The sequence below is a fragment of the Salvelinus namaycush genome, chromosome 18 (assembly GCF_016432855.1).
Source record: "Salvelinus namaycush isolate Seneca chromosome 18, SaNama_1.0, whole genome shotgun sequence".
NCBI lineage: Eukaryota > Metazoa > Chordata > Actinopteri > Salmoniformes > Salmonidae > Salvelinus > Salvelinus namaycush.
In genome coordinates, this window is record NC_052324.1 from 31,762,315 (window position 1) to 31,834,403 (window position 72,089).

Here is a 72,089-nt window from a genome sequence, read left to right on the forward strand (position 1 = left end):
AAACATAACAAAGAAAATCACTGAGGTTTGGCTCGGTCCTTCTTCTCTCCTTTCGCTTGGTGTCAGTCTCTCCCCGTTCTCCCTCACAGTGTGCCACCGTGCTCCTTTCATTTGGCGTCCACGGCTGGTTGGCACCATCCTCTAATTACCTCCACTTAGAGCTGTCGGTGTCGGGGTGCCCAGCTCCCATATTCCCAGCAGAGGGAGCCAACGTCACCTCCCCTCTATTACCATCCCCCGGGGTAGACCTCCTGGGATACCACCCCCCCTTAGCCCTGACTGGCAGGGAGGCATGCTCAGGGCTTGCATCCCTCCTGGATAGGGTGTCCGCATTGCCGTGCTGGGCCCCCGACCTGTGGATGACAGAGAAAGAGAGTCGCTATAAGGACAGGAACCAGGGAGTGACATGGTCATTCGTGTCCTTACCTCTTGCCATCCACACAAGGGGGCATGGTTAGTGATCAGGGGGAACTTCCTCCCGAGGAGGTAATACTTGAGGATGTGCAGTGCCCACTTCACGGCGAGGGACTCCTTCTCGACAATCGAGTATTTCTTCTTCCTCGGGAGGAGCTTCCTGCTGACATACATGATGGGGTGCTCCTCGCCTTCCTGCTCTTGGGACAAAACTGCCCCTACCCCTGTGTCAGACACGTCTGTCTGGACCAGGAGTTTTTTTGAGAAGTCCGGTGTGACGAGTATCGGGTGCGAACATAGCGCATCCTTCAGGGCCTGGAACGTCGCCTCTGTGTCCTCCGTCCATCGCACCATCTGGGGTAGTCATGCCTTTGTTAAGTCTGTGAGGGGAGAAGCTATTGCGGCAAAGTTAGGTACAAATCTACTGTAGTAACCTGCTAACCCCAGGAATGACTTCACCTGCCTCTTGGTTCGGGGGACCGGCCATCCCCTAATGGAAGCGTTTTTTTTTTCTTGGGGTTTGACATTTCCCCTCCCGATCCGATAGCCCAGGTACTACACCTCAGCGTAGCCCAGCTTGCACTTGTGGGGGTTCGCGGTCAGACCTGCATCCCTTAGCGCATCAACCACGGCCTGTAACCTACCCAGATGTGACTCCCAACTGTCACTGTGCACAATTATGTCATCCAGATAAGCAGCTGCGTACTCACTGTACAGCCGCAGGACGCGGTCCATGAGTCGCTGAAAGGTTGCTGGTGCCCCGTGGAGCCCGAAAGGCAGAACCCGGTAGTGGTATAGCCCCCCAGGGGTGGAGAAGGCAGTCTTCTCCTGGGCGGCCGCTGCCAGTGGCACCTGCCAGTACCCCTTAGTCAGGTCCAAGGTGCTGACGTATCTCGCCATCCCAAGCGGTCGATCAGTTCGTCCACCCGGGGCATTGGGTAGGCATTGAACTTACTGACCTCGTTCAGGCCCCGGAAGTCATTACAGAAGCGGACGGTTCCATCCAGTTTCGGGACCAGCACTATGGGGCTAGACCACTCATTGTATGACTCCTCCAGTACCCCCATTTCTAGCATTGTCGTCACTTCCCGCTGGACCGCCATCCTCCGGGCTTCTAGTATCCGGTATGGCTGTTTATGCACTTTTTCTCCCGGACGGGTGTAGATATGATGTTCCACGAGATCCCGGCACCTCAGAGAACACGGACGTATTCCGCTGGACCAACTCTCTGAGCTCTTGTCGTTGGGTCGGGCTGAGGTCTACCCCCATTGCAACTTCGACTGAGGGCAAGGTCCAGCGGCCCGCGGGGCCAACGGCCATACAGGAGCTCAAAGGGGGAGAACCCCGTGGATGCTTGGGGTACCTCACGCACTGAAAACATCAGGTGGGGCAGCAGCTGGTCCCAGTTCCTCCCGTCTCTCTCGATGACCTTCTTCAGCATCTGTTTTAGGGTCCACCAGCCCGTCCGTTTGTGGATGGTACACACTGGTCCTCACTTGTTTTATTCGTAACAGATTGCAGACATCTTTCATCACACAAGACATGAACGCGGTGCCCTGGTCCGTCAGGATTTCCCGCGGAATACCCACCCAGCTAAATAAATGGAAGAGCTCCCGTGCGATACCTTTTGCTGCCGCCGTGCATAGCGGGATTGCCTCAGGATACCAGGTGGCGTAATCCACGATTACCAGGATGTATTGGTGTCCCCTCGCGGTCTTCACCAACGGACCCACCAGATCCATTGCAACCCGCTCGAATGACACTCCTATAATGGGCAAGGGAACCAAAGGGTTTCAATAATGCACCCTCGGAGCTGTGATCTGGAATTCTGGGCAACTATGGCAGTAGTCCTCTACGGCGCGCTTGACTCCTGGCCAGTGGAACCAATTCCCGATCCTCTCCCTGGTTTTCTCCATCCCCAGGTGTGCCCCAAGCAGGTGGGTGTGGGCAAGCTGCAACAGTCCTAACATACTGGCTGGGTATGAGTAACAAGTCTTTTGTCTCCCCATTATGCTTTACTACCTGATACAATAAATTCAGCTTGATTGCGAAGTGGGGGTAGCGCCAATCACTTACCCCAGGTAACAGTACGCATTCACCGCAATCATGGTGAATGGCCCCTAGCCTTCTGGAGATTGAGGTCTTCTAACTGGGCCGTCCTGAACTGACCCGTGAGGATTCCCGTGTCGGGAGGTCCGTCTAGGGCCTCCACCCCCATAAAGGGGAGTGCCCGGTGGCGGAGCGGGATCGCCTCCCTCCTCCGGGTCTGACTTGGGCCCAGTGGACACCTCTCGTGGCGGGGGTTGGGTTGCACAGGCCACCGTCCTTTTTCCTTTTCTTCCTACCTCCCGTGCTCGCCTCCCCAGGTCCCTCCTCCACAGTGCCTGGAAGAGAGGGCAGTCTCGACCGAGGAGAATGGACACAGGTAGGTTAGGAACAGCTCCCACGCACATCTGGCACTCCCCCTTTGGGGTGGTTATCCTCACTGGCACCGTTGGGTACCTCTTCGTGTCCCCGTGTACACAGGACACTGTCACCTCCTCATGCCCTGGTTCCTCCTTGCTCTCTCGTGTGAGCCACTGCGGGTGGGCCAGGGTCACCATGCTGCCGGAGTCCAGCAGAGCGCTGGTGTCGATGCCATCGATTCGTACAGGAACCACAGAGGGGCCTTCTCAGTGTGCGCCCAACAGGAGGTGACGTAATTCACCATCCGGGTTACCCCAGAGCTGGGGGATGCGGAGGGCATGGCCTCCTCCCGGACGGGACACCTCGCGTGAAGGTGCACTCATAGCGAGCGGCGTCTCTGATCTGGGTCCAGCAGCCACCGACGTCATCGGTTTGGGTCACCCTCCTCCTTCACAGCTTTGGCTGGTTCCATCCGGGCCCCCTTCAGCTCCTCGCCTCTCTTTGTGTTGTTCGTCCCCCTCGCCGTGTCTCCTCTCTCCGCTCGGGCCCCTCTCAGCAGGTCCTGGGTGTTCTGGTGAATTTCCACCGCAGTCAGCAATTCCTCCAGGCTCTGGGGGTTCTGCATGCTCACCATCTTCTTAATCTCATACGGCAGGGCCCGAAGGTATTTATCCATTACGAGCTTGTCAAGCATTGGGAGGGACGGTATTTCCGTCAGTAGTCAGCCCTTGGTCAGGCGCACCAGGTCGCTCATCTGAGCACGGGGGGGAAAGGGTGGGATCAAAGGCCCGTCGTGGATCAGTTGTGCACAGCGTGCGAGATTGAACCCATAACGGCTCAGAATCTCCCGTTAGAGTCCCTCATAATTTGCGGCCTGGTCAGTGTTCAAATCAAAGTAGGCCTTCTGGGCCTTCCCAGAGAGTTAGGGTGCCAACAGGCTGGCCCACTTGGGCTTGGGCCATCCTTCCCTCTGTGCCGTCCTCTCGAAGGTGCACGAATACGACTCCACGTCATCTTCCTCCCTTAACTGAACCAGGAACTGATTCGTGCCAGACTCCTGAGCCTTCCCAACCTTCAACTGGGCTACCTCCGCTACCAGTCTGTGGTTTTGTTGGTGCTGCTCCTCCAGTGCTTGCTCCTGGAGAGCCTGTTGCTTCTGCTGGCTGAGAAGGAACTGAGCCACCAGCTCCTCCATGGTAATCTCTGTACGCTCGACCCCACGGCACCCAAAGCTACTGAGATGCCCACATTCCACCATATGTGGTAAACCGTGGGGTGTTGGGTTGAGCGTGCAGCGATTGACACAGAGACAGGGAGGCTTCAGTCCACAAAAACAACTTTACTAAGACAGAAAATAAACATAACAAAGAAAATCACTGAGGTTTGGCTCGGTCCTTCTTCTCTCCTTTCGCTTGGTGCCACCGTGCTCCTTTCATTTGGCCTCCACGGCTGGTTGGCACTTTCCTCTAATTACCTCCATGTAGAACTGTCGGTGTTGGTGTGCCCAGCTCCCGTATTCCCAGCAGAGGGAGCCAACGTTGCCTCACGTGCCTCCCCTCTATTACCATCCCCCGGGGTAGACCTTCTGGGATACCACAACGCCTATGTAGATACTCCATTAAAAATCAGCCGTTTCCAGCTACAATAGTCATTTACAACATTAACCATGTCTACACTGTATTTCTGATCAATTTGATGTTATTTTAATGGACAAAAAATTTGCTTTTCTTTCAAAAACAAGGACATTTCGAAGTGACCCCACATATTTGAACGTTAGTGTACATCATTTTTGTCCTGTGCTAATCTGCCAACAGATTACAAATGGCTACAACAAATCCCTTTGGTGTCATATGTTAACAGAATGTATAATATCGCCTATTAAACACACGTATCAAGTGAGAATTAGACAGGTCTGATGCCTTCTTCAACAAAATGTTATTTTGCCATAAAAGCAGCGTGTAGTTCCAGTAGTTAGCTAGACCGCTACAAGGCTAAACAGGTAATTAACTAGTGAAAACACTACCTAGATCTGAATGTTGCTCAACTACCACCAAGCTACTGTAGAATGTAGTTAAACTACATCTAGTTCACTACTCCCCAACACTGATAATAAAACACAAAAACATACTAGTGAATGTTAACTTTCTGAAATAATGTATAAACATAATTGACACATAACAGGAAATAATCCAAATAAGATTAAGTCAATGATCAATTTGACCATAAACTATGCTACAGTATGGTACAGGGCAACATTTCAAGTTGAAGTATACATTTGTGATGAAATGGTGAAGTGTTTTGAATTTAAACTTCATTTCATGACTGGTCTATGGTATAGTCTACATATAGTTCATGACTGGTCTATGGTATAGCCTACATATAGTTCATGACTGGTCTATGGTATAGCCTACATATAGTTCATGACTGGTCTATGGTATAGCCTACATATAGTTTATGACTGGGATATGGTATAGCCTACATATAGTTCCTGACTGGTCTATGGTATAGCCTACATATAGTTCATGACTGGTCTATGGTATAGCCTACATATAGTTCATGACTGGTCTATGGTATAGCCTACATATAGTTAATGACTGGTCTATGGTATAGCCTACATATAGTTCATGACTGGTCTATGGTATAGCCTACATATAGTTAATGACTGGTCTATGGCATAGCCTACATATAGTTCATGACTGGTCTATGGCATAGCCTACATATAGTTCATGACTGGTCTATGGTATAGCCTACATATAGTTTATGACTGGGATATGGTATAGCCTACATATAGTTAATGACTGGGATATGGTATAGCCTACATATAGTTAATGACTGGTCTATGGCATAGCCTACATATAGTTTATGACTGGGATATGGTATAGCCTACATATAGTTCATGACTGGTCTATGGCATAGCCTACATATAGTTAATGACTGGTCTATGGTATAGCCTACATATAGTTAATGACTGGTCTATGGTATAGACTACATATAGTTAATGACTGGGATATGGTATAGCCTACATATAGTTTATGACTGGGATATGGTATAGCCTACATATAGTTTATGACTGGGATATGGTATAGCCTACATATAGTTCATGACTGGTATATGGTATAGCCTACATATAGTTAATGACTGGTCTATGGTATAGCCTACATATAGTTAATGACTGGGATATGGTATAGCCTACATATAGTTAATGACTGGGATATGGTATAGTCTACATATAGTTAATGACTGGGATATGGTATAGCCTACATATAGTTAATGACTGGGATATGGTATAGTCTACATATAGTTAATGACTGGTCTATTGTATAGCCTACATATAGTTAATGACTGGGATATGGTATAGCCTAGATATAGTTAATGACTGGTCTATGGTATAGCCTACATATAGTTTATGACTGGGATATGGTATAGCCTACATATAGTTTATGACTGGGATATGGTTTAGCCTACATACAGTAAGGTCATTTTTCATTTGGGGTACCTGCAAATCATCTCTGTGTCATGTGCACTCTTCACTGCTGCCTATGGAAATTCTACATCATGCCCTTTCATGATTACAGCTACTGATTCTGTTAATGTTTTTAAAGACCACCTATAACTTTGTCCTGTTCCAAAGAGACGCTGGCAAGATGGAAAAGTAAATATGTAATGTGCTGAATGTTCATTTCAGATGGAAAAAACTATAAAGCTCTCTTTTTTTCATAAATATATCAAGATAACAAAGCAACCAGGCGGCTGGAGATCAAAGCTGTTTTGGAAGGGGAAGGTAGAGTAGACATGGAGACTAATCACTGTGCAGAGCAGAGCAGCCCTGCAGATGTGATGTGAGGAGAAGTAGACCTCTCAGTGTAGCTACCTCTCAGGGATAGAAATCTGAAACAAGAGAAAACATGGGATGCGTCCCAAATTGCATCCTATTCTCTATTTAGTGCACAACCGCCCTGGTTAAAAGTAGTGCACTAAATATGTAATAGGGTGCAATTTGAGACACATCCATGGATCTAAATCAGCACTGTTTATGGAAACAGGAAATATATGCAAAGTAATTTACGGATGAATGAGACTGCACATCGAACTACTCCCATAAAAATGCCCTTTTTTATCTTCACTTTTAGTATGAGTATTAGGTTTAGTATCAATAAAGATGTAAGATGGCTCTGCTCTCCCCATAATGCAACAGCTGTTGGTGGTTTCTCTGTTGGAAGATTGTTTAGGAAATTCCCTTAAAATTGTTGACATGCAAAGCTGCGGAACACATTTGAGCAATAACTGAACTTTATGATGTCAACATGGGGTAGGCTGCTTGAAAGTAATGCATTTCCTCATGTGGCTACTGTGCTCTCTGGACAAAACATAGAAGACTTATAGGAGATTATAAACATGTCTTCTACATGTAGCTGCATTCATCAACTTCATGTGGGCTGCATGGTCTAATGTAATCTCAAATAACTGGCTATATGTACGGCAATAGCGTGGTGTGGTCAAAGTGTCTGCTGTGTCCCTGAACACAAAAAGTCATATTGCAAAATGTGAAGGAATTAATTTATCTAGTGTGTAAAATGAACATGCCTACTCGGAATACAGTACTTATTAAAAAATAAAAGATTTCAGATTCCAGAATACAAAAGTGATCCTTGAATTCTATCACCTGCTATGTAATATGCTACAGCTATCAGAATTTAGTTTTGCCTACAATGCCTCAACCTACCCAGTCCTTTTCAGATCAGTGGTCATTGAAGACAACACGCACTCAGGTGTGCTAGACTCAAGTCTAGGTCTTGAGTCACGTTGGCTGCAGCAATGTTTACATTTGAAGCCTGGATACCAGTCTGTTTCTGCTCTCTTGCAAACTCCTAGTGGAATTGTCACGCCAAACGCATGACAAGGAGTGACAAGGAGTGACAAGGAGTGACAATGGAGAAGAAATAGAAGAAGAAGAAGAATAAAATTGCGTAAACAGATCTGGGACCAGGCTATTACATTTGCACACAATTACATAAATAGAATCTCCCACCAATATCATACCATCTGACACTGCAGCTGCAAAGGAATTATTCAGATTTTCATTGCTGTAGTTTAGACCGGTTTGATGCATTTTTCACTGACAAATTATTCAGTCTCATATTTTTACCCAAATATTTGAACAAGTCAGTCTGGAATTTTGGGGGTGGTTGGTCACACTGGTGACAAATATAGAAGAGCTTCCAAAAATAAAATGACTGGGTTGACATTGGCATCACCGCACTTTACTCAGAGGTGCTTATTTGCATTTGCCTTGCCCAGTGCTCAGTGACAGTGAGGAAAATAATCACTGAGAGATTGTTACGGGTAACTTCATGTTGAAAGCTGACAAATAGGAGTTCTATAAATTAATCAAACTTCACAGTGTCGAAATGAGGTGCTAATGTTTTACTTCACGAGGATACAGATTCTTCAGAGCCAACCATTTTAACTTCAACTGGAGTGGTGGAGTGTGTAGCTTACACTGACCTAATGTTTTATATTTGTACTGCTAATATTTCCTTCCCTGTAAATGACATGGCAATGTAACAATCTTTCATGTATGTCGGGAATCCTATCAAATGAGAGAGCAGAAACAGGATGGAATGAAGGAATATAGTTACTGGAACAGCAAACCTACCATGACATCATACTCTTAAACTGAACGGCTATTACTGAAAAACACATGGCAGTTGGTGCAGTGAGTGTGCTTCAACATCCCCCTTCTCGCTGTGAACCATCTCAAATACTAGCCTCATGTTTGAGAAAAACACCTCCCGTGTTTTAACAGAGGGCCATTCGTTGCTGTCTGCTTGAGCAAATGCAGAAGTTTAAAGGCATGATTAGATGCTTCTGAGAACAACAAGGAAACATTTAAAACTATTACAAGTCCAGAAAAGAAAGTGCCTTGGAGGCCTGAGTTGGTCAAAAGTAGTGAGATTAATATGAATGATCTGCCAAATTTACTCCATTCCAAGAATTCTACGACTGGACCCAAATGTAGCCTGTATTAACCCATTCCTCCCATGTTAGAATGCTGTAGACAATCCCAGGAAAACAACATCAAAATAGCTGTTTGAAACTAGGATACAGATACTACCTATTACATATCTATTACATTGTGTTTGTATGACAATGTTTTGGATTGTGCAACATGGTTCTCGTGAGAGGTTTGCATGCCAGATGGGCAAAGCAGAGTACACAGCGGAGAGCAGACCACCTCTATTGAAGCTTCATTGTTCATTGGAACATGTATATTGTATACGGTCGGTTCATGGCTGTAAAAAGGTGTTGTTCAACTGCAAGAAAAGAACACCAAAAGCTTACTGGGCGGCAGGTAGACTAGCGGTTAGAGTATTGGGCCAGTAACCCAAAGGTTGCTAGTTCGAATCCTCGAGCTGACAAGGTGAAAAATGTGTCTATTTCCCTTAGAGCAAGACACTTAATCCTAATTGCTCCAAGGTTGCCATTTAAAATAGCTGGCTGTGACCCCACTCTCTGAGGGTGTCTCAGGAAGAGTTGGGATATACAAACAAACTCAATTCACATACAGTTGAAGTCGGAAGATTAAATACACTTAGGTTGGAGTCATTAAAACTAAAAGTTGGGTGAATTTTGTCCCATTCCTCCTGACAGAGCTGGTGTAACTGAGTCAGGTCTGTAGGCCTCCTTGCTCGCACACGCTTTTTCAGTTCTGCCCACAAAATGTCTATGGGATTGAGTGTATGTAAACTTCTGACCCACTGGGAATGTGTTGAAAGAAATAAAAGCTGAAATAAATCATTTTCTCTACTATTATTCTGACATTTCACATTCTTAGAATGAAGTGGTGATCCTAACTGACCTAAGACAGGGAATTTTTACTAGGATTAAATGTCAGGAATTGTGAAAAACTGAGTTTAAATGTATTTGGCTAAGGTGTATGTAAACTTCCGACTTCAACTGTATGTGTCACTATCGTCATATTGTGGAAGAGAGGAGGACCAAGGCGCAGCGTGATAACAATACATCTTCCTTTTTTGAAGACGAAAACGAAACGAAACGAAACAAAACAACAAACCGACGAACGTGAAGCTATATAAACAATAAGTGCAGACACAGGCAACTTAGACATAGACAATCACCCACAAACCAACAGTGAAAACAGGCTACCTTAATATGGTTCCCAATCAGAGACAATGACAAACACCTGCCTCTGATTGAGAACCATATTAGGCCAAACAACAAACCCAACATAGAAACACAAAACATAGAATGCCCACCCACCTCACGTCCTGACCAACTAAACAAAGACTAAACAAAGGAAATAAGGTCAGGAACGTGACAGTACCCCCCCCCCCCCAAGGTGCGGACTCCGGCCGCAAAACCTGAACCTATAGGGGAGGGTCTGGGTGGGCATCTGTCCACGGTGGCGGCTCTGGCGCTGGACGTGGCCCCCACCCCACCATAGTTAATCCCCGCTTCCATGGCCTCCTCTTAACGGCGACCCTCCAAATTAACCCCACTGGACTGATGGGCGCCTCTGGACGGAGGGGCAGCTCCGGACTGAGGGGCAGCTCCGGACTGAGGGGCAGCTCCGGACTGAGGGGCAGCTCCGGACTGAGGGGCAGCTCCTGACTGGCGGGCGGCTCTGGCAGCTCCTGACTGGCGGGCGGCTCTGGCAGCTCCTGACTGGCGGGCGGCTCTGGCAGCTCCTGACTGGCGGGCGGCTCTGGCAGCTCCTGACTGGCGGGCGGCTCTGGAAGCTCCTGACTGGCGGGCGGCTCTGGCAGCTCCTGACTGGCGGGCGGCTCTGGCAGCTCTTGACTGGCGGGCGGCTCTGGCAGCTCCTGACTGGCGGGCGGCTCTGGCAGCTCCTGACTGGCGGGCGGCTCTGGAAGCTCCTGACTGGCGGGCGGCTCTGGCAGCTCCTGACTGGCGGGCGGCTCTGGCAGCTCCTGACTGGCGGGCGGCTCTGGCAGCTCCTGACTGGCGGGCGGCTCTGGAAGCTCCTGACTGGCGGGCGGCTCTGGAAGCTCCTGACTGGCGGGCGGCTCTGGCAGCTCCTGACTGGCGGGCGGCTCTGGCGGCTCCTGACTGACGGACGGCTCTAGCGGCTCCTGACTGACGGATGGCTCAGGACAGACGGGCGGCTTTGACGGCTCAGGACAGACGGGCGGCTCTGGCGGCTCCGGACAGACGGCGGCTCTGACGGCGCTGGGCAGACGGGCGGCGCAGGCGGCGCTGGGCAGACGGACAGCTCAGACGGCGCTGGGCAGACGGGCAGCGCAGGTGGCGCTGGGCAGACGGGCAGCGCAGGCGGCGCTGGGCAGACGGGCAGCGCAGGCGGCGCTGGGCAGACAGCAGATTCTGGCCTGCTGAGGCGCACAGTAGGCCTGGTGCGTGGTGCCGGAACTGGTGGTACCGGGCTAAGGACACGCACCTCAAGGCTAGTGCGGGGAGCAGCAACAGGACGTACAGGGCTCTGGAGACGCACAGGAGGCTTGGTGCGTGGTGCCGGAACTGGTGGTACCGGGCTGGAGACACGCACCACAGGGCGAGTGCGTGGAGGAGGAACAGGGCTCTGGAGACGCACTGGAAGCCTGGTGCGTGGTGTTGGCACTGGTGGTAATGGGCTGGGCTGGGGCGAGGAGGTGGCACCGGATAGACCGGACAGTGAAGGCGTACTGGAGCTCTTGAGCACCGAGCCTGCCCAACCTTACCTGGTTGAATGCTCCCCGTAGCCAGGCCAGTGCTGGGAGGTGGAATAACCCACACTGGGCTGTGCTGGCGAACCGGGGACACCATGCGTAAGGCTGGTGCCATGTACATCGGCCCGAGGAGACGCACTGGAGACCAGATGCGTTGAGCCGGCTTCATGGCACCTGGCTCGATGCCCACTCTAGCCCGGCCGATACGAGGAGCTGGGATGTACCGCACCGGGCTATGCACACGTACAGGAGACACCGTGCGCTCTTCCCCATAACACGGTGTCTGCCCGTACTCTCGCTCTCCACGGTAAGCACGGGGAGTTGGCGCAGGTTTCCTACCTGACTTCGCCACACTCCCCTTTAGCCTCCTCCCAAGAATTTTTTGGGGCTGCCTCTCTGGCTTCCAGCCACGCTTCCGTGCTGCCTCCTCATACCACCGCCTCTCGGCTTTAGCTGCCTCCAGCTCTTCACGAGGGCGGCGATATTCTCCAGCTTGTGCCCAGGGTCCTCCGCCGTCCAGAATTTCCTCCCAATTCCATGAGTCCTGCGATCGCTGCTGCCTTTTATCACGCTGCTTGGTCCTTTGTTGGTGGGTGATTCTGTCACGATCGTCGTATTGTGGAAGAGAGGAGGACCAAGGCACAGCGTGATAACAATACATCTTCCTTTATTGAAGACGAAAACGAAACGAAACAAAACAACAAACCGACGAACGTGAAGCTATATAAACAATAAGTGCAGACACAGGCAACTTAGACATAGACAATCACCCACAAACCAACAGTGAAAACAGGCTACCTTAATATGGTTCCCAATCAGAGACAATGACAAACACCTGCCTCTGATTGAGAACCATATTAGGCCAAACAACAAACCCAACATAGAAACACAAAACATAGAATGCCCACCCAGCTCACGTCCTGACCAAATAAACAAAGACTAAACAAAGGAAATAAGGTCAGGAACGTGACAGTATGTGTATTAATACACACTTGAACATTTGTGAAAAAAAGACATATATGAGCACCAAATTAATACTACTAACCAACATTTATTTGAAATGGAAGTACTGTGGAAGTCATGTGCATGATTTACCGTTCAGCATGATTCCCTCTCGTCTCACATGTCTTGGTGTAGTTTATTTTACGGCTGCTTATATCATGGATGGGTGCCTACTCCAAACACCTAAAATGACCCTTTTATGTTGTTGGTTACTGATGGGGCTCCATAAAACAAGAGAATACAGCTATACCATTAAACACAAAGAATGTTTTTTACTGGAGTTCGAGGAATGGTTTTGATGTCTTTGAAGGCCCTTACGTGGATTAAGAACAGAGAACTAACTGCCTTACTTTTAAAAACCTGCAGGCTCAGCCCTGGTAAAGAAAAGAGAAAACACTCTTAGGTTACAACGACCCATTTGCTGCCAAAAAAAGTCTAAATAACACTTTACGGTTTCCTCCAGTTAATGTAAGGGAGTGGAGTTGCATCCTGAAAACAACAGATAGTAATTACCATAAGGGTACAGATGTGGCGAGGAGGGCAGATTGTCTCCCAAATGTGCAGCCTGGGCACCTCTATAAACAGAACAATTCCATACCATGAAAAATACATTCTTCCCCAGCCTTTTATTTAATTCACAGTGGATGTATCTGTAAGACTCATCTAACCCATGTCACGTCTTAGCGTGAAGATAACATTTACATTTTAGTCATTTAGCAGACGCCCTTATCCAGAGCGACTTACAATAGAGCGCATTCATTTCCATACTTTTTTTTCACCTGTCTTATTTTTATATTAACAGTGTAGTGTGTATGTGTAAAGATGTTATATTATTGTTCCAGTGTTGAGTGGAATGATCTCGCCCATTTTAAAACCATGTGCACCAACAAATAATTTCATTTTGACATTTGATTAGACAGTGTTGCCTTATTCCCTCAGCATTTCACTGTCAACATGAGTTGTTAATGATGTATATCTCAATTAATTTTGTATAATATACACAACATACCAGGCAACCAACAGCTTGTGAAACCACACTGAATGTTAGTGGAAGAGACAAGAATCTGTATACTTTGAAAAACAAGGTCTGAAGAAAATAAATCAAAACAGCACGCATGAGAGATCAACTCTTTCTATAAATATGGAGATGTAAAAACGACTTCACCAAGAACAACTCCAATCTGTTTGACAGCCATGACAGTCCTGCATGCCATGATGAAGACTGACTTTCAACTCCCACAAGTTATTCTGTCTGTCACAGGATCTCCTGTTTCTGTCTTTACAGCATCAGATAATGTGCATCACATCATTAGCAAAGCGGAAAATTAAAGTTTACTGAACGTTAAGACTTCACACTGTTATTTTAAGATATACTGCTAGGCTACTCTTAACAGCAGTGTCAATGCCAAAAGTCTCTTCATACATAGCTGCAAGCTACAACTGAGGTCCTCCTCATGAAGTGGAACTAATTATACGGAAGCTGTAAATCCCTGACAATTAGGTCAGCATAGGTCAGCATTAGTTCAGTATGTTAACCCATTGCGTACATGATGCATACAGTATGTGTGAGGGCTCAGGTTTGTGTCAGCGTGTCAGTTCTTTAAGATAAGATAATGACTTTACCATCCCATGGGGAAATTTTGTTTATGGCTCGGTGAATACTTTAACAAAACGGCACACACAAGCCTCAGGTCGCCACGGAGCAGAGCCCTTTGGAAGGTCTAGATTGTACCATGGTCTACATATACAGTACCTATCAGAAGTATTCACCCCACTTGGATTTCTTCACATTTTATTGTGTTACAAAGTGGGATGAAAATGTATTTCATTTGTCAACGTGAAAGATTAATGACAAATAAAACACTAATATACAGTACCTTCATTAGATAAGAATTCACCAATACATGTTAGAGTCAATACATGTTAGAAACACCTTTAGCAGCGATTACAGCTGCAAGTCTTATTAGGTAAGTTTCTAAGAGCTTTGCACACCTGGACTGTGCAATATTTGCCCTTTATTTTTTTCAAAATTCTTCAAGCTCTGTCATGGTGTTGGGGATCATGGCAAGACAGCAATTTCCAAGTATTGCCATAGATTTTCAAGCACATTTAAGTCAAAATTGTAACTTGGCCACTCACTGGAACGTTCACTGTCTTCTTGGTAAGCAACCAGTGTAGATTTGGCCTTGTGATATACGTTATTGTCCTGCTGAAATGATGTGTCTGTGTGTTTTAATACATAATCCACAGCATAATTCTTAACTTGAACATGCTAAAGAGATATTCAATGTCTGATTTGTTATTGTTAACCATCTACCAATCACTGCCCTTTTTATGAGGCTTTCGAAAAGCTCCCTGGTCTTTGTAGTTGAATCTTTGCTTGAAATGCAATACTTGACTGAAGGACCTTATATATGCTGTATGTATGGGGGACAGAGGAAGGGGTAGTCATTCAAAAATTATGCCAACCCATATTATTTCACACAGAGTGAGGGAGTCCATGTAAATTATGTGATTTGTTAAGTCAAATTTTACTCCTGAACTAATTTAGGCTTGCCTAAGCAAAGGGGGTGAATATTTATGCAATGACTATATTTTATTTATAATTTGTTTTGTAAATTTTTTTTGAATTTCCTTTTCACTTTGACATTATGGAGTATTTTGTGTAGATCAATGACAAAATATATCACAATTAAATCTATTTCAATCCCACTTTGTAACGCAACAATGTGAAAAAGATCCAAGATGGGTGATATCCACTGTATTCTTAAATCTTAGAACTGAAAAAATCTCAAGCCGTACAAGCATAGCCAAGAATTCTCAACATGTGCAAATAGTTTGGAGGTTTGAAAATCATTATGGACATTACACGCAGGAAGCTGATATTCCATAAAATAAACTGTATAGTACTGTGCCATGTATGTGGTTTCCCATTTTATTACTGTGTTGTATGAGTATAAGCTGTGGGTATCATTGAAATACAAGCCACACTTGATATTTCATTACAGCTTTAACTGCTTGAGAGCAAGCAGTACTGGGAGTAATATCTCTACAGAAATGGTATAGGTTACACAATCTGAAATGGAAAGAACATTCCAGACAACATGTCATTGTTTTCTATATTTATGTAAAATGTGTATGTACATAACGGGCAGCAATGCACTGCAGCCATAAAAAAATCTGTAATTTAACGTGATAGTGCTAAGATGTACCAGCAATACTGAACAAAACAATTAAAAATACAGATTTGCACTTTCAAAGTTGTCACAAACTTAATAAACATCAATCTGGATGGACAGCAATTGAAATCTGCATTAACAAAAAAATTAAGAAAACTTTTGGTAAAATATTATCTGACATCATATACAAATGCAAGGGATGTATTTAATTATTCTATACCAGTGGCCACTCAAGAGGCTGTTGTGCAATTGAATTGAAACACCAAACAATGCATGCATTATAACATACAGTGTTTGGCACACAGTATATTTCATATACTGTACCATTAGGCAAAAGGTATTTTCACTCAGATGATGCAGTTGATGTACTGGAATTGATAGGATTGACATTTGTATATATTTTTTAAAGTCAAAGAAAATGTCAAACAAATGAGGCAACTGAAAAGAGGACGACATTCTTAATATCAACTGTAGTGCAGTCATTATTTTGATGAGACAATCAGGTGAAGGCACGCTATCATAATATCGTCAATAAGTTATTCAATGACCCTATCCGTGCCTTTTAAAGCTAAAATACACGTTATTATTGATTCTGTATAATCTATTCAATATGATCTAATTGATGATTCTATGATCTACTTATTCATGTTCAGAGCAAGAGAAGCAAGTCCATCCACTTCAGCAGAACTCACTGAATTGTGGTATTTTTACTGCACATTCAGGGAGTGTGTAACACAAGTATCTACATACACGAAGTGGAAATGGTTTCAATAGAGGAGGAAGAGGGTGCAGTGTCATTAACTTTTTCAGATAACTGGAAACCACTATAGCAGGAGGTCTCAATGATCACAACGCTCCACTGCAAAATGGATGATGGAAAAATTTAAAGCAGGACTGTAAATATAGAAAGATATACAGTTTATATAGATATATGAACAAAAACAACATGTGGATTGTTGGTTGTGCAAGTTCTTGTGTATCATGATGATGAGATGCTTCTAAAAAATTTGGGTCTGATTATTTAAAGACATTCTCAAAAGCTGGACACTTGTGGGTCTTGAGTTTCTTGATGGCCTTTTTGAACTCTTTGCTGGACTTGTCCCACTTGTGGATGCCTGTCAGGAGGAACTGCGTGTCCACCTTGCGCCCCATGATCAGGTAAGTGCTGCCCAAGTTATCCAGCTGCTGGCAGGGGCAGTCGGCTCCGTTCTTCAGGTACAGAACCAGCTTTTTTAGGTCATTCTTCTTTAGGTTGCCCAGTTTCAATGGCTTCTTCCTCTTCTGCAGAATTACCTTGCGGTCCATGCCTTCCCGTCTTACCTCCTTGATCTTGGTCCTGATAGCTAAGATCAAAGAGACATCAAAAGAAAGAAGGTGGTTGTTAAAAACAATAATATATGGGCACAGACATCAGTTCAACGTCTATTTTAATTTACAATTGGTTGAGTTGTCAAGTAACGTGAATTCAACAAAAAAGAACACCATGACATTGGATTTAGGTTAAAAGTACCGTGAAAGACAAAATTCCCTTACGTTGATGACTTTTTACAAATCCAATCAATTTTTCACGTTGATTCAACATTATCTCAGATTTTTTTTGTTATTGAAATGACAATGCTGATTCAACCAGTTCTTGCCTAGTGGGAGGCACCTTTAGAAAGTATTCATACCCCTTATTTCACATTTTCTTGTGTTAAAGCCTGAATTCAACATTGATTAAATATATTTTCTCACCCATCTAACACAATAACCCATCATGACAAAATGAAAACGTGCTTTTAGACATTTTAGCAAATGTATTGAAAACGAAATACAGAAATATCTAATTTACGTAAGTATTCACACCCCTGACTCAATACTTTGTAGAAGCACCTTTAGCTTTGATTACTGCTTTGAGTCGTCTGTATCAGCTTTGCACATCTGGATTTGGTGATTTTCTCCCATTCTTCCTCGCAGATTTTCTCAAGCACTGTTAAGTTAGATGGGGAGCGGCGGTCAACAGCAGTCTTCAAGTCTTTCTACAGATTTTCAATGGGATACAATTCTGAGCTTTGGCTGGGCCACTCAAGGACTTTCACATTCTTGATCTGAAGCCATTTCAGTGTTGCATTGGCTCTATGCTCAGGGTCATTGTCCTGTTGGAGGTCATTTGCACTCTGAAGCAGATTCTCGTCAAGAATTTGCTTGTATTTTGCTCCATTCATTGTTCCCTCTATCCTTACCAGTGTCCCAGTCCCTGCCGCTGAAAAGCCTCCCCATAGGATGCTGCCTCCACCATTGGGATGGTGTTAAATGGGTGATGAGCTGTGCCTGGTTTTCTCCAGACATAGTGATTTGCATTCAGCCAAAGAGTTACATTTTTGTCTCATCAGACAACATAATATTTTGCCTTACGATCTCAGAGTCATGTGCCTTTTTCTCAGGAGTGGCTTCCGTCTGGCCACTCTCCCATAAAGCCCAAATTGGTGAAGTGCTGTAGAGACTTCTCCTTCTGGCAGGTTCTCCCATCTCAGCCAAGGAACTCTGTAGTTCTGTCAGAATGGTCATTGGGTTGTTGGTCACCTCCCTGACCAAGGTCCTTCTTGCCAGATGCTCAGTTTGGTTGGATGGGCAGAACTAGGGAGAGTCTGGATAGTTCCATATTTTCTTCAATTTCCAAATGATGGAGACCACTGTTCTCTTTCAACACTCTAGAAATTATTTCAGTGAATGGGGAGGTGAAGCGTGATGTAATACATTAGGGGGAGCATGAGATTGTGGAGCACGGTAGTATGCATATTGAGAAACACCCATTATTTAACTTTGTCATCATTGGGTATTGTGTGTACTGTAGATGGGTGAGAAAAACATAAATGTAATCCATTTTGAAATCAGGCTTTAACACTACAAAATGTGGAATAAGTCAAGGGGTATGAATACTTTATGAAGACACTGTGTGTTGCGGTAAATATGTAGCTTGTGGGCAAGTTCAGCATGTTGAATCATATCTATGGTTAGCCTGAGGACTAGGAGTGTGCGGAATAGTCGGACAACACAAGCATCTTAACGAATTTGGGCAATTTTCTGGATGCGATTATGATCCGAGTATTTTTTTATTATCCTTGATCGGGGGAAAAAATGGCTAGTTTGCCGGTCTGTAAAGAGAAGGGTGGGCTGTACACTGTACGCTGCTCTGATTGGATAGTGATGCTGTATTTCTCCATCCACTCGCTTCATAATTTCACCCAATCACCTTTTCCTGCATGTTTTCGGTCTGATCATTTAGATTGCTGCTGCTATATGAATCACATGGCGAGGACAATTGTTATCAAGCGATCAATGTGCATAATATCTAACTAGCGGGGCAAGGGCAGGGAAAACGGATGAAATGCTGATGTGCAATCTGACTTAGTGACAGGAAATTTGGCTGTCCGCTGCAAGTTGAGGACACAGTCATACATAAATACATACACACACCACACACCCCTCCCCACGCTGCTCCTAATCTGTTGATTTTTGCAGTGAGAACATGCAGGGAGGTATTTTGCCAAAATCTATTTAGCCATATTAAAACACTTCCGTTTTTTTCTGATCACGAGTTTTTATTTAACCTTTATTTAACCAGGTAGGCTAGTTGAGAACAAGATCTCATTTGCAACTGCAACCTGGCCAAGAAAAGGCATAGCAATTCGACACATACAACAACACAAAGTTACACATGGAATAAAAAAAACATAAAGTCAATAATACAGTAGAAAAATAAGTCTATATACAATGTGAGCAAATGAGGTGAGATAAGGGAGGTAAAGGCAAAAAAAGGCCATGGTGGTGAGGTAAATACAATATAGCAAGTAAAACACTGGAATGGTAGATTTGCAGTGGAAGAATGTACAAAGTAGAAATAGAAATAATGGGGTGCAAAGGAGCAAAATAAATAAATAAATACAGTAGTGGAAGAGGTAGTTGTTTGGGCTAAATTATAGATGGGCTATGTACAGGTGCAGTAATCTATGAGCTGCTCTGACAGCTGGTGCTTAAAGCTAGTGAGGGAGATAAGTGTTTCCAGCTTCAGAGATTTTTGCAGTTCGTTCCAGTTATTGGCAGCAGAGAACTGGAAGGAAAGACGACCAAAGGAGGAATTGGCTTTGGGGGTGACCAGTGAGATATACCTGCTGAAGCGAGTGCTACGAGTGGGTGCTGCTATGGTGACCAGTGAGCTGAGATAAGGCGGGGCTTTACCTAGCAGAGACTTGTAGATAACCTTTAGCCAGTGGGTTTGGCGACGAGTATGAAGCGACGGCCAACCAACGAGAGCGTACAGGTCGGAATGGCGGGTAGTGTATGGGGCTTTGGTGACAAAATGGATGGCACTGTGATAGACTGCATCCAGTTTGTTGAGTAGAGTGTTGGAGGCTATTTTATAGATGACATCATCGAAGTCGAGGATCGGTAGGATGGTCAGTTTTACGAGGGTATGTTTGGCAGCATGAGTGAAGGATGCTTTGTTGCGATATAGGAAGCCGATTCTAGATTTAATTTTGGATTGGAGATGCTTAATGTGAGTTTGGAAGGAGAGTTTACAGTCTAACCAGACACCTAGGTATTTGTAGTGGAGTATCATCCGATCCGACTGTCTACTTACGGATACGATTAAGAATACGAGTATGGCCATGTCGGCACACCCCTACTGAGGACTATGGTTAGCCTGAAGACTGTGGTTAGCCACTTTTCCTTTTAGCTGTGTTAATATTTCATGTCAGAACAGAATGACAGTCATATAAACATTGTGTATGCATTGTGCCAGAGCCTGGGGTTTTGAGGAAAGATGGCAGGCAGAAGGGTTGGGTTGCAGAGGGTATCAGTGGTTAGATAGCTAGGCCCCAGATGCCCAGGACCATTAAGGAAAGATAAGAGGGATTACACAGTGACTGCATCTGCATCTCAAATGGAACCCTATTCCCTATATATGGCACTACTTTTAATCTAAGCCTTATAGGTCCTGGTCAAAAGTAGTGCACTATAAAGGAAATAGGGTGACATTGCCAGAGGTATGGCTATTCTATATCAACCTCACCCTGCAAGGTCTTGGGGTGTCACGTTCGTTTGTAGAGATGGACCATCTCTACAATTCGAGACAACGATTACCAGCTGCCTCTAATTGGGAATCATACACAAACCCCAACATAGAAAATTAAACCTAGAAACCCACATAGAAATAATAAACTAGACTAAAACCCCTAGTCAAGCCCTGACCTACTCTACCATAGAAAATATAGGCTTTCTATGGTCAGGACGTGACAGTACCCCCCCAAAGGTGCGGACTCCGACCGCAAAACCTGAAACAAAAAGGGAGGGTTAGGGGGGGTGTCTAGTGTCGGCTCTGGTGCGGGACGAAGTACCCGCTCATCCTGCGGATCCAGCCATGGACCCAGGCTGAACACTGTGCCTGGACTGGACCTAGGTGCAGGAGAAGACTCCTGCCATGGAGCGGGACTGGACGCCGTGTTCAGACTGGACATCGGCGCAGAGGAAGACTCCTGCCATGGAGCGGGACTGGATGCCGTGTTTGGACTGGACATCGGCGCAGGGGAAGGCTCCCGCCATGGAGCGGGACTGGATGCTGTGCCTGGACTGGACATCGGCGCAGGGGAAGGCTCCCGCCATGGAGCGGGACTGGATGCTGTGCCTGGACTGGGCACCAACGCAGAAGAAGACTCTGGCCTTGGAGCTGAACTGGACGCCGTGCTTAGACTGGGCATCGGCACAGGGGAAGTCTCCGGCCTTGGAGCCGGAGTCTCCGGACCGGGAACCGTCGCCGGAGTCTCCGGACCGGGAACCGTCGCCGGAGTCTCCGGACCGGGAACCGTCGCCGGAGTCTCCGGACCGGGAACCGTCGCCGGAGTCTCCGGACCGGAAGCCCCGGACCGGGAACCGTCGCCGGAAGCCTGGTGCATGGGGCCGGCACTGGTGGTACCGGGCTGGTGACACGCACTTCAGAGCGAGTGCGGGGAGAAGAAACAGGACGCTCTGGACTGGGGACACGCACTTCAGGGAAAGTGGAGGCTGTGGAGACACGGTGCGTAGAACCGGCACAGGACTTACCTTAACTTTACCAACCACTCCTCGCTCAATCTATCCCAATATTCCTCCTCGGTGTCTGACTCACCCCTCAACTTCGCCGACCACCCCCTGTGGCCCCCCCAAAAAATATTTTGAGGTTGCTTCTTGGGCTTGTGTTGTGGCCACGAACCCTGTCGTCGCTGTCCTTCCTTCACCGCTTGCGTCTTCTTCCATAGAAGGCTTTCGTCTCCTGCCATTTCTCTTCCCAAGTCCAGAATATCTTCTCCTCCTGGACACGTTGCTTGGTCCTGTTTTGATGGGATATTCTGTCACGTTCGTTTGTAGAGATGTACCAAGGCGCAGCGAATGTAGAGTTCCATATAATTTATTAGAAAGTGAAACTTAGCAAAACAATAAACAAACAACAAACTGTGACTACAGAGGTGCAACGTGCACTACTCAATACAAATGCATTCAAACAATATCCCATAACCTACAGGTGGAAAAATGCAACGTAAGTATGATCTCCAATTAGAGACAAAGATTATCAGCTCCCTCTAATTGGGAATCATACACAAACCCCAACATAGAAAATTAAACCTAGAACCCCACATAGAAATAATAAACTAGACTAAAACCCCTAATCACGCCGTGACCTACTCTACCATAGAACATATAGGCTTTCTATGGTCAGGACGTGACATGGGGGTAGTTATGATATGAAAAGTATTTATGTGTTTCATGGATATGATGACTAAGAGACAGCATCCAGACGTATTCATCTCTATGGGAAACTGATCAGTTTACATTTGCTGTCCTTTTCCATGGACAGGAATGTTCAAATTACTGCCTGTCTACCCTGTGCCCCTCCAGCTGTAACAGGACTTGTTTTTTCCCCCCTTGAGTACCTCCTCTCTCTGTCTCATAGGCTTTTAGGGAAGTGGCCCTGTACCTCAGTGAGCTAGACTGCAAATATATTGAGTGAGATTAATGATCTATTTGTGAAATGCACCACCTAGAGTTGGAAAATTCTGGTAACTTCCCCCAAATTCCTAGGGTTTTCCACAAATCCTGGTTGGAGGATTCCGGATTTCCTGCTTATCTCTTCTGGTTCCGGGAATCTTCCAACCAGGCTTTCTGGAAGACCTGGACATGTTGGGAAAGTTACCATTTTGCAACCATACCGTACCTTTAAGTTCAATGGATGGGTGGGATGGCAACAAAAATTATGCGCACACATCTTGGAGGCTGAAGGCTGTGTGTTGTTAGGATTCTGAACGGTCACAATATGGCTAAAATTCGCTAATTGGCAAACAACCCACCCGTCAGTGGAGGCTGCTGAGGGGAGGATGGCTCATAATAATGGTCGGAATGGAGTAAATGGAATCAAATGCATGGTTGTGTTTGATACCATTCACTCCATTCCAGCCATTACACTTCATTCCAGCCATTATTATGAGCGGTCCTCCCCTCAGCAGCCTCCACTGCCACCCGTCTATACCACTACTACTACTTCAATACCACCACTGATTGGTTACTGAAAGAAAGTGGAACCTTTGATGCTACAGTACATTATAACGCTGACTCTCATTGTCCCTTGATTATAAGGCCAAGTATTGCCACAATTTTAAACCCACCAAATGTCTGAATAATAAATCTGTTTTTATTCACTTATATCTCTCCAAATCTTACACCAGCCTCTGAATTGTCTTAAATCAGTCTGATCTTTCACTAAACTCAATTTAACCTCCTAATCTCCTTGGTTCCTCCACCTCACCTCTTGAAATGGTACACGAGTCAACTCCATGGTGGTCCAAATCTCAGCCTCCATGGATGAGTCCCAAATGACACCCTATTCCCTACATATTGCACTACTCTTGACCAGGGCCCAAGTCAAAAGTAGTTTACACTATAGGGAATAGGGTGTCATTTCAAATCAAAATGTATTTGTCACATGCTCTGAATACAACAGGTGTAGTAGACCTTACCGTGAAATGCTTACCTACAAGCCCTTAACCAACAATGCAGTTCAAGAAAGAGTTATGAAAATATTTACTAAATAAACTAAAGTAAAAATAGAAAGTAATACAATACAAAATAACAATAACGAGGGTATATACAGGGGGTATCGGTACCGAGTCAATGTGCGGGGGAACAGGTTAGTTGAGTTATTTTGAACATGTAGGTAGATAATAAACAGCGAGTAGCAGCAGTGTAGAAACAAAGGCGTGTCAAAGGCGTGTCAATGTAAATAGTCCGGGTGGCCATTTGATGAATTGTTCAGCAGTCAAATGGCTTGGGGGTAGAAGCTGTTAAGGATCCTTTTGGTCCTAGACTTGTCGCTCCGGTACAGCTTGCTGTGCGGTAGCAGAGAGAACAGTGTATGACTCGGGAGTCTTTGACAATTTTTTGGGCCTTCCTCTGACACCTCCTATTATATAGGTTATGGAGTGTAGGAAGCTTGGTCCCAGTGATGTACTGGGCCGTGAGCACTACCCTCTGTAGTGCCTTGCGGTTGGAGGCCAAGCAGTTGCCATACCAGGCGGTGATGTAACCGGTCAGGATGCTCTCGATGGTGCAGCTGTAGAACTTTTTGAGGATATTTTCAGTCTCCTGTGGGGGAAAAGGTGCTTTCGTGCCCTCTTCACGACTGTCTTGGTGTGTTTGGATCATGTTAGTTTGTTGGTGATGTGAACACCAAAGAACCTTGAAACTCTCGACCCGCTCCACTACAGCCCCGTCGATGTTAAAACTTCTTTGGGAAAGGGGGGCAGTATTGAGTAGCTTCGATGAATAAGGTGCCCAGAGTAAACTGCTTGTTACCCAGGCCCAGAAGCTATGATATGCATATAAGTAGTAGATTTGGATAGAAAACACTCTAAAGTTTCCAAAACTGTTAAAATAATGTCTGTAAGTATAACAGAACTCATATGGCAGGCGAAAACCTGAGACAAATCCAACCAGGAAGTGGGAAATCTGAGGTTTGTAGTTTCATTTAAGTGATTGCCTATCCAATATGCCGTGTCTTTGGGACCAGATTGCACTATCCAAGGCTTCCAGCAGATGTCAACAGTCTTTAGAAAGTTGTTTGAGGCTTCTATTGTGGAAGGGGGTTGAATAAGAGCTGTTTCAACAAGTGGACTAGGCTGAGGCCAATGAGTTGTTTACTGCGCGGTCACGCGGGCGTGCCGTTCCTTCTTTTTCCTCTGTAATGAATACGCTATTGTCCGGTTGGAATATTATTGAAGATTTATTATAAAAGACCCTAAGGATTGATTGTAAACATCGTTTGACATGTTTCTACAAACTGTAATGGAACTCTTTTGACCTTTCGTCTGGATTTTGCGCTCGCGCATTGTGCCTTTGGAATAGTGAACTAAACGCGCGGACAAAACTGAGGTATTTGGACATAAATATGGACGTAATCAAACAAAACAAACATTTATTGTGGAAGTGGGAGTCCTGGGTGTGCATTCCAAGGAAGATCAGCAAAGGTAAGTGAAGATTTATAATGCTATTTCTGACTTTTGTTGACTCCACAATTTGGCGGGTAACTGTATGACTTGCTTTGGTGGCTGAACGCTGTACTTGCCCTTGGCCTTCCTATGGCGGCGGCTCGGGTGCGGGACGTGGACCCCCCTCCACCATAGTCACAACCCGCTTTGGTGGCGCCTCTGGAAGAGCGAGTCCCGGACTGAATACCGTCCCAGAGGGCGCCACTGGACTGAGGGGCAGCTCCGGACTGAGGGGCAGCTCCGGACTGAGGGGCAGCTCCGGACTGAGGGGCAGCTCCGGACTGGCAGATGGCTCTGGCGGATCCTGGCTGACTGACGGCTCTGGCGGATCCTGGCTGACTGACGGCTCTGGCGGATCCTGGCTGGCTGGCTCTGGCGGATCCTGGCTGGCTGGCGGCTCTGGCGGATGCTGGCTGGCTGGCGGCTCTGGCGGATGCTGGCTGGCGGGCGGCTCTGGCGGATGCTGGCTGGCGGGCGGCTCTGGCGGATGCTGGCTGGCGGGCGGCTCTGGCAGATGCTGGCTGGCGGGCGGCTCTGGCAGATGCTGGCTGGCGGACGGCTCTGGCAGATGCTGGCTGGCTGACGGCTCTGGCTGGTCATGGCTGGCTGACGGCTCTGGCTGGTCATGGCTGGCTGACGGCTCTGGCTGGTCATGGCTGGCTGACGGCTCTGGCTGGTCATGGCTGGCTGACGGCTCTGGCTGGTCATGGCTGGCTGACGGCTCTGGCTGGTCATGGCTGGCTGACGGCTCTGGCTGGTCATGGCTGGCGGACGGCTCTGGCTGGTCATGGCTGGCGGACGGCTCTGGCTGGTCATGGCTGGCGGACGGCTCTGGCTGATCCTGTCTGGCGGACGGCTCTGGCTGATCCTGTCTGGCGGACGGCTCTGGCTGATCCTGTCTGGCGGACGGCTCTGGCTGATCCTGTCTGGCGGACGGCTCTGGCTGATCCTGTCTGGCGGACGGCTCTGGCTGATCCTGTCTGGCGGACGGCTCTAGCGGCTCGGGACAGACGGGCAGCTCTGACGGCTCGGGACAGACGGGCAGCTCTGACGGCTCGGGACAGACGGGCAGCTCTGACGGCTCGGGACAGACGGGCAGCTCTGACGGCTCGGGACAGACGGGCAGCTCTGACGGCTCGGGACAGACGGGCAGCTCTGACGGCTCGGGACAGACGGGCAGCTCTGACGGCTCGGGACAGACGGGCAGCTTTGACGGCTCTGGGCAGACGGGCAGCTCTGACGGCTCTGGGCAGACGGACAGTGCAGGCGGCAATGGGCAGACGGCAGACTCTGGCCGGCTGAGGCGCACAGTAGGCCTGATGCGTGGTACCGGAACTGGAGGTACCGGGCTGAGGACAAGCACCTCAAGGCTAGTGCGGGGAGCAGCAACAGGACGCACAGGACTCTGGAGACGCACAGGAGGCTTGGTGCGTGGTGCCGGAACTGGTGGTACCGGGCTGGAGACACGCACCATAGGGCGAGTGCGTGGAGGAGGAACAGGGCTCTGGAGACACACTGGAAGCCTGGTGCATGGTGTTGGCACTGGTGGTACTGGGCTGGGGCGGGGAGGTGGCGCCGGATATACCGGACCATGCAGGCGTACTGGCTCCCTTGAGCACTGAGCCTGCCCAACCTTACCTGGTTGTATGCTCCCCGTCGCCCGACCAATGCGGGGAGGTGGAATAACCCGCACTGGGCTGTGTAGGCGAACCGGGGACACCATGCGTAAGGCTGGTGCCATGTATGCCGGCCCGAGGAGACGCACTGGAGACCAGACGCGTTGAGCCGGCTTCATGGCACCTGGCTCAATACTCAATCTAGCCCTGCCAGTGCGGGGAGGTGGAATAACCCGCACCGGACTATGCACACGTACAGGAGACACCATGCGCTCTACCGCATAACACGGTGTCTGCCCGTACTCTCGCACTCCATGGTAAGCATACGGAGTTGGCGCAGGTCTCCTACCTGACTTCGCCACACTCCCTTGTAGCCCCCCCCAAAAAATAAATGTTTGGGTTTTACTCACGGGCTTCCAGCCTTGCTTCCGTGCTGCCTCCTCATATCGCCTCCTCTCGGCTTTAGCTGCCTCCAGCTCTTCACGAGGGAGGCGATATTCTCCCGGTTGTGCCCAAGGTCCCTTACCATCCAGTATCTCCTCCCAAGTCCAAGAATCCTGTGTATATAGCTCCTGCTGCTGCTTTACACACTGCTTGGTCCTTTTGTGGTGGGTAATTCTGTCACGATCGTTATGAGACGAATGAGTGGACCAAGGCGCAGCGTGGAAAAAAGACATCTTCTTTTAATGAAGAAAAACAAACACTTACTAAACGAACAAAAACAAACGATCGTGAAGCTAAAACGAACTAAGTGCACACATGCAACATAGAACATAGACAATTACCCACAATCACCTAAAGCCTATGGCTGCCTTAAATATGGCTCCCAATCAGAGACAACAATAAACAGCTGTCTCTGATTGAGAACCAAACCAGGCAACCATAGACTTTCCTAAACCTCTACACTGAACACAACCCCATACACTCTACAAAACCCCCTAAACAATACACACACCCTAAACTAGACAAAACACACAAACATCCCCCATGTCACACCCTGACCTAACTAAACTAATAAAGAAAATCAATATAACAAAGCCCAGGGTGTGACAGTACTCAGATTATTGAATATTGTGCTTTTGCCGTAAAGCTTTTTTGAAATCTGACACAGCGGTTGCATTAAGAACAAGTTTATCTTTAATTCTATGTAAAACATGTATCTTTCATCAAAGTTTATGATGAGTATTTCTGTTATTTGATGTGGCTCTCTGCAATTTCTCCGGATGTTTTGGAGGCATTTCTGAACATGGCGCCAATGTAAACTGAGGTTTTTGGATATAAATATGAACTTCATCGAACAAAACATACATGTATTGTGTAACATTGAGTCCTGGGAGTGTCATCTGATGAAGATCGTTCAAAGGTTAGGGATTAATTTTATCTATATTTCTGCTTTTTGTGACACCTCTCTTTGGTTGGAAAATGGCTGAATGCTTTCTGTGACTAGGCGCTGTCCGAACATAATGATATGTTGTGCTTTAGCCGTAAAGCCTTTTTGAAATCGTACACGGTGGTTGGATTAACGAGAAGTGTATCTTTAAAATGGTGTAAAATACTTGTATGTTTGAGGAATTTCAATTATGAGATTTCTGTTGTTTGAATTTGGCGCCCTGCAATTTCACTGGCTGTTGGCGAGGTGGGACGCTAGCGTCCCGAACGATCCCAGAGAGGTTAATGGGGGCCTGTTCGGCCCGCTTTTTCCTGTAGTCCACGATCAGATCCTTTGTCTTGCCTACATTGAGGGAGAGGTTGTTGTCCTGGCACCACACTGCCAGGTCTCTGACCTCCTCCCTATAGGCTGTCTCATCGTTGTCGATGATCGGGCCTACCACTGTTGTGTCATCAGGAAACTTGATGGTGTTGGAGTCGTGTTTGGCCACGCAGTTGTCGGTGAACTGGGAGTACAGGAGGGGACTAAGCATGCACCCGAGGGGCCCCAGTGTTGAGGATCAGCGTGGCGGATGTGTTGTAACCTACCCTTACCACCTGGGTGCGGCCCGTCATGAAGTCCAGGATCCAGTTGCAGAGGGAGGTGTTTAGTCCCATAAGTCCTTAGCTTAGTGATGAGCTTTGTGGGCACTATGGTGTTGAACGTTGAGCTGTAGTCAATGAACAGCATTCTCACAAAGGTGTTCCTTTTATCCAGTAGCATGATTGAGATTGTGTCATCTGTGGATCTGTTGGGGTGGAATGTGAATTGGAGTGGGTCGAGGGTTTCCGGGATGACGACCAGCCTTTCAAAGCACTTCATGGCTACCGACGTGAGTGCTACGGGACGGTAATCATTTGGGCAGGTTACCTTCGCTTCCTTAGGCACAGGGACTAAGGTGGTCTGCTTGAAACATGTAGATATTCAGACTCGGTCAGGGAGAGGTTGAAAATGTCAGTGAAGACACTTGCCAGTTGGTCAGTGCATGCTCTGAGTACACGTCCTGGTAATTCGTCTGGCCCTGCGGCTTTGTGAATGTTGACCTGTTTAAAAGTCTTGCTCACATCGGCTACCGATACCGTGATCACACAGCCGTCCAGAACGGCTCTCATGCATGCAGTGTTGCTTGCCTCGAAGCGAGCATAAAATGAATTTTGAGATGCAGACACAGCCATTATGGGTATAGGCCAACCTCTTCATCTCCCCACGGAAATGTAATGTAGGCTACTGCGTGGTAGTAAAGTAGACTACTACACGAGTGAAGGTGAACGTGATAAACGGTAATACAAGGAAAACATTTGGTAGGTTGCTGTGATGACCAGATTAGTGACCACCTTGTGATCTATTAATACAGAAATTTGTACCTGCACTTGGTAAAATGACTGCTGCTTGAGATTTTAGTTCTGACTGATCTGTCTTTGAATATCTGATTAAAAAAAAATATATTCATAGGCTTACATGTAACTAAAATAAATTGCATTATCAGTGTAGCTAACAGGTAGGGGTAAAGACTGGTACAAGAAATATAGGCTACTATATCTGAACTAAATAGGCCCCTACTTAAAATGCAACATGGTTCTCTATAAAGACTTGAATAGCTAAAGCATGAAACACACCGAGCATCTCACTGCCAATAGACTGCCGATAGATACCTATCACAGTGGGAGGCCGTTCCTTCTCTTGCAAGAAAAAAAGCGGTACCTGCTCCGTGCCGACTCGGTAGTGAAGAACTTTTAATCAAAAATTGATTAAAAAAATTGCATTTTCTAGCCAAGTGCACAGACACAATGCACACAACACTAAATACTTCCTCCAAGCTAGCTAACCACTGTAGCTAGTATTGACATTATAACTAAATTACAACGTATTAGCTAGCTTCCATGAAACATCTGCCTGTGTTAGTTATCGAGTTAGTGCAGTGACCTTTGCAAGCTAGCTATGTTATGCTAGCGAATGAATATGTAGCTTTGAATCTAGACCATAATTAACACTTGGCAAACAATGCTACTGCCACCATCTGGTTTGGAGTATTTTAACAACCCTGAGTGGCTGAGTGAACACAAAAGAGATTAACTGCTGACACTCTGTTCAGAGGTGCTAAGCACTGTCAGGCAAACGTTTGACAATCCTTCCAGTGTGTCTTAGCTTTAAAAAGCATAAAATATATCAGAAGTTGTATACAAACAACTCAAGTGAGACCAGTCTGCACGTTTGAAAGTTGAGTAGCATGCTCAAGAATAATAATAATGACTAAATTATAATTGTAAATTAAATACAATTGATGGGACTTTCTTTAACTCTTTAAAAGTATTTTTGTGGTAGTAGTTTTTTTACTTTACTATTTAAATCAAAGCAGTTTTCAATTATTTATGGTTTTGAAAAACGTTATAGTAGTGGTAATCTCGGTTGCCCAGAAGTAAAATTATTGCAAAAGTTGTCACTTTGCATTTAACTTCTGGGGGGAATGACTCTCACAATTGTGATTTCTGTTGTGTGAAGGAAGGAAGCGAAGTCTCCTCCCTTGCAAAAGGAAACTCTCGGCCAAATCCGTCCCTTCTGCTATTTTCACCCGTGTTTTTGATCCGTGTGGACAGTAAACATGGAAGAAGTGAGTGAGGATGTTTTCAACACAGCTATTTCCAATCTTATCCACTGTAACAGTTGTGCTTAAACATTTCGACTAACAAAGGGTATGTTTTAGAATGCTTGCCAACCGGCTATCACTGGTAAGTCCACATTTCAGACAAACTCCTGGCTAGCCATTGCCATTTCAGCTAGCTACCTCTATCATTCATCCTACTTCACCATCAACTGGCCAGCTGTATCAGGCAGCTTTAGATGTGAGGGAAAACAAATATATTTGCCAACTATCCATCTGATAGATGAAGTTGAGAAAATGCACTTAACTAGTTCACTAGATTGAAACTGCTGAGGGAATGCTAGCCAACGTTAATTTCCACCATCAGTCGGCGTTAAGTTCACCTTAGCTAGCTAAGTGGACTGCAGTTGGTTTCTATAAAAGAACTAGCTTTATAATTGCTAGCTAAATTTTAAGAGTCAATTTCCGAGGCCTCATAAAAATCTGTCAGTTTAAGCTAGAGATATGTTTTCTTGCATTGGATGTGTCTCAATCCACCGCATCCACCGATGTCGCACTTCCGCATCTGGGGGAGGACTATCTGTTGTTCCATGTAGTGAATGTTATTCAATGTGTTTGTACGGGCTCATAGCAGTTTTTAGTTTTTCTAAAGTGTACAAAACACTAAGAACACCTGCTCTTTCCATGACATAGTCTTCACCTAGATTCACCTCGTCAGACTATGATCCCTTATTGATGTCACTTGATAAATCCACTTCAATCAGTGTAGAGGAAGGGGAGGATACGGTGAAAGGTGACAGAGATAGAGTGGTGCTTGTCAGACCATGATACATCCCGAAAATTGGTGTTCTCACAAAATCGTCTGTAGCATCTGAACGGTTAGGCCTACAAACTATTATGGAAAGATGACTCTCACGAACATGATGGTGTTCTCTGTTTTGCTCTACGACCCCTACAAGCGTCTTGGGACTCATCTGAAGTCAGTATAGCCAATTTGACAACTTCTGTCTGTAGCGTTCAAACAGTTCGGGCTACACACTAATATGAAAGGTGAGACTTACGAACATGTACATGTCGGTTGTGTTGCCCACGGGCCTCACAAGACACGTTTGAAGGTCCCCCAGTACCAGTTGAAAAAATGTATAGAAGTACACTGTATATCGAGATGTTTAGTGCCAGACATAAGGGGTTAAATATATGTGGGGGGAAAAAATAACTTATTGATCTTAAATCTCTCAGATATAGCACAGACACTTCAGAACAAAGTTAATCTAACACATTCTGGGCATGTGTTTTGGAAAACTATTCTCCCCAAACTATCATCTGACACTAGAGTTATAATAATTTCACAATTTTCCTTTCAACGTTACCAGAGCGAAAATAGGAAATAATGCAAAAACAGCAAGCTTCAACTGTCATTATATATTCAAAATCTCCATCTGTCAGAGGTCTCAGGTTTGGACAAATTCAGAGCACTCAAACTCTCTCCATCAATCGGCAATGCTGTACATTTTGTGGACATCTAGGCAGCAACCTTTGTCTCCGAATCTCAACCTGATTTCCTCTCCTGGTTTAGAAAGCAAGACAGGCTTTCAGCCAGCTCAGATGGTGTCATAAACCCAGCAGGAAAACAACCATGGAATAACACCGCTCTGGCCCATTCACAACCATGGAACCTGTCTGCCCCCATGACCCAATGTCTGCGTCCCAAATGGCAACCTATTCCCTACATAGAAGCCTGGTAAAAAGTAGTGCACTATGTTCCCTGGTCAAAAGTAGTGCACTATATAGGGAACAGGGTGCCATTTGGGAAGCAATCTATGTAATCAGTTTATAGCAGGGCCAGGGCTGCTGCACTTTTATTTAACACATTAGAATGGGGAGGGATGGATGGTGCAATTGCCTATACCACCAGAGAGAAAGTAATCTGTCTGAAGTAGAGCAGGGTGGGTTTGAATTGAAGTGTTCTGACACTGTAACAAAGAGCTGCAGTAATAACAGCTTAAGTATGGAGATAAATCACAGTGGGGAAAAAGTGTTGAGTTGGATGTACCATAAAGCCATCAGCAGGTCAGAAAGCACCAATTGCTCTGTTAAGAAACAGATTCATTAAATCAAAACTGGTTGGTGTTCAGAGATAGATGGGAGGGGTTATGTGGAGCTGAATGGTGGGACTAAAAATGACAAGATAACTCATGTAAAATATACTGTGTCCGTAAAATGTATATCCAGTGCATTTTCTTATGTTACAGCACAGGTGTCAAACTCATTCCACGGGGGGCCGAGTGTCTGCGGGTTTTCGCTCCTCCCTTGTACTTGATTGATGAATTAACATCACTAATTAGTTAGGAACTCCCCACACCTGGTTGTCTAGGGCTTTATTGAAAGGAAAAACCAAAAACCTGCAGACACTAGGCCCTCCGTGGAGTTTGACACCCCTGTGTTACAGCCTTATTCTAAAATTGATGAAAAAAAGTTTTTAATCAATCTACACACAATACCCCATAATGGCAGTGAAAAATAGGTTTTTATAAATGTTTGCAAATATATATATTTTTTAAAACTGAAATACCTTATTTAGATGAGTATTCAGACCCTTTGCTATGAGACTCTAAATTGAGCTCAGGTGTATCCTGTTTCCATTGATCATCCTTGAGATGTTTTTACAACTTGATTGGAGTCCACCTGTGGTAAATTCAATTGATTGGACATCATTTAGAAAGGCACACTCCTGTCTATATAAGGTGCTACAGTTGACAGTGCATGTCAGAGCAAAAACCAAGCCATGAGGTCGAAGGAATTGTCCCTAGAGCGCCGAGGCAGGATTGTGTCGAGAAACTGATATGGGGAAGGGTACCAAAAAAATGTCTGCAGCATTGAAGATCCCCAAGAACACAGTGGCCTCCATCATTCTTAAATGGAAAAAGTTTGGAACCACCGAGACTCTTTCTAGAGTTGGCAGCTCGGCCAAACTGAGCAATCAAGGGAGAAGGGCCTTGGTCATGGAGGTGACAAAGACAGAGACAGAGAACCAGAGAACCTTCCAGAAGGACAACCATCTCTGCAGCACTCCACCAATCAGGCCTTTACGGTAGAGTGGCCAGACGGAAGCCACTCCTCAGTAAAAGGCACGACAGCCTGCTTGGAGTTTGCCAAAAAGGCACCTAAAGACTCTCAGACCATGAGAAGCATGATTCTATGGTCTGATGAAACCAAGATTGAACTCTATGGCCTGAATGCCAAGCATCACGTCTGGAGGAAACCTGGCACCATCCCTACGGTGAAGCATGGTGGTGGCAGCATCATGCCGTGGGGATGTTTTTCGGTGGCAGGGACTAGGAGACTAGTCACGATCAAGGGAAAGATGAACGGAGCAAAGTACAGAGAGATCCTTGATGAAAACCTGCTCCAGAGCGCTCAGGACCTCAGACTGGGGGCAAAGGTTCACCTTCCAACAGGACAACAACCCTTAGCACGCAGCCAAGACAATGCAAGAGTGGCTTCGGGACAAGTCTCTGAATGTCCTTGAGTGGCCCAGCTAGAGCCCGGACTTAAACCCGATCAAATATCTCTGGAGAGACCTGAAAATAGCTGTGCAGCGACGCTCCCCATCCAACCTGACAGAGCTTGAGAGGATCTGCAGAGAAGAATGGGAGAAACTCCCCAAATACAGGTGTGGCAAGCTTGTAGTGTCATTCCCACGAAGACTCGGGGTTGTAATCACTGCCAAAGGTGCTTTAATAAAGTACTAAGTAAAGGGTCTGAGTACTTATGTAAAATGTGCTTTTTCAGTTTTTTATACATATGCAGAAATGTATAAAAAAACGTTTTTGCTTTGTCATTATGGGGTATTGTGTGTACATTGATGAAGGGAAAAAACACTTTAATCCATTTCAGAATAAGGCTGTAACCTAGCAAAATGTGGAAAAAGTCAAGGGGTCTGAATGCTTTCCGAATGCACTGTAGGTTCATAACTTTTGTGAAACAGCACAGTTGAAAAATATATGTCAAATAGAAATCAAAACTGGATGGTCTTCAGAGATAGATGGGAGGGGTTGAAGGTAGCTGAAGGATGGGACTAAAAACAAACAAAATATAACTATTGTAAAATATACTGTCTATAAAATGTATAGTAAGTATAAGCTGGAAGTAGAAGCCTAAGTGTTGTTGTCGTCCATTAGTTTACTCTAATTAGGGAAGGGGTGGTAGGGTTAGGGGACAATAATAAAGGAAAATATATATACACACATACATACAATAAAAATAAACAAATGAATCATGATCTCTGAGGGACCAGGGACCAGGGACTGGGAGGGGTTTAACTAGCTAGATTGTTATTTCCTCATGGTTGATCATGGTCACCAACACGTAACATTTGGTTAACTGAACTGTTGATTTTGTTGTTTGTCTTTGCATCTTCACTCTTCAGTTGGAGTTGAAAATGAAGTTCAGTTACTCAGACAAACTGCGGTTACTACTCAGGTCACTGCTAAATGGCATATATTATAGTACATACAGCATGGTCACACAGACCTTCAAGAAACATCCCCTTCTACTTATATATATATATATTTTTTTTATCTATTCCTCCATGACTTTTTTAAACACATGTATTCTTCCTCTGCCAGATTGTCTTGTATCCAACCACAAAGCATAAAACAACTCTTGCCTCATCTCAAAATACTCCAACTTCATCAAGATAAACTCTCCTGAGAATGTCAAAACTGATTGTGAGATTGGAAGGAGGCAATTATTCATGACTTCAAACAATGGCACACAATATTAATAAGCCTCTCGTTCACACTTAACTTTCATGTTAAATGAAAACAGACCTTTCGCAATGAGATGTTTCCAGGAACTGAGTGCTTCAGTGAGCAAAAATGCTCATTCTGTGCCAGCGGAGGCATTTTTTTGACATGATTAGTCCATGCAGATTAATAAAACTGACCTCGATGTAAGTCTCAGATTCCTCCAGCTTGCTGCCTTGACTGAGGTAACCTATCAACTACACAGTCTGAAGTTAGTCAAAATGTACCTATACCAGGCCTAAGGTTACGCTGTTGTCTCTACAGTACATGTAAATATATGTGTATATACAAGTACCCTTTATGTGAATACTAGTGATAAAAAGTGATACATTCAGCATCCCTTGCTTGCCAGGCAGGCAGGATATTTCATAGTGAAAGTCTAGAGTAGTGCACTTAAATGATCAATCTGTGTCTATTATAAACTATCCCTCCCTCTGATCCATTTTGGTCTGACCAAAAGTGGCTTGATGAAAGCGTAGTAATAGATTAGCTCACAAGTTACGACTGACATGACCAGATGCTTTGTTGACGTCAAAACAGATCAAATTATGTCATAATTGCTTCCACATTTTACTCATATCTCCCTCTTCTGACAAAAATGAATGACAGATCTTTCACACCATATAATAGTTGTTTTCGAGTCAAGCCCATCCTTGCATCAGTTTTAGGGCAAAGTAAGAAGGGCTCAAGCCAGTTCGGAGGAACATCACGTCAGACAAATTATAATGAAAATCATCTAAATCTGCACAATGTTAATGCTTTAAAAAAAACATGACCTAATGTTTGTCCCTCCAGAAGTTTAATCAAGCTAAACCCTAGGTTACTGCTTACATTATTGATTAACCTGTGGCAGCCATCTTAAAAGCCTGCTTTCTCTTTTCTTTAGTCAATTAGAACATCTCTAGGGAGCATAAACATTGCTTGTTTACATGTTGCCCAACCGGTAGAGCAAAGCAAAGGAAACTAACCACCATATAGCCCATGGCATTGCCACACTGCAAGAAGATCAGCTCATCAGCTCCTGACAGTGTCCCAAATGGCACCCTATTACCTACATAGTGCACTACTTTTTAACAGAGCCTTTTGTGCCCTGGTCAAAAGTAGTGCACTTTATAGGGAATAGTGAGCCATTTGGGACATAAGCCCTGTTTTTTCTCATGGGAGTTGGGACTCTCCCTTTGTGGGCCACTCCTGCTGTGATTAGGTCTCATGGCTGCAATAACAGTCTCATTTAACCGCCATTGTCAGCGGCCATGCTCAGTCTGCCTGGATAAGCTCAGGCATCAAGCGTTAAAGAGATTATGACAAGAAATCAAAACAACATCTATCTTAATCATAGATGAAACAGACCAATAATGTGCCACTCTCTCTTGGCAAACCAGGGACGGTTTCTGAGGACAGAAAAGGGAGGCCCATCATTACAGTGTAACAATGGGCCACTTCATTTAAAAGACCTAACTTTGTATTAGCTGTTCCTGAGAACCACTCTGAAAGAAAACTTGTTTTTAATGCACAAAGTCTGTCTTCCCAACGTCTGCTGCTTGGAATTGATTTGGAAACCACTAAAAATGTGAGAGGCCAGCTACAAGCAATAAAAAATAAGGCACAGCATTCTGTAAACTTGTGCACATTCTCACTGCACACAATCAATGTCTCAAGGTGGGTTGAATTTACAGTGTCCCTGCATGCGAGAAACTATCAATGCATTTTAATTGCATTCAAAAACAAAACATTCAAACAGCTGTTGCTACTCTGCATTGACACCCTGTGGATAGAATGGCATAAAGACATGTGACATCAGTCCCATGTGACATCAGACGGTCTGTGATATGGACCAATAGGAATTAAGCTTTAAAGCACAACCCTACTGACACCTCCAGAATGCCAGACAGCGAAACAAACATACCGATTTACAGCTTTAAATATCTGCCAAATAAAGACTTTAGGGCCCCAATTCAATAGTTACAGAATATTAGCCTTTAAATGTTTTTATTTAACCTTTATTTAACTAGGCAAGTTATATCCGTGGTAATACATATGTAAAGCTATGAGAATTAAGCATCAGCTGTATGAGCAAGAAAACAAGTTTAACTGTACTTTCTCAAGAAATCTTTCACATCAGTTTACTTGGTGGTCAGTTAGCGCTTCAATCTGTTACATCCGAAGGAATGATCCCCAGAAGTATACAAATTGTCAATCTTTTCAATTTCACTTAAATCTAGAATCGGCTTCCTATTTCGCAACAAAGCATCCTTCACTCATGCTGCCAAACCTACCCTCGTAAAACTGACTATCCTACCAATCCTTGACTTCGGCGATGTCATTTACAAAATAGCCTCCAACACTCCACTCAGCAAATTGGATGCAGTCTATCACAGTGCCATCCGTTTTGTCACCAAAGCCCAATATACTACCCACCACTGCGACTTGTATGCTCTCGTTGGCTGGCCCTTGCTTCATATTCGTCACCAAACCCACTGGCTCCAGGTCATCTATAAGTATTTCCTAGGTAAAGCCCACCTTATCTCAGCTCACTGGTCACCATAGCAGCACCCACCCGTAGCACGTGCTCCAGCAGGTATATTTCACTGGTCACCCCCAAAGCCAATTCCTGCTTTAGCCGCCTTTCCTTCCAGTTCTCTGCTGCCAATGACTGGAACGAAATGCAAAAATCACTGAAGCTGGAGACTCATATCTCCCTCACTAACTTTAAGCATCAGCTGTCAGAGCAGCTTACAGGATCATTGCACCTGTACATAGCCCAACTACCTCATCCCCATATTGTTATTTATTTTTTTGCTCCTTTGCACCCCAGTATCTCTACTTGCACATTCATCTTCTGCACATCTGTCACTCCGGTGTTTAATTGCTAAATTGTAATTATTTCGCCACTATAGCCTATGTATTGCCTTACCTCCCTAATCTTACCTCATTTGCACACACTGTATATAGACTTTTCTATTGTGTTATTGACTGTACGTTTGTTTATTCCATGTGTAACACTGTGTTGTTGTTTGTGTCGCTCTGCTTTGCTTTATCTTGGCCAGGTCGCAGTTGTAAATGAGAACTTTGTTCTCAACTGGCCTACCTGGTTAAATAAAGGTGAAATAAATAAAATACTCAGACAGAACAACTACCCTGAGCACTGTCTGAGAGTAGGCTCTGTGAAATGTTGGTCAAAGCCACATCATTTCTCCGATAATGAAAGTTTGTTTTAAACAATGTCCCATCCATCCAACAAGCATGAAATTGAGCAAATCTTCTTGAAAATTAAACTATTCTTTGATGAAAATATGCTTGGACCTTTGAAACGTAAAGCATGTTTATGCTCATTCATCACTATGCTAGTAAAGCATGTTTATGGTCAATCATCACTATGCTAGTAAAGCATGTTTATGCTCATTCATCACTATGCTAGTAAAGCATGTTTATGCTCATTCATCACTATGCTAGTAAAGCATGTTTATGCTCATTCATCACTATGCTAGTAAAGCATGTTTATGGTCAATCATCACTATGCTAGTAAAGCATGTTTATGCTCATTCATCACTATGCTAGTAAAGCATGTTTATGGTCAATCATCACTATGCTAGTAAAGCATGTTTATGCTCATTCATCACTATGCTAGTAAAGCATGTTTATGCTCATTCATCACTATGCTAGTAAAGCATGTTTATGCTCATTCATCACTATGCTAGTAAAGCATGTTTATGCTCATTCATCACTATGCTAGTAAAGCATGTTTATGGTCAATCATCACTATGCTAGTAAAGCATGTTTATGCTCATTCATCACTATGCTAGTAAAGCATGTTTATGCTCATTCATCACTATGCTAGTAAAGCATGTTTATGCTCATTCATCACTATGCTAGTAAAGCATGTTTAAGCTCATTCATCACTATGCTAGTAAAGCATGTTTATGCTCATTCATCACTATGCTAGTAAAGCATGTTTATGCTCATTCATCACTATGCTAGTAAAGCATGTTTATGCTCGTTCATCGCTAGGCTAGTAAAGCATGTTTATGCTCATTCATCACTAGGCTAGTAAAGCAAGTTTATGCTCATTCATCACTATGCTAGTAAAGCATGTTAATGCTCGTTCATCGCTAGGCTAGTAAAGCAAGTTTATGCTCGTTCATCGCTAGGCTAGTAACGCATTTTTATGCTATAGAGTAGTGGAAGAAGGTGGTTTTGTTTTCTTTCTTCACCTTGTACAGTCAGCTGGAACTAAATCCATGAGCCTCTATGATACTTAATGTCGAACTGATCCCTTTTTCTGTTTTTCTTACAGTTAATCTACATTAACTGGCTTTTCTTTCAGAACCCTTCTATTTCCAATAGACTGGTTAACCCCACTAAAGACCTCACTTTTAAGATCATACAAAGAGATGACTGTGCGGTGCTATGGGCCATCATCTATAGCTGGGATAAAGCTCCAAGCTCATTACTGTAACCAGAATGGCAAGAGTCGGGAATGCATGTAAGTAAGCAAACCTAGTGACAAGAGTGTCACTTTAACTTCTCTAAGCTTGATATGTAAATATTTTACTATGTACTTTGTCGACATAAGGTGGGTGGGAGGAAGGGATCATTAGGTCTGTCTGGGCCATATATTCCAGAGCTGTAAGGATAAACATACTGCTGTAGCCTACTGTATGTGGTTCCAGGTGTATAGGCTACTATCCTGTGGTGTTGGCAAACATGATCCACAGGTATGGTTGCCCATAGGAAAACATGTCATGACAAAACGTGTGTGTGCATGTGTATCATCGGTATGTAAATGGTAGTGTTACGGTTAGGAGAAGCTTACCAAACTCGCTGGCACACATGTGCTCTAGAATGATGTCTGTTTTCATTTCATTGTCACATGGGGGACATATGGGGGAATAACCTGTGAAAGGGAGGGAGGAGAGACAGTCTATTTAGAGGGTAAGACATGTAGCACTGATACAGTAATCTACCAGTTAACATAGCTCTGACAAAAATTTAACAAGACTGAAAGGATAAGCAGGAAATCCAGTATCCTCCAAACAGGATTCTAGAATACTTACCAATCCAAACAGCTGTCAGGCAATACAACTGAATCCCTAACAGACCCTTGCATTGTTCACACCTCTATTTACTTCAACATCAGCTCATTTCCCATGGTAGTAACACTGCTTTACCACCTATCTCCCTGCCTGTGATTCACATCAGTCTTGCATACAAAATCTTATGTAAACACCTACAGTACAGTTCAAAAGTTTGGGGTCACTTAGAAATGTCCTTGTTTTAAAAGAAAACCACTTTTTTTGTCCATTAAAATAACATCAAATTGATCAGAAATACAGTGTAGACATTGTTAATGTTATAAATGACTACTGCAGCTGGAAACGGCTGATTTTTAATGGAATATCTGCATAGGCGTACAGAGGCCCATTATCAGCAACCATCACTCCTGTGTTCCAATGGCATGTTGTGTTAGCTAATCCAAGTTTATCATTTTAAAAGGCTAATTCATAATAATAATTTACGGTTATGGATGAAGACCGCCGTCATGAAAATAAAATCACCATCATCAACAGTCTTTCTTTTTTGGGAAAAACAGCTGACTGAAGACTGGTATTGTGGTATGCAATAATTTACATGATAATTTAGACTGTTCATTCAAATTATGCTAACTGATGTGGCTCATGCAATATAATGTATTTTTTGTAATGTCAGTTGAGTTGAATCAACAAATCACAGCACATACTGTATTCATGGGTACACTTCCTGCTTTTACTTCCTGCTTTGCTCCTACGGGTACACTCGCAATGGTCCACCCATTATGCCACCATTGACTTGAAATCGGGCCACCCCTTTATATTTCTATGGCAGCACATGCAGAGGACAGGAGAAAATGTGGTCATTTGAGTGGCCAATTATCATCATCCAAAATTCTATGACTGTCACAGGCCTAACGCGCACACAGCCACGCACACACGCAGATACACATACAGTTGAAGTCGGAAGTTTACATACACTTAGGTTGGAGTCATTAAAATTGATTTTTCAACCACTACACAAATTTCTTGTTAACAAACTAAAGATTTGGCAAGTCGGTTAGGACATCTACTTTGTGCGTGACACAGGTAATTATTTTCATTTTTTTTTGTTTACAGACAGATTATTTCACTTATAATTCACTATATCACAATTCCAGAGGATCAGAAGTTAACATTCACTAAGTTGACTGTGCCTTTAAACAGCTTGGAAAATTGCAGAAAATTATGTCATGGCTTTAGAAGCTTCTGATTGACTCAAATTATGTAAATTAGCCTATTGGAGATGTACCTGTAGATGTATTTCAAGGCCTACCTTCAAACTCAGTGCCTCTTTGCTTGACATCAAGGGAAAATCAAAAGAAATCAGCCAAGACCTCAGAAAAAAAATTGTAGACCTCTACAAGTCTCTTTCATCCTTGGGAGCAATTTCCAAATGCCTGAAAGTACCACGTTAATCTGTACAAACAATAGTACGCAAGTATAAACACCATGGGACCACGCAGCCGTCATACCGCTCAGGCGTCTCCTAGAGATGAACGTACTTTGGTGCGGAAAGTGCAAATCAATCCCAGAACAACAGCAATGGACTTTGTGAAGATGCTGGAGGAAACAGGTACAAAAGTATATATATACACAGTAAAACGAGTCCTATATCGACATAACCTGAAAGGCCGCTCAGCAAGGAAGAAGCCACTGCTCCAAAACCGCCATAAAAAAGACAGACTACGGTTTGCAACTGCACACGGGAACAAAGATCGTACTTTTTGGAGAAATGTCCTCTGGTCTTATGAAACAAAAATAGAACTGTTTGGTCATAATGACCATCGTTATGTTTGGAGGAAAAAGGGGGAAGCTTGCAAGCCGAAGAACACCATCCCAACCGTGAAGCACGGCGGTGGCAGCATCATGTTGTGGGGGTGCTTTGCTGCAGGAGGGACTGGTGCACTTCACAAAATAGATGGCATCATGAGGAAAGAAAATTATGTGGATATTTTGAAGCAACATCTCAAGACATCAGTCAGGAAGTTAAAGCTTGGTCGCAAATGGGTCTTCCAAATGTACAATGACCCCAAGCATACTTCCAAAGTTGTGGCAAAATCGCTTAAGGACAACAAAGTCAAGGTATTGGAGTGGCCATCACAAAGCCCTGACCTCAATCCTATAGAAAATGTGTGCGCAGAACTGAAAAAGCGTTTGAGAGCAAGGAGGCCTACAAACCTGACTCAGTTACAACAGCTCTGTCAGGAGAGGTGGGACAAAATTCACCCAACTTATTGTGTGTGGGCAGCTTGTGGAAGGCTACCCGAAACGTTTGACCCAAGTTAAACAATTTAAAGCAATGCTACCAAATACAAATTGAGTGTATGTAAACTTCTGACCCACTGGGAATGTGATGAAAGATATTAAAGCTGAAACAAATAATTCTCTCTACTAACATTCTGACATTTCACATTCTTAAAATAAAGTGGTGATCCTAACTGACCTAAGACAGGGAATTTTTACTAGGATTAAATGTCAGGAATTGTGAAAAACTGAGTTTAAATGTATTTGGCTAAGGTGTATGTAAACTTCCGACTTCAACTGTACATACACATTCCCTGTTACTTGAGGCTTTTAAGGAAGATTAGGCCTTCACTGTCAGAACAGATTCCGAAGAAAAAGTATGTCATCAAATTTTATCTGATCTGAATCTCAGCCACAGTAATAGACAAACATAGTGTGCTTAAACTAATTACACACAAATGATTGTATTTGTCTTGTCTATATTGAATACATAATTTAAACATTCACAGTGTAGGTTGGAAAAAGTATGTGAACCCCTAGGCTAATGACTTCTCCAACAGCTAATTGGAGTCAGGAGCCAGCTAACCTGGAGACCAATCAATGAGACGAGATTGGAGATGTTGGTTAGAGCTGCCTTTCCCTATAAAAAAAACTCACAAAATTTGAGTTTGATATTCATTGCCTGATGTGAACCATGCCTCGAACAAAATAAATCTCAGAAGACCTAAGGTTAAGCATTGTTGACCTGCATAAAACTGGAAAGGGTTACAAAAGTATCTCTTAAAGCCTTGATGTTCATCAGTCCACAGTAAGATAAATTGTCTATAAATGGAGAAAGCTCAGCACTGTTGCTATTCTCCCTAGGAGTGGCTGTCCTGCAACGATGACTGCAAGAGCACAGCGCAGAATGCTCAATGAGGCTAAGAAAAATCCTAGAGTGTCAGCTAAAGACTTACAGAAATCTCTTGAACATCCTAACATCTCTGTTGACGAGTCTACGATACGTAAAACACTAAACAAGAATGGTGTTCATGGGACCCTCCCATGAAACAAAAACATTGCTGCACATCTGAAGTTTGCAAAAGTGCACCTGGATGTTCCACAGCGCTACTGGCAAAATATTCTGTGGACAGATTAAACTACAGTTGAGTTGTTTGGAAGAAACACACAACACTATGTGTGGAGAAAAAAAGGCACAGCACACCACCATCAAAACCTCATCCCAACTGTAAAGTATGGTGGAGGGAGAATCTGTCACGCCCTGACTTTAGAGAGCCTTTTATGTCTCTATTTTGGGTTTGGTCGGGGTGTGATTTGGGTGGGCATTCTGTTCTATTTTCTAAGTTTTTGTATTTCTTTGTTTTGGCCGGGTATGGTTCTCAATCAGGGACAGCTGTCTATCGCTGTCTCTGATTGAGAACCATACTTAGGTAGCCCTTTTCCCTCCTTTCTGTGTGGGAAGTTGTCTTTGTTTGTGGCACTATATGCCCTTAAGCTTCACGGTTGTTTTGGTATTGTTTATTGTTTTGTCGGCGTCATTCTAAATAAAAGGAATATGTACGCTCATCACGCTGCACCTTGGTCCAGTTCTTTCGACGGCCGTGACAGCATCATGGTTTGGGGCTGCTTTGCTTCCTCAGGGCCTGGACAGCTTGCTATCATCGGCGGAAAAATTAATTCCCAAGTGTATCAAGACATTTTTCAGGAGAATGTTAGGCTATCTATCCGCCAATTGAAGCTCAGAAGTTGGGTGATGCAACAGGACAACGACCCAAAACACAGAAGTAAATCAACAACAGAATGGATTCAACAGAAGAAAATATTCCTTCTCGAGTGGCCCAGTCAGAGTCTTGACCTCAACCCAATTGAGATGCTGTGGCATGACCTCAAGAGAGCAGTTCACACCAGACATTCTAAGAATATTGCTGAACTGAAACAGTTTTGTAAAGGAGGAATGGTCCAAAATTCCTCCTGACCATTGTGAAGGCCTGATCCGCAACTACAGAAAACGCTTGGTTGAGGTTATTGCCGCCAAAGGAGGGTCAAGCAGTTATTAAATCCAAGGGTTCACGTACTTTTTCGACCCTGCACTGTGAATGTTTACATGGTGTGTTCAATAAAGACATGAAAACGTATCATTGTTTGTGTGTTATTAGTTTAAGTAGACTGTGTTTGTCTATTGTTGTGACCTATGTGAAGATCAGATCAAATTTTATGACCAATTTATGCAGAAATCCAGGTATTTCCAAAGGGTTCACATACTTTTTCACATACTTTTTCTTGCCACTGTAAGCACTGACTGTGCAGATGTTCCACTCAGGGTTCGATATTTATTTTCAGTTACAGGAGCCAAGTTACATGAAATGTTTAGAATATTTTGACATTATGATTTTAAACAATGAACGATTGTGACTGTATAGTATAACAACTATTGGTAGTGTCTTTGTCAAGTGATGTTCATGAATTTTCTGATAACTTTTCTGTTCTTTCTCGAACAACATTTGGAAGGCTGCAAGGTTTAACATCTAAACTCTAAACAAATGGAACAGATGGTGAAATATAAATTAATATATATTAACACACACTTATCCTGTTTTGTTGTGATTGCTACTTGTCCATGACGTGTGTTTGACAAAACCTTGTGAAAGTTACACCCAGGTGGAAAGAGCTTGTGAAAACAGGCACTGTTTACAGAGTCAGAGTCACTATTTTCTATTTCATCTTGTTTCTACTCTAAATCAATTACTGCTTGCTTCATACATGTCCAGCAGCAGGGTAGAGGCTCTTTAAATAACTTTCTAAAAATACATGACCCACTGGGCAAAACCTGGTTGAATCAATGTTGTTTCCACATCATTTCAAGACAAAAAAATCAAGGATGACGTTGAATAAATGTGGAAAACGAATTAGATTTGCACAAAGTCGTCAACGTAAGGGCATGCGTTCCAAATGGCACCTTATTCCATATGTAGTGCACTGCTTTTGACGAGAGCCTTTGTGGCACACATTGTGGATCTCTGACTTTTCTCATGCTGCTGGGCTACTGCCCAAACAGTACACACACCACCATGTTGGCTCCACAAACACCACCATGTTGGCCCCCCCCTCAACCCAACACGTCCCAGTAACAGAGGGACTACCTCAGATATACAGTAAGTGCTGTGTAACTGCAGCACCATGGAGTGAGAAAGACCTCTCCATCGGGTGCTGGACTGTTAAGTCCCCAGTCACCATATCAATCCTGTAATCCTGCTGTCGGACGAGTCATTCATGTTCAGAATGGAGGAAATGTTTGAACACTGTTTTGCAGCATGCATATGTTATACAATGTAGATCAAAACGTAAGGAGGTTGATGATGGAAAGTCCCTTTTAATTTATTAGCAAATCTGGATGAGGTGGTTGTACTTCCCCTTCTCTGGGACACCTCTACTTAAAGAGCAGAGCTGAATTTCCAACTCGCTCCAAGAGACATCCTACTAATTCCTATGGCAATAAAATACTACAACCCATGGCAGGAACAAGAATTTTAGACAAAACTTGTCCTTTCATTGTGAAAGGCCTTCTGCAGCATCTATTTCTGTTGTAATTTCGTGATTTTTGTTTGTTTACAAAACATATCTAAACCATTGTTACTACCAAGCTGTTAGGTAAATATTGTCCTTTTGACCATAACTCAGTCCAGAAACTGAAGCTGCATCCCAAATGGCACTCATTTCCCTTTATAGTGCACTACTTTTGACCAGAGCCCTAGACAGAAAGGCAGCACGGGCCTGAGGTCTTTTGGAGTTCACTGTAACCTTGAAACACCGTTTATTACATTAGCGAAATTGACATGGCCTGTATTTTTATTTTTTATCTCTCATCATTGTCCCTCCGGTATTCACTCTTAGAAATACCACTGTATCTGCTCTTCAAATTAAGCTATAGGGTAATTTCACATGAACAACGTGATGCTGAGACTCAGATTCTTCACTTTAAAATGTATGTCAAACAAAAACCAATGATTGCAAAGTTAAACAAACAATACAACGATATGCACAAGGACTACTTTTAATAATTTCTACTGAATATTTGACAAAAACACATTTACTTGAAGAACAGTGCAAATTCTTGGTAACAGAATGACAGCACAAACAGTCATTCTGTTACCAAGCTTTGCATCTGCACTGCTCTTCACCAGAAGCGGGTGGGCAGAGCAAACAGAGCGAGGCGGTGGAAAGGACGGGACAGGCAGAGCAGTGACTGTATGGATAGTCCATATCTCCAATCATCTTTGTTTATAGCGATGTTGTGTTTCCATAAGTGAATGAATTGGTCTAATTTACAGTGGCTTGCGAAAGTAAGTAACCCTTGGCATTTTTCCTATTTTGTTGCCTTACAACCTGGAATTAAAATAGATTTTTCGGGGGGTTGTATCGTTTGATTCACACAACATGCCTCACACTTTGAAGATGCAAAATATGTTTTGTTGTGAAACAAACAAGAAATAAGACAAAAAACTAGAAAACTTGAGGGTGCATAACTATTCACCCCCCTAAAGTCAATACTTTGTAGAGCCACCTTTTGCAGCAATTACAGCTGCAAGTCTCTTGGGATATGTCTCTATAAGCTTGGCACATCTAGCCACTGGGATTTTTGCCCATTCTTCAAGGCAAAACTGCTCCAGCTCCTTCAAGTTGGATGGGTTTCGCTGGTGTACAGCAATCTTTAACCTGTTTGGGCTGAAGGGGCAGTATTGAGTAGCCAGATAAAAGGTGCCCATTTCAAACGGCCTCATACTCAATTCTTGCTCGTACAATATGCATATTATTATTACTATTGGATAGAAAACACTCTCTAGTTTCTAAAACCGTTTGAATTATATCTGTGAGTCAAACAGAACTCATTTGGCACAAACTTCCTGACCAGGAAGTGGAAAGTCTGAAATCGGGGCTCTGTTGTACTTCCTGCCTATAAATGGGCATGATACGTAAGAGTATACGTGCACTTCATAGACCTTCCCCTGGATGTCAAGAGGTGGTGAGAGAAGAAATTTAGTGTTTATCTTGGTCTGAAGTGGAATACAAGCTCTTTGTATGACGTGTCCGCCCATTTCCTGTTTTCTGGAGAGCGCGATGGGGGACTTGGATTTGCCTTCTGTTTAGCTGCCGTTATAGGCGACTAATATCTCCGGCTTTGATTTTATTTGATACATGTGACCATATCATCGTAAAGTATGTTTTTTCAATATAGTTTCATCAGATTATTGAAAATTTTTCGGGAGTTTTGCCGTGTTCCGTTCTCTTCCGTTTGTTGACATGGAGAGCTTCGAGCCACTTGGCTAGTGTGCTTGCTAAATCGAGAGGGAAAATGGACGTTCTAAATCCAAACAACGATTGTTCTTGACAAAGGACACCTTGTCCAACATTCTGATGAAAGATCAGCAAAAGTAAGAAACATTTTATGATGCTATTTCATATATCTGTCGTACATGTGAACTAGTCGCCGACGACCAACGTTTGGGTACTCTAGCTATACCGAAGCTGCATATCGTAATGAAGTTATTTTTTAGAATTCTAACACTGCGATTTCATTAAGAACTAATGGATCTATCATTTCCTATACAACATGTATTTTTTAGTTATGTTTATGAATAGCTATTTGGTCAGAATATGTGTGTCAGAAAAAGTGTCAGAAAAATATCGTTGCTGTTTAGACGTTGTGGAAAAAGTAGCTAAGTTAGCACAATGTGTAACCACTGATTTCAGCTCTAAATATGCACATTTTCGAACAAAACATAAGTGTATGTATAACCTGATGTTATAGGACTGTCATCTGATGAAGAATATCAAGGTTAGTCAAAAAATATATATCTTTTACTGGTTTGTTACGATCGCTAACTTTTACTGCTGGGAAATGGCTTGTCTTTCTGGCTATTGTGGTAAGCTAATATAACGCTATATTGTGTTTTCGCTGTAAAACACTTAATAAATCGGAAATATTGGCTGGAATCACAAGATGCCTGTCTTTCATTTGCTGTACACTATGTATTTTTCAGAAATGTTTTATGATGAGTATTTAGGTATTTGACGTTGGTGTCTGTAATTATTATGGCTGCTTTCGGTGCAATTTCTGATTGTAGCTGCAATGTAAACTATGATTTATACCTGAAATATGCAAATTTTTCGAACAAAACATAGATTTATTGTATAACATGTTATAAGACTGTCATCTGATGAAGTTGTTTGTTGGTTAGTTTGGTTGGTTGGTTCTTGGTTAGTTAGGTTGGCTTTGTGCATGCTACCTGTGCTGTGAAAAATGTCTGTCCTTTTTTTGTATTTGGTGGTGAGCTAACATAAATATACGTGCTGTTTTCGCTGTAAAACATTTAAAAAATCGGACATGTTGGCTGGATTCACAAGATGTGTACCTTTCATTTGCTGTATTGGACTTGTTAATGTGTGAAAGTTAAATATTTAAAAAATATATATTTTGAATTTCGCGCCCTGCACTTGAGCTGGCTGTTGTCATAAGTGTACCGACGTCGGGCTTGCAGCCAGAAGAAGTTTTAAGTCATACCACAGATTCTCAATTGGATTGAGGTCTGGGCTATGACTAGGCCCTTCCAAGACATTTAAATGTTTCCCCTTAAAACCAATTGAGTGTTGCTTTAGCAGTATGTTTAGGGTCATTGTCCTGCTGGAAGGTGAACCTCCGTTCCAGTCTCAAATCTCTGGAAGACTGAAACACGTTTCCCTCAAGAATTTCCCTGTATTTAGCATCATCCATCATTCCTTCAATTCTGACCAGTTTCCCAGTCCCTGCCGATGAAAAACATCCCCACAGCATGATGCTGCCACCACCATGCTTCACTGTGGGCATGGTGTTCTCGGGGTGATATGGTGTTGGGTTTGCGCCAGACATAGCGTTTTCCTTGTTGGACAAAAAGCTACATTTTAGTCTCATCTGACCAGAGTACCTTCTTCCATATGTTTGGGGAGTCTCCCACATGCCTTTTGGTGAACACCAAATGCGCTTGCTTACTTTTTTTCTTTAAGCCATGGCTTTTTTCTGGCCACTCCTCCGTAAAGCCCAGCTCTGTGGAGTGTACGGCTTAAACTGGTCATATGGATAGATACTCCAATCTCCGCTGTGGAGCTTTGCAGCTCCTTCGGGGTTATCTTTGGTCTCTTTGTTGCCTCTGATTAATGCCCTCCATGCCTGGTCTGTGAGTTTTGGTTGGCGGCCCTCTCTTGGCAGGTTTGTTGTGGTGCCATATTCTTTCAATTTTTTTAGAATGGATTTAATGGTGCTCCGTGGGATGTTCAAAGTTTCTGATCTTTTTTATAACCCAACCCTGTTCTGTACTTCTCCACAACTTTGTCCCTGACCTGTTTGGAGAGCTCCTTGGTCTTCATGGTGCCGCTTGCTTGGTGGTGCCCCTTGCTTAGTGGTGTTGCAGACTCTGGGGCCTTTCAGAACAGGTGTATATATACACTGAGATCATGTGACAGATCATGTGACACTTAAATCCACCTGTGTGCAATCTAACTAATTATGTGACTTCTGAAGGTAATTGGGTGCAACAGATCTTATTTAGGGGCTTCATAGCAAAGGGGATGAATACAAACGCACGCACCACTTTTCAGCTTTTTTTTTTTTTTTTTTTTTTAACAAGATATTTTTTTCATTTCACATCACCAATTTGCACTATTTTGTGTATGTCCATTACATGCAATCCAAATAAAAAGTTAATTTAAATTACAGGTTGTAATGCAACAAAATAGGAAAAACGCCAAGGGGGATGAATACTTTTGCAAGGCACTGTAGCATGTACAGTATGGTAAAGACCACCAATCGCCTGCCTGCCCAGCTGGGTCATTACAATTCAAAACAATGCATTCTAAAATAAATGACACACTCACCTTTGGTGAGTTTAGCCATAAATGTGTTTTTGTAAAATGTTCTGTGGAAATTGTTAAAAGTCGTCCCTAGGTTTGTTTAACTTTGCAATCATTGGTTAAAACTTCTTGTCAATAGGGGGGCGCTGTTTTCACTTTGGAAAAAATCGTGCCCAAATGAAACGGCCTCGTACTCTTTTCTAGATCATACAATATGCATATTATTATTACTATTGGATAGAAAACACTCTCAAATTTCTAAAACTGTTTGAATTATGTCTGTGAGTAAAATAGAACTCATTTTGCAGCAAACTTCCATGTAGGAAGTGAAAAATCTGAAAACGAGGCTCTGTTTCAGGGCCTGCCTATTCAATTGCCTTATATTTATCGATATGCATGCACTTCATACGCCTTCCACTAGATGTCAACAGGCAGTGGAAGGTGGAATGGGGTGTCTAGCTTGATCTGAGGCCGAACAAGAGATTTTGGAGTGGCAGGTCAGGAATTTTCTTTGTCTACCAAGGCGCGCCACGGAGCTCGACATTGGCTTCTGAAAAGCGTTACGTATACACGGCGAATATCTCCGGCTCTGATTTTATTTGATACATGTGATAATAACATCATAAAGTAGGTTCTCTCAACCGAGTTTTATCAGTTTATTCAACGTTTATTGGGACTTTTGGAATTTTCCATTCTTTGCGCCAAGAGTTGATGGGCATGTTCGCGCCACATGGCTAGCCAAGGTTGCTAATTCGACAGAAGAAATGGACATTCTAAAACCAAACAACGATTTATTCTGGACCAAGGACTCCTTGTACAACATTCTGATGGAAGCTCAACAAAAGTAAGAAAACATTTGATGTTATTTCGTATTTCTGTGTAAAATGTTGAGTCCTATTCTCCGCCGTTTTGGTGAGCGCTGTCTCACAATAACGCAAGCTGTATGTTATGGTAAAGTTATTTTTAAAAATCTAACACAGCGGTTGCATTAAGAACCAGTGTATCTTTCATTTGCCATACAACAAGTATTTTTATGTAAAGTTTATGATGAGTTCTTTGGTCAGATTAGGTGAGTGTCCAAAATATCTCTGGAGATTCTGGTGAATCGATGCTTCGTATTCACAATGTATAATCAGGATTTGTAGCTCTAAATATGCACATTTTCGAACAAAACATAATTGTATTGTATAACATGATGTTATAAGACTCATCTGATGAATTTGTTCAAGGTTAGTGATTCATTTTATATCTTTTGCTGGTTTTTGCGAAAGCTACCTTTTGCGGTGAATAAATGTGTTTGTGTGTTTGGCTATTGTGGTAAGCTAATATAATGCTATATTGTGTTTTCGCTGTAAAACACTTAAAAAATCTGAAATATTGGCTGGATTCACAAGATGTTTATCTTTCATTTGCTGTACACCATGTATTTTTCATAAATGTTTTATGATGAGTATTTAGGTATTTTATGTTGCTCTCTGTAATTATTCTGGCTGCGTTGGTGATATTTTTGATGGTAGCTGCAATGTAAAACTATGATTTATACCTCAAATATGCACATTTTCAAACAAAACATAAATGTATTGTATAACATGTTATAAGACTGTCATCTGAGAAAGTTGTTTCTTGGTTAGTGACTAATTCTATCTCTATTTTGTCGGTTTTGTGAAAGCTACCTATGCGGTAGAAACATGCGGTTGTGTGAAATAGAAAATATGCGGTTGTGTGTTGGCTATTGTGGTTAGCTAATAGAAATACATATTGTGTTTTCGCTGTAAAACATTTTAAAAATCGGAAATGATGGCTGGATTCACAAGATGTTTATCTTTCATTTGATGTATTGGACTTGTGATTTCATGAAAATTATATTATATCCCTGTCCCGTTAGGCTAGGCTATGCTAGTCAGTTTTTTTGATGAGGAGGATCCCGGATCCGGGAGAGAGAAGCGGTAGAGGTTTTAACATACATTATAAAGTGAAAAATTGGAGTCTCAGCATCACTCACTCTGTTACTGTGGAATTGCCCTATGCAACTTTCTTGGGGGTTCTAAAGGAAGAGGTCAGTAGTTGAGAGGTCAGTACAAAATGGTCATTAATAGATGTATTAGTTATTTGGCTGGACTCCCAGTATTCAACAAACACCTTGAAATAAGTTGCTACCAACTTGTTTGTCAATAGCGAGCAACTTAACATTTGCTCGGAAGAGAGGTTATCTCTTGGTAAAGACAGAGAAGCGTATATTGCTATGAACTAACGAAATAAATGCTTTACTATCTCACTCTTATATTCTTTGAGATAATCTAATCGAGAAATAATCTAAGCAGTCATGGGAAAAATGATCCCAAAAGGTTGGGAATGATCATTTGCATGAGGTTTGAGATCAACAAACAGATTTGAACCCCTGAAACAACATTCTGCTGCCTGTAGAACTGCATGGGTGTTGATTCTCACACTATGTCAAAGCAGTGACTGAGTGTTCAGTCAAGTACTGCAGCTCTATATAGCCTGCCCTATAGCATAATATGTTGAGCCTGCCCTATAGCATAATATGGTGTTCACATTAGTTTGTGTTGCCCAATTCAGATATTTGATAAGGATTATTACATATTATCATGTTTTATCCACAAAATTGATTCAAAAATGTTTATAAAATTGAAAATAAATCATAATAAAAACTGTCAATTGAACAATACAGCTTACAAACTCCTAGCCAACACCTCAGTTATTTAAGCATTATGCCAAGCAATGGCTCAGTTTCAGATCTGGTACCAGGCTGAGAGATCTTAGAAATCACATAGGGATTTTATATGTAATTATGTATATAGATATGATGACAGGCATGATGCCTGCTGATAGGTAGGTAGGAAGGTAGGTAAGTAGGTATAACCTTACCTGTGGGCTTGGTAGCTTCAGTGGTGTTGGGTGCAGTCATGGCAATGCACACGTCATCCTGGGGAAACTTGTCACAGGTGAGCATCTCAGGCCAGGGGAAGCCGAAGGACTCCATGATAGGGGTGCAGCCATCCCGTACAGCCTCACACAGCCAGCGGCAGGGGTATATGGGGCGCTCCAGGCACACTGGGGCAAACAGGGAGCAGAGGAACACCTGTGTACCCGGGTGGCAGCTCTTATGCACCAGGGGCACCCAGCTGCCCGCCTGCTGCTTCACCTCAGCCATAGTCTCATGCTCCAGTAGGTTAGGCAGCAGCATCTGGTTGTAGCCCACATTGTGGCACAGCCGCAGGTCCTCTGGGATATCCACACACTGAGGAGGCTTGCCATAGCTGCGGCCACCATTGTACAAGTCCGATTTCCAGCTCAGGTATTCATACTCAGAGGCTCTGCTCATAGACACCACTGCCATGGTCAAAGCCAGAGGGATGATTCTCCAACGGCACAAAGGTTCAATGGATCTCATTGTTCACAACAGAGGAGAGTCTACAGGATAAAAGTAAAATGCAACTCACTGGAGCTTTCAGTATAGAATAGACCTGCTACAAGAGAAAAAATAAATGGAGAAAAGCTCCAAGAGTCCAGTGGATAAATGTTCTCTGAATAGAAAGTTTCAGGTTTCAGTATAACTCCACTCCTGCCTCCTCTTGTTGCACCCCCGCTGTTCTGTTCCCTTCTGCTGCGACTGACTCACACAACCGCCTGTAAAGATAGCTGCCTGGGGTATGGCAGCTTGGAAACAAGAGGAAATTGTGAAGTGTGCTTCGGCCAATCCGAAAGCGTCTGCGCCTTTTGGCACTCACATGTCAATCAAAGTGCTCAATTACCCACTGCGTAGAACACAGCTCAACTTTCCCTACCCCCTTCATTAGCCTTTCTCTTCCTTTGTCAAAACAAAGACCTTGCCTTGACACCAAACAAAAAAAAAATGTAATAGTTGGTCGGACGCGCGCAATCAATTGACAGCCATTACGCACAGTAGCCTACATTTGTTTAATGATTTTGTACAGTTATTTGGAGAATTATATTTGACAAGAAACAGTATTTAGATCCAACGTCAATATGCAGAAATACAGTATGCTCAAGAAATATAAGGAACTAGGCGAAAAACTTTCAAAAGTTTTAAGTCAGTTTTAACTATGTTAAATATATCTGAAAACAAAATGAGTTCAGACCAATAGTGTTGAAAGATACATAACGTCACACATTCTAAATGTAAATGACAGTCATATTGTCCTGACGTGAAGAACAGATAATATTGTTAAATTAAATATACATTGTTATTTCAGTCTAGGTTACTTAGATGTAATTCGATTTTGTTAAAGTAAAAGTGTCCATCTGCATGTCACTCCAAGTCGTAACAGCTTTCCCAGGTTAGACGGGACTAAGACAAGAGATGGGAAATCTACCAATTTAAATGTGCATTAATTTCCATGCCATTGTCTTGTTAATGACGAAACCCAATTAAACACTCCACATTAGAAAACAAAGCAGACAAAGGTCTATAGCCTAAAAATTTAATCGCCTTGGTCTTTCCTTTTAGCAGAAATACTGTGAACTTTAAAATAAAAGTGCAACTAGATTTGACATCACAGAGGCCATGGTCTTCAACTATAGCCACATGTGGTTACTTTAGGTGACATGTACTTTTTCATTTATAATGCAATTCCAATCTACAGGATCATCATAGAACTGCCAGTGCCATGGCCATATGATAGGAAGGTTAACAAAAGCATTTTAGAGATTGTACATTTCCAATAAACTGGGATGTAATAAGGGTTATGCTGACACTATGTCTGTTTAGCAGTGCTGCTATATAGACAGCTTAATGAGGTTCAGGCACCTAACTACAGTTTGCACACAGTAGGGATTGCTAGGACAAACTCCAAGTATTTAAGACTGGGGTGGAGGTGAGGGGAGTTTTTAAAATGTATTTTCTTCTCTCCTCTCCAGACCTGGCTTCACTCAGATGAATGAGAAAACTGAATTCCTTGGCTGCAATCGCAAACGGCACCCTATTCCCTATAAATAGTATACTACTTTTGACCAGGGCCTGTAAATCTCTGGTTAAAGGAAGTGCAATATGTAGGGAATAGGGTGCCATTTGGGATTCCTACCATGTCTGTCAGGAATAATGTGCCTAACTGTGAAGCCAGCAGCTGAAAACAGTCTGTGACTGGGATGTTCCACATACATGGAGCTAGGTAGCAGCAACCTAAAACCACCTCAGAGTACAGCCAAGACTAAACACGCAAAAATTACTACAGAACAATATGTCAGCTTGTGTGACATTGGATGTCAGAGTCTGGACAATTTCTAATGATACCATGTTGAGTCTAAACATATAGTACCAGTCAAATGTTTGGGCACACCTTCTCATGCAAGGGTTTTTCTTTATTTTTACTATTTTCTACATTGTTGAATAATAGTGAAGACATCAAAACTGTGAAATACACATATAGAATCATGTAGTAACCGTAGCCACCCTTTGCTTTGATGACAGCTTTGCACACTCTTGGCATTCTCTCAACTAGCTTCACCTGGAATGCTTTTCCAAAAGTCTTCAAGGAGTTCCCACATATGCTGAGCACTTGTTGGCTGCTTTTCCTTCACTCTGCGGTCCAACTCATCCCAAACCATCTCAATTGGGTTGTGGTCAGGACATCTGATGCAGTGCTCCATCACTCTCCTTCTTGGTCAAACATCCCTTACACAGCCTGAAGGTGTGTTTGGTCATTGTCCTGTTGAAAAACAAATGAAATTCCCACTAAGCGCAAACCAGATGAGATGGCGTATTGCTGCAGAATGCTGTGGTAGTCATTCTGGTTAAGTGTGCCTTGAATTCTAAATAAATCACTGACAGTATCACTAGCAAAGCACCCCCACACCATCACACCTCCTCCCCCAAGCTTCACGGTGGGAACCACACATGCGGAGATCATCCATTCACTTACTCTGCATCTCACAAAGACAAGGCAGTTGGAATCAAACATCTCAAATTTGGACTCATCAGACCAAAGGACAGATGTCCATTGCTTGTGTTTCTTGGCCCATGCAAGTCTCTTCTTCTTATTGGTGTCCTTTAGTAGTGGTTTCTTTGCTGCAATTCGTCCATGAAGGCCTGATTCACGCAGTCTCCTCTAAACAGTTGATGTTGAGATGTGTCTGTTACTTGAAATCTGTGAAGCATTTATTTTGGCTGCAAATTCTGAGGCTGGTAACTCTAATGAACTTATCCTCTGCAGCAGAGGCAACTCTGGGTCTTCCTTTCCTGAGGCGGTCCTCATGTGAGCCAGTTTCATCATAGCGCTTGATGGTTTTTGCGACTGCACTTGAAGAAACTTCTTGAAATTTTTCGCATTGATTGACCTTCATGTCTGAAAGTAATGATGGACTGTCATTTCTCTTTGCTATTTAAGCTATTATTTCCATAATGTGGACTTGGTCTTTTACCAAATAGGGCTATCTTCTGTATACCACCCCTACCTTGTCACAACACAACTGATTGGCTCAAACGCTTTAAGAAGGAAAGGAATTCCACAAATTAACTTTTAACAAGGAACACCTGTTATTTGAAATGCATTCCAGGTGACAACCTCATGAAGCTGGTTGAGAGAATGCCAAGAGTGTGCAAAGCTGTCATCAAGGCAAAGGGTGGCTACCTTTTGCCAAATATAAAATATATTTTGATTTGTTTAACTTCTTATGGCTGCAGCCCGACACCGGTACACTTATGACAACAGCCAGCTCAAAGTGCAGGGCGCGAAATTCAAAAGATATTTTTTTTAAATATTTAACTTTCACACATTAACAAGTCCAATACAGCATATGAAAGGTACACATCTTGTGAATCCAGCCAACATGTCCGATTTTTAAAATGTTTTACAGGGAAGACACAATATGTAAATCTATTAGCTAACCACGTTAGCAAAAGACACCAGTTTTTTACTCCACCAGTTTTTTACTCCATCAGTAGCTATCACAAATTCGTCCAAATAAAGATATAAATAGCCACTAACCAAGAAACAACTTCATCAGATGACAGTCTGATAACATATTTATTGTATAGCATATGTTTTGTTAGAAAAATGTGCATATTTCAGGTATAAATCATAGTTTACATTGCAGCTACAATCAGAAATTGCACCGAAAGCAGACAGAATAATTACAGACACCAACGCCAAATAACTAAATACTCATCATAAAACATTTCTGAAAAATACATAGTGTACAGCAATTGAAAGACAGGCATCTTGTGATTCCAGACAATATTTCCGATTTATCAAGTGTTTTACAGCGAAAACACAATAGAGCGTTATATTAGCTTACCACAATAGCCAAAAACACAAGCAATTTCCCAGTAGCAAAAGTTAGCGATCGTAACAAACAAGCAAAAGATATATAATTTTTGACTAACCTTGATTTTCTTCATCAGATGACAGTCCTATAACATCAGGTTATACATACACTTATGTTTTGTTCGAAAATGTGCATATTTAGAGCTGAAATCAGTGGTTACACATTGTGCTAACGTAGCATCTTTTTCCCACAACGTCTAAACAGCAACGATATTTTTCTGACACGTTTTCTGACACACATATTCTGACCAAATAGCTATTCATAAACATAAGTAAAAAATACATGTTGTATAGGAAATGATAGATCCATTAGTTCTTAATGAAATCGCAGTGTTAGAATTCTAAAAAATAACTTCATTACGACATCCAGCTTCGGTATAGCTGAGTACCCCAAAGTTGGGCGCCCACGACTAATTCACATGCACGACAGATATATGAATTAGCATCATAAAATGTTTCTTACTTTTGGTGATCTTTCATCAGAATGTTGTAGAAGGTGTCCTTTGTCAAGAACAGTCGTTGTTTGGATTCAGAACGTTCATTTTCCCTCTCGATTTAGCACGCGCACTTGCCAAGTGGCACAAAGCTCTCCAAGTCAACAAACGGAAGAGAACGGAACACGGCAAAACTCCCGAAAAATTTTCAATAATCTGATGAAACTATATTGAAAAAACATACTTTACGATGATATGGTCACATGTATCAAATAAAATCATAGCCGGAGATATTAGTCGTCCATAACGACAGCTAAACAGAAGGCAAATCCATGTCCTCTTTCGCGCGCTCCAGAAAACAGAAAATGGACGGTCACGTCATACAAAGAGCTTTTATTCCACCTCAGACCAAGATAAACACGAAATTTCTTCTCTCACCGCCTCTTGACATCCAGGGGAAGGTGTATGAAGTGCACGTAGACTCTTACGTATCATGCCCATGTATAGGCAGGAAGTAGAACAGAGCATCGATTTCAGTCTTTCCACTTCCTGGTCAGGAAATGTGCTGCAGAATGAGTTCTGTTTCACTCAGAGAAATAATTCAAACGGTTTTAGAAACTAGATAGTGTTTTCTATCCAATAGTAATAATAATATGCATATTGTACGAGCAAGAATTGAGTACGAGGCCGTTTGAAATGGGCACCTTTTATCTGGCTACTCAATACTCCCCCTGCAGCCCAAACAGGTTAACACTTTTTTGGTTACTGCATGATTCCATATGTGTTATTTCGTAGTTTAAATATCATCCCTATTACTCTACAATTTAGAAATGAGTACAAATAAAGAAAAGCCCTTGAATGAGTAGGTGTGTGCAAACTTTTGACTGGTACTGTATGTATATTTTTTTATTATAGAAATAGACATTACATCTGTGAAGTGGCTTGCAACGTTTATGAGAAAAAAAATCTTACGGCACACCACAACAGTCATTTGCGATGTAGATATGCTGGTTTTTGACAGAGAAGAAAAGGATATTCAATATACTATAGGCCTAGTTCTCCAGTGGAAGTCATTGTTAGCAACACATTGTTAAGCTAGAAAGCTAGACTGATTCATATTCATGTTGTATGAACTTCGAAAGGAGCACTTATATTGGAGTTGCATATGTTTTAACAATAGAGAGACTAAATATTTGAACTTTCAGGGCCCAAGAAAAATTTGTTTGCCTTTAGATCTTTAACAATCATCCATTTTAATTCAACAGTGTTTAACTACATAATCTCACATACAGTACATGTTCATGTATAGTATACCCATTTTGGTAGAGCAGAGCTAACATATATGTTGCTAAACATCAGTCAGTAGTGACTGTTAGCTAAACACCAGATCTCCTTTAGGCCATAACGTCTTAGTAAGTGTGACAAGTTGTATGTACACTGAACAAAAATATATGTTTATTGAGCTGAAATAAAAGATACCAGAAATGTTTAATACGCAGAAGCTGATTAAACAGCAGGATCATTACATAGGTGCACCTTGTGCTGTGGACAATAAAAGGGCACTCTAAATGTGCAGTTTCATTACACAACACAATGCCACAGATGTCAAGTTTTGAGGGAGCTTGCAATTGGCATGCTGACTGCAGGAATGTGCACAATTTCTGTGGCCAAATAATTAAATGCTAACTTTCTACGATAAGCCACTTCCAACGTTGTTTTAGAGAATTTGGCAGTACATCCAACCGACCTCACAAGCGCAGACCACTTGTATGGCATTGTGGGGGCCGAGCGGTTTGCTGATGTCAACGTTGTGAACAGAGTGCCCCTTGGTGGTGGTGGTGTTATGGTATGAGTAGGCATAAGCTATGGACAATGAACACAATTGCATTTTAACGATGGCAATTTGAATGCACAGAGATAACGTGACGAGATCCCGAGGCCCATTGTTGTGCCATTCATCTGCCTTCATCACCTTATGTTTCAGCATTATAATGCACACACCCATGTCGCAAAGGTCTGTACACAATTCTTGAAAGCTGAAAATGTCCCATTTCTTCCATTTCTGCATACTCACCAGACATGTCACCCATCAACGTGTACGACAGCGTTTTCCAGTTACCGCCAATACCAAGCAACTTCATACAGCCATTGAAAAGGAGTGAGACAACATTCCACAGTCCACAATCAACAGCCTGATCATGAGTTGCGCTGCATGAGGCAAATGGTGGTCACTTCAGATACTGACTGGGTTTCTGATCCACACCCCTACCTTTTTTTAAAGGTATCTATGACCAACAGATGCATATCTGTATTCCCAGTCATGTGAAATCTATACAGTGCCATGCAAAAGTATTCATCCCCCTTGGCGTTTTTCCTATTTTGTGGCATCCCGACCTGTAATTGAAATTGATTTTTACTTGGATATAATTTAATGGACATACACAAAATAGTCGAAATTGGTGAAGTGAAATGAAAAAAATGACTTGTTTAAAAAAATTATATAAAAAAAAAAAATGAAAAGTGGTGCGTGCATATGTATTCACCCCCTTTGCTATGAAGCCTCTAAATAAGATCTGGTGCAACCAATTACCTTCAGAAGTCACATAATTAGTTAAGAAAACGTTCTATAAAAACCACAAGAAAGCATTAGTAACGTTCAAAGAGTGTTCTAACAATGTTATTTTAAAACATACATTCCATTCTCATCTTCAACAACACTCTCTCCATCCTCTATGTTATTAGGTGTGGTCAGGTGTGTTGGTCATGCCCACTAATTGGCCACACCTGATCTTAATGAGTGCTTGTTTCCGTTGAAATTGGGTCTATTTGAATAGACAAAAATTAACAGCTTTGTGTGAGTTAAGAAAACATGGCATGCTAGCTCCATCCTGGTGGTGCAGTGGGCTAATTACATGGATCGAATACAGTAAATCGCAAGTTAGATGTATGTATGTATGTATGATGTGCCACAATAAAAAATAAAAGTGGTTTCCATTTGTCCTATCTGTGCTTGCAGTTCAAACCAGTTAACCTATGCTAGTCTTATTGAAATACTTTTAATAAGTTTTAAGGAAGAAATTCTAAAACCTCAAATTCAAATAACCTTTACATTTATTTTACCATTGCATTTCATGGGTGGCAGGTAGCCTAGTGGTTAGAGTGTTGGGCCAGTATCCGAAAGGTTGCTAGATTGAATCCCTGAGCTGACAAGGTAAAAGTCTGTTGTTCTGCCCCTGAACAAGGCAGTTAACCCACTGTCATTGTAAATAAGAGTTTGTTCTTAACTGACTTGCCTAGATAAAAAAAAAATGTTCTGAGAACACAATAAAAACCTCCCAGGTAAACTTTCAGGGAATCATAGTAAAATGTTCTCAGAACCCCCAAAAAATGTCAGTTCCCTGAGCACCCAAAATGTTCTCAGAATGTAAAGAAAAGTTTTTGCGGTCAGGAAACTTGTGGCTTTGTTCCCAGAACCAATGGGAAACCAAAAACGTACATTCCCACAACTTCCAAGGAACCAAATGTGCTAGCTGGGATAGCCCTGATACTGTATGTTGTGGCCAGGCCCTCTCTATACAATGTGGGCCAGATAAGCAGTGTGCTCTCCCCTGCTGAGCAGTAATCCTGGAGTTATGTGAGAGGTATTTTGGCCCCAATCTTCAGGAGAACAGAAGCTTCTGTAACCTTGAGTAACTGGAGCAGCCTTTTTTTGTATCCAATCAAAAATCTCAAATCACCTGCATTAGTCATGGACAGGGCAGTGAATCCAGACAAGCCATCACAGGCCGCGCTGCCATGCTACCTTACTGTCTTGTGAAATTCCCTCAAGGTATAACAGAAACATGTGCTTTGATTTGGCGATCACAACCCTTTAAGTAGCAGCAGAATGGAAATACAATGGCAACTTGTGGGGTTTTCAGTATTCCTCTACTTCTGCACAAACAGACATTTAAAAAAAAAGGTCAATGCATATTTTGATAGGATTGTGATCTGTTTCAGTTCCATTCACTTATACCAAGCTAAAGGTTATATTTATCTTTACAAGCTTATCATTGTAAAGATAGGGATCCAATCTGCATTTTACCCCCTAATTGACCTTTCACAATGGGCCAGCTTCCTATGTGTCAATCCTGTTTGCGGTAAGAATAAATTGTTTTGTTTTCTTAGCGAGAAGATATGCATAATTTGATAAGGATCTTCATCATTACTCCTACAATAGCCTTACTTTAACATTAATGGACCATCAGCATGGACCTCCAGCTGTTAAGCTTTGTTTATTCTAATGTCAAGCAAAGAGTCTTATCAAGAGGTTGTTCTCCGTCTTGTGATAAGTCAAACACCCACAATGCAGGTATTATGCAGTAACGTTAGCTTAAAACTTCTTATGGATAGGGGACAGCATTTTCACGTTTGGATGAAAAGCGTGCCCAGAGTAAACGGCCTGCTACTCAGTCCCAGTTGCTAATATATGCATATTATTAGTAGATTTGGATAGAAAACAGTCTGAAGTTTCTAAAACTGTTTGAATGATGTCTGTGAGTATAACAGAACTCATATGGCAGGCAAAAACCTGAGAAGAAATCCAACCAGGAAGTTGGAAATCTAAGGTTTGTAGTGTTTCAACTCTTTGCCTATCCAAGATACAGTGGAAATGGGGTAATGTTGCACTTCCTAAGGCTTCCACTAGATGTCAACAGTCTATGGAACCTTGTTTGATGCTTCTACTATAAAGGAGGGGGGAATGAGAGGGGATTGAGTCAGAGGTCTGGCAGAGTGCCACGACCTGGTCACGCACATTCACATGAGAGGTAGCTTGCATTCCATTGCATTTCTGAAGACAAAGGAATTCTCCAGTTGGTACATTATTGAAAATTTATGACAAAAACATCCTAAAGATTGATTCTATACTTAGTTTGACATGTTTCTACTGACTGTTCGTCTGAACTTTCTCCTGGACCTGCCCGCGCGTCGTCAGTTTGGATTGTGTACTAAACGCGCGGACAAAAGGAGGTGTTTGGACATAAATGATGGACTTTATCGAACAAATCAAACATTTATTGTGGAACTGGGATTCCTGGGAGTGCATTCTGATGAAGATCATCAAAGGTAAGTAAATATTTATAATTCTATTTATGACTTATGTTGACTCCAACATGGCGGATATCTCTTTGGGTCGATTGGGCTCTGAGCGCTGTACTCAGATTATTGCATGGTGTGCTTTTTCGGTAAAGTTTTTTGAAATCTGACACAGCGGTGGCATTAATGTGTACAATTCTTTTTTTTTTTTTTTCATTCCCAGAATATTGCCAAGAGCTGACATAAAAGAGAACCTTACATTCTCTGAACATTCTGAGAACATTGCTTCAGTCACTCCATTTTTTTATGTTCCCAGAATGTAGTAAAAATATGACATTAAATAGAACCACATGGTATCTTGTGTGGAATGTTCTGTGAAAGTACTGAAATTCCTACAGACGAAAGTTGTTTCTTAACTTTTTCGGAACAATTTGAGATCATGACTTTAAATAGAACCATAAAGAAACCTGTAAGAAACATTATGCTGAAGTACTGAAATTCTCACAATACAACATTGTTTCTTAATGTTCTTGGAACAATTTGAAAACATTCCCAATGTCAAACCAGTTGGAAATTGTTCCTAGAAAATTATCAAAATGTTTATTAAATATAACCATGTTTGAACTTTCAGAAAAACATTGTTAAAGTAATGAAATACCAAGAAAATCAAAATGTTTAGTGAATTTCCTTAAATGGGTGAGAGTTTTACAAAGCCAAGCAACTATCCTGCACCATTTCTAGAAAGTTGCGGGAGGCTGTATGCAGTGGTGTAAAAATACTTTAAAGTACTACTGTCACGACTTCCGCCGAAGTTGGTGCCTCTCCTTGTTCGGGCGACATTCGGCGGTCGACGTCACCGGCATTCTAGTCTCCACCGATCTACATTTCTTTTTCCTTTTGTTTGGTCTTGATTGTACACACCTGGTTTCCATTACGTTGTAATTAAATTTTGTAATTTCCCTATTTAACCCTCTGGTTCCATCATGGTTTTGTGCGTGTTTATTGTTGTCAAGTTGTCTCGTTTATGTGCTCTGGAATTTTGTTCTCCTTGATGGAAGATTGTTTATTGAGTAAAGTTACGATTAATACTCCTCTGTGTCCTGCGCCTGACTCCGCCTTACCCACATCACATAGACTATTGACAACTACTTAGTAGTTTTTTGGGGTATCTGTACTTTACTATTTATAACTTTTACTTTACTACATTCCTAAAGAAAATAATGTACTTTTTACTCCATACATTTTTCCTGACACCCAAAAGTACTTGTTACATTTTGAATGCTTAGCAGGACAGAAAATGGTCCAAATCGCACACTTATCAAGAGAACATCCCTGGTCATCCCCACTACCTTTGATCTGGCGGACTCATTAAACACAAATGCTTTGTTTTTAAATGATGTCTGAGTGTTGGAGTGTGACCCTGGCTATCCGTAAATAAAAAAACAAGACAATTGTGCCATCTGGTTTGCTTATTTTAAGGAATTTTTTACTTTTGATACTTTAGTATATTTTAGCAACTACATTTACTTTTGATACTTAAGTATATTTAAAACCAAATACTTTTAAACTTGAACTCAAATAGTATTTTACTGGGTGACTTTTACTTGAGTCATTTTCATTTAAGGTATCTTTACTTTTACTCAAGTATGAGAATTGAGTACTTTTTCCACCACTGGCTGTATACAATAAGGGATGTACCTCCATTGATAGTCCAGGCTTGGGCAGTGACCTAGAGACCTGCTCAGGGCACTTCCACCTTGTGCGGCTAGCTGGGTGAAAGATTATGTTCTCACTTGAGTGGTATCTCAGGACAGCCAATGCTAACAGATTATACCAGTGTATAAGAAATAAAAGCAAAGACTTGTTTGTTGTTATGTAATAACAATATGTAATTTCTGTCTGAGGGATAATTAAAAAATGTGCTGTGTTAAGGAACCATAGTAAAACCCTCTTAGAACCTCCCTGCAACCTAAAAATACAATTTCACAGAACAGGTGAAATATTCACTTCTGTTCTCAGAATGTTAAAAAAAAAAGGGTTTTACCGGTCAGGAAATGCATGGCTTTGTTCCCACAACCAATGTGAAAACAAAAACATACTTTCCCACAACGTCCAAAGAGCCAAATGTGCTAGCTGGGAAAACATTTAGTGGATTCTTCTTCTACCTTTTTCAGTGGATGTTTTAGGTACCTTCTTGAAAGTTTTGAAATAAATGGCTCTCTTGTTAGACATAATATTAAACAGTGGGGTGTTTATTACAAGTGAAGTTTGTTGTCGAACAGTAAGCAGACTCAAAATGTGGTGACTACCAAACTGCTGAATATCAATATGCTATTAACGATGATACAAAATCGCACGATGAATGACTTGACTTAGAAAGCACGGACATAAAATATTAGATTGTTTCTCTGGCTACATTACGCTGTTCTGGATATTATCATTCACACACAGCAACTAACATTTCCTGACTGGGAAATGTCTCTTTACAAGTTCTCTACAGGCTGACAGCTAGTTGTGATGAGTTACAGATTCATTAACTGCCTCAGAGAACAGTGTGGTGGGGGTAGTAATTTGGGGGGGTGACTGTACCTTTTGACATCCATCTATATGTGTAACGGCAGCCTTCCTTCTCTTCATGAGAAGAGGAGGTGTAGCAGGGATCGGACCAAGACGCAGCGTAGTTGGTGCTCAACATATTTAATAATGATAAACAGTGAACACTTAACAATTACAAAAATAACAAAAATGTGGCAAACTGATACAGTCCTAGCTGGTGCAGCGAAAACACAGAGACAGGAAACAACCACCCACAAACCCCAACACAAACAAGCCACCTATATATGATTCCCAATCAGAGACAACACAAAACACCTGCCTCTGATTGAGAACCATATTAGGCCAAACATAGAAACAGACAAACTAGACACACAACATAGAATGCCCACCCAGCTCACGTCCTGACCAACACTAAAACAAGCAAAACACACAAGAACTATGGTCAGAACGTGACAATATGTAATTACTTTTGCTCTTCATGGCCATATTTGGATGTATTTATTTTCATCTGATATTTATTATATTTATATTTATCATTTATTGCCTTTTTAGTAATATGAATCTTGCTACATTCCTTTAAGTTGAAATCAGCCAATAAATAAAAGAGATACATTTTTACTGCCTAGCTCCTGTACCTTTCCTTACTACTGATTTCAGTGTAAATAATTTGTTGCATTCAGGCTCAGCTCACTGTTATAATGATACAGATTACAACATTTTCTTCAGTATAAAAAATATACAGGTTTTGAGTTTGAGGTAGTTTTATCAGAATTCAGGGAATGCTCACTCACTGTCAAAGAGTGTAAAGGCCCATGTAAGAGTAGAAAGCAGCTGAACACTTGTAAAATGCACAGAGCATGATCATGATGTGAGTGTGTGGACAGAGCCAGAGAGATATGTGCCATGGCTCCTTGGCCCAGTGCATTCTGCAAAGACATTAGACCACAGTTCTGGTCTCTAGGCTCCCCTCTCTGTCACATGCACGCTGTCTGTTTGCCACAAAGCAGTGCTTGCAGGGCACTCTGGTTAACATTAACATGCATAAACATTCACATGAATGGGTCTTTTGTGACAGCGTAAGGCTAACACAACTCTCACCCTAAAACAAATGTAGTGTCATTTTTCATGCAATCGATTATACCCCATCCTTCACCATGAGTCTAATACTACTACAGCCCTGTAAATTATAAGCAAACCCAGCCCACCCCCAACCCTCACCCCCAGCCCCAGGCTATTTGAGCTCCCCCCCAATAAGTGATTGTATGGTGTCTTTACTAGTTTTCCTACACATAGGATGAGGAAACTGGCCACAGTGAATGGCCCTGCCAACTTGAGAACAGTAAAACAGCAGTTAAATCCTGCAGGTCGGTCGACCAGCCCTGTCTGCACCCTACTAACACGATCTGGCTAATTTTCCCCGATTACACTGTTTGTTTAAGATCAGCTGGGGCATATGCTAATGCACACACGCGCACACATGCACAATCACACACACACAAAGAGAGAGAGAGTTTCATCATGTTTTCTCACTGATGGAAAACTACAAATGATGTCTGACTTTTATTAATTGCTGTACTGATTGCATTGCTGGTAGGGGGTAGAGTTAGTATTGTTGTACTATTCGCTCCAAACTGTACACAGTATATGTGATATATAGTACTGTTGCTTTATATAGAAAACATTCAATTTCCAGTGCTATAAAAAGCAGTCTTCAAGAGTACGTCCCAAATGGCACCCTGTTACCTACATAGCACATTGGCCCCTCTCAAAAATGAGTGTCTCTATCAGGACAGCAGACTGTGATCAGTAATTGGTGACATGAAGCAAATAATGATGTCATAGGCCAGTTTGGTAACAGCATCATTCCCCTCATCATCCTACAGCAACATCACATATGAGCAGAGTTAAGAGTAATCAAGAGCAGATTTTTACTGGACATTTTGTCACATGCTGGTAAGTAACACCAAAGGAAATTGAGAACGTCTCATCCTTCCAACTTTTTTTATTTTTTCCTTTACATAGCAACCCCAATGTGGTTTCATTAGGAACCCATTGCAGTTAACAAGGAAAGCATGTTGCTTTGAGTTTAGTCATCCCCACCACTGGATGTTTCTACCTACCCCACTCCCCACCCTATACTTGATAGAAATCATGTTACAGTGTTGAAAGTGTGAAACACTTAAACATTTTCTTGGACATGCAAATTCCACTGCAGCTCATTGCAACCATCACATTTCATATACTGTAACTTCACAGTTAAAGTTTTTTGTGTCAATTGCTTAGATCAAAGATGAATCCATTGATACGTATTGTACCTGTAACTACTGTATGTTATCAACAAGTTCTTTGTGTGCATCTGTGTAATGTCTCGCATAAAATGTCACACAGTCAAAATGCTCAACATGTGCGCTATAGCGAGATGACTAAAGTACAGCATTGGTTCCATTTCACTCTGCAGTGTCTCTCAAACACAAGAGGCTTCCACCATGCAAGCAGCATTGACTGACTGGCTGAGCTATGGGGACAACAGGACCAGGGTAGTCATTCCCAGCCCTTGAGCACCATGGGAAAGCCAGCCAATTGAGTATGGGTCAGGTCAACCTTGTCTCCTCGCCTGACTGTCAAAATAACAGTACTTCTCCCTCAGGCAGGCAGCACGGTCCCTTAAGACACAGCTGCTGAGTGCTATGGCACCGAGGGCTGGAAAAGCAATTAAATCAAACATGGGTGAGTGGCTGCAGGACAAATACCTCGTCAGCGTTTTTCAGCTCGGTCAGAGAAAAGCCTGTGGGGTTTTTGAAGGAGGGGTGTTGAAAGAAAAAGGAGTATTGAAAGTGAGAAAGAGAACCCTCAGGGAAAAAAAGACTAAGACATTTTGTGTCACCAGGCGACCAGTATAGGCTAAGCTATAGTGAAGAGGTAAGACAGACATTGGTTCAATTCAGCCCCTCTCTTTCTTTCCTCTGGATGGCCTAAAACTTGGGGTCAGACACATTGTCTGCCTTTAGCTCCCTGGTTCTCATCTCCTCTTAATTACCTTTGCGCATCAACTCTCCTGCAACCCCCAATAAAAGACAATGCAACAATTTGTCTTTTCAATTGTCTGTCACTCTCTCTCTTACGAACCTTTTCAGTGGGCGTATGTGGTTTCTTTTTCCATTTGTATTTATTTATTTATCTTGCTTGGAGAAGTGGGGGATGTCTGGTCCCAGAAACAGGGAGTCTTTGTTTGGGCAGGTTTCACTTGAATATACGCCCCCTCTTCTTCTACCCATGCCTTCACTCCAGCTCTAGACATTCAGGCTTTTCCCTCGGTTTGTTTAGGAGACAGCCTAAAACAGTCTAATCTCAGGGTCATTGTACATGGGATTTCCATGACCATACACAAATTAATTAGGCTTTTCTCTTGATTTGCCCGCAACTCATGGGGTGGCATGCATTTGTAAGCTGTGTGAAGAAGGATGTCCTTCTCCTTTCCAACTCACTTTCAAATTATGAGTCAGCATAGAGGTTCTATAGGTAGCATTCATAGAAGGCCTATTAAAAAATATACACCTAAAAGTTTGACCTCAAAAACTGTACCTAACATAATAACAAACTGAGGTTATACACTCCCTCCTCCTTTGCTCCCAGACTTTTTCAGAGTTGAACAAGGAACATAAAAATGACGGTCGGTTTTAGTATGCCAAGCCTTTCTATCTCCAAATGCTTGATCACAGGCTTCGTACTGTTCATCTATAATACGGCTTATGGACAGGCTCAATCCAAGGCCAAGTCTTTGATGCAGAATTCATGGTAAGTTCTCTGGCTTCTTACGGATCTAAGCCCTACAAGCAATCCTTACAGACAGAGCCATTTGGCAGTTCCTCTATCCAATACAGTACAATAGACAGAACACACGACACACATGCTGATTCATTTTGGGCTCCATTTTCCAACGAATGTCTCATGGTGGATGGGCCTCCACTCAAGTTCACTATTTGACATACTATTTGCCGTACTCTGGTATAGATAAGCCAATATACTGTAATATATAATATAGCCTCAACCTCTGGCAGCCAAGGTCCCACAACAACAAGTATAGTTAAAAAGATGTGAGTTGTGAATGTTCTAATTGAAAATGGTGGGTATCAACACGGGCTGCCTGTCATGCTGTTTATCAGGCACTAAAGTTAAAAACTGTGATTTGGCAGGACGTTGCATACTTGCTTATGGCCGTATGACGGCATGCCATAGCTCTCTGTTGTTCATGATAGCTGGTAGGTACTCTGTTCTGAGACCAGGGTCTCGGCAGATGTTGTCCATGTATGTTTCATGTGGTGTTCCAGGAGGTTTTCGGCCATGAGAGGGTACCCACAGTATGAGTCTCTAGATTGCTGGCAGCCAGCTCAGAATGCCTGAAACAGCGACCAGTGAATATCAGACTCACATCAATTTAATGGACACTCTCATTCTCAGTAACAGTATCTCAATCAGCTAGAGAAGATATTCCCAAACCCCCAGGGTTGCTGTCGTGGGTTCGCCAAATAAAAATGTGATTCATATTTTTATTTTTTTATTTAAAAAAAACATCCATACATTTGGGTGAGTTTTTTTTCTCACCTGAGTAGCCTCATTTCACTGCCAAAAATAAAACTAAACCATCTAGGGTTCAGCGAAATAACAACACAATGTCAAATACAGGTAGACTAGTCAAATAATTAACATCCAATCACATTAACCGTTACTCTCTCGCAGGAAATCCACTTATGTAGCCAAACGTAGCTGCTGCTCATTCCGTTTGCTTGAAAATTGATAAATGGTAAAAAAAAGTAAGGCCCGCGTCCATAGAGACACATACCAGCTCTACTGGTAGTACAAGTTGTTCTGCTTCCACGAGCACATCAAATGCTAGCATCGGATATTCCACATTTGTTGTTAGCCCAGCTAGAATGGACACTGACAGTTGTGAATCTGATGCAGCCGAAGAGCTACTGACCCTTACCCGGGAAAGCACCGAACAACAGACAGAGATGTTGGACCATCAAATAGGCACAAATATGACTAGAACTACATTGATTTGAGGTTCATTTATTTTGGGAGTAGTGCCTTTCCTCAGCCACACTGTGGTATATGTGCAAAATTACTATCTCACAACTCAATGAAACTTTCACTCTTGCACAGACATTTAGAAACTGCCAATTTGAAAAATAAGCCACAAGAGTTTTTTGAGTGAGAATTAAGACGACTTTCGAGTAGTAAGTCATGTATAAAAGCAACAGATACCATTAATAAGAATGGGCTAGAAGCGTCTTATATGGTGAGCTACTGAGTGGCTAGGACAGGCAAGCCCCATGCTATTGTGGAGGACTTAATTCTTCCTGCTGCCGCAGATATGGCAGGGACAATGCTGGGGGAAAAGGCCAAAAAATATATACAGACAATGCCTTCATCAAACAACACTGTTTCACGACGCATCAGTGACATGGCAGGAGATGTTTTGAAACAATTGCTGCTTCGCATACAAGCCAGTGAATTCTATGCGTTACAGCTGGATGAGTCAACAGACTTGGAGGGCCTGGGACAGCTCCAGGTATATGTCCGTTACGTTTATGGGGGGTCAATTAAGGAAGACATTCTCTTCTGCAAACCACTGGAAACCAAGACAACAGAAGATGTTAAAAGTACTGGACAGCTTTGTTACATCAAATGGACTTTGGTGGTCAAGATGTGTTGGTATCTGTACTGATGGCACAAAAGCCATGACAGGGAGACATTGTGGAGTGGTAATGTGCGTGCAAGCAGTTGCTCCAAAATACCACTTGGGTACA

General features: G+C 42.7%; 1 protein-coding gene across 1 annotated transcript; it reads right to left on the reverse strand.

Moving 5' to 3' along the window:
* Nucleotides 1-15,439: 15,439 nt before the first annotated feature.
* Nucleotides 15,440-54,564, reverse strand: LOC120062787 (secreted frizzled-related protein 1-like). Its single transcript, XM_039012857.1, has 3 exons — nucleotides 53,796-54,564; nucleotides 40,526-40,606; nucleotides 15,440-17,049 (listed from the first exon to the last, which is right to left on the reverse strand). Exons 1-3 carry the CDS (start codon nucleotides 54,319-54,321, stop codon nucleotides 16,724-16,726), a joined length of 933 nt encoding a protein of 310 aa, XP_038868785.1. The 5' UTR covers nucleotides 54,322-54,564; the 3' UTR covers nucleotides 15,440-16,723.
* Nucleotides 54,565-72,089: the final 17,525 nt, after the last annotated feature.

Bases quoted from the DNA above. Each gene is read 5' to 3' on its own strand.
- LOC120062787 (XM_039012857.1), bottom strand. From the start codon at position 54,321: ATGAGATCCATTGAACCTTTGTGCCGTTGGAGAATCATCCCTCTGGCT. The intron at 40,607-53,795 runs GTAAGGTTATAC...TCCCTTTCACAG, and splicing joins TGAAGCTACCAAGCCCACAG to GTTATTCCCCCATATGTCCC. The intron at 17,050-40,525 runs GTAAGCTTCTCC...CTTTGATCTTAG, and splicing joins CATGTGTGCCAGCGAGTTTG to CTATCAGGACCAAGATCAAG.